Raw genomic sequence first — 68,504 nt, 5'->3', positions numbered from 1 at the left:
CCTGCTGTGTTGTGGATGCGCACGCAGGGCTGCAGGATGCATGCAGAGCTGCCCAGAGCAGAGCCTCTCAAAGTTTTTGCAAATCTTTACAAGAAAGCCTCTGGCTCTTGAGTCTTAGAGCAAACGTTTCACACAGCTCTGAGCCCTGGGCATCAACTGACAGCAAAGCATTTCCTCCTTAGAAAACTCTGCCTCCAGGAGAGCTGGAGCTTCACAGCTTTTCTCTCTTTTGTGGTTTTTTTTTTAAGTGTCCCATTTCCCAGCGCATTCCCTGAGCTCTCCTTGTCTCGTCCTTTCAGGCTGACACCGTACGAGTGGTACAGCCCCCACCCCTGCTCCCAAGGTCGATGCAACCTCCTGGTGAACCAGTACTCGCTGGGGAACTCGCTGTGGTTCCCCGTGGGGGGGTTCATGCAGCAGGGCTCCACCATCGCCCCCCAGGCTCTGTCCACGCGCTGCGTCAGCGGAGTCTGGTAAGGAGGGCAGCCCTCCCTTTCAGGAAGGATTCTCTGGGCACCCGTGGGTGTGGAGGAGGGGTTTCCTCATGGAAAGGGCTGTGGGACATTGGGAGGGGTAGCCCAGTGGGGATGTTCAAGGGTGACTGGATGTGGCATACACTTGTCTGGGTGACAAAGCGGGGACCGATGGTTTTGGAGTTAGCAATCTCAGTGATTCTGCGAGGCAAAGGGTGGGATGGAGAGCAGATTTTCTGAGGGAAACCACACCTTCCCTTCCCTCCCTTAGGTGGGCATTCACCTTGATCATCATCTCCTCCTACACGGCCAACCTGGCAGCGTTCCTGACCGTGCAGAGGATGGATGTCCCCATCGAGTCCGTGGATGACCTTGCTGACCAGACCACCATCGAGTACGGCACCATCCACGGCGGCTCCAGCATGACCTTCTTCCAAGTAAACCCCATTCTGTGGCTGCCTGGGGGGGCAGGGGGGGCACAGGGCACCCCTCAATCAGATTGGGGTGTCCCCTCAGCCTGCTGTGCCCGTGTGTCACTCCAGTTGCTGGCACGAAGGGGAACTCTGCAGAGATCCCTGCACAGGATGAAGGGTGGCAGAGGGATGGTGGAGCACACAGAGAGGGAATTCCGCAAGGAATTCAAATTTTCACGGGTCTCCACATGGTTTTAGCTTTTATTTGAGAGTCTTTCAGATGGGATAAGCAAAGAAATATTTGCACCGCCCAGGCAGGCTCACAGAAGTCAGAGTGCTGGAGCCTGTGTGAGGTCAGTGGCATTGAAATAAGTCAAGTGTATGCAAAGTTATGTGGGCCATTTAGCTCAATTTAATTTTTCTCTTCCCTGCTCTGCTCAGAGGGGAAATAAATGAGTGAATCTTTTCTGCAGAGCTCTGAACGCACAAAGAACTGCTTGAGGATTATTTATTTATTTATGACTTGTTGAAATTCCAAAAGGAGAGAAAGCTTGTTCTCACTCTTTCCCCCCACTCTGAGTCTGAACTGAATTTGGAAGGCTGGGAAATCTCTGGAGTCAGCCTGAGCTTTTCAGCCCAACTTTATGCTCTTCAGGGGTATGGAAAAGAGCTACTTTTAAGCCAAACTTTACATCTAAAATGAGCTGAGCAGGGCCTAAGTGAGGGAGGTGGTTGTATATGAGGAGCTCACTTGAGGAAAGCTTTCAAGTTTAAACCCCTGACTGTCTCTGCACTGCCTGGCAGGGAGGAAATCAGAGAGGAAATTAGGAAAAGAGGCTTTTGTCCTATTTGTGGTGCTTTAAGCTGTGTTTGGATCCATTTACCTCTGGTGTAAGGACAGGGAGGTTAAAGTAGTGATGATAGCTGCTTCCATCCCCCCTCCCTTCCTGGGTGCATGGAGGAATGTTTGTCCCCTCCTGAGGCGCCTTGTCCTGGCAGTGCTTCCCCTGACACTGACACACAGTTGAAGGTCTAAAAATGCAGTGGAACAGAACCAAACCCCCCTGCTCATCTGTCTCCTGCCCAAGTGGCTGCACCCAGAGGACAGAGCTGGACAGATGAGGACAGGAACTGGGTCAGCAGCAGATTCCCTGAGGCTCTCCAGCATTGCTCACCAGCCACAGAGAACGAGCCCTTGACAGTATGAAAATCCTCCTGTAGAGCAGGGTGTGTTTATATTCAGTGTTTGTGCAAGCAGCTTTCACTCTCTGCTCAGCACAGGCAAGAGAGATTCATCATTCTCAGCTTTCTTTTCATCAGACCAGGGTGGCTCAGCCACCAGCCAGCTCTGAGGATCTGGGGCTGGCTGAGCTTTGGTTGATTGTAATCAATAACAAAAAACCCAGTTCTATTCAGCAAGCACTTTAATTTACCTCACAGGGGGGTGAACTAAATCTGGATTATTTTTTGAATTAAATTTGTGAGCAACAATCCCCAGAGAGCTTTTGTGCTGTCCCCAGCCCTCAGTGACCTCCTCAGGGTGCTGCAGTCTGGTTCTGACACTGAAGAACTGTTGGGACAGTGTTTGAGGGATGGTCAGTACAGTGTGAGCTCCACAGGGAGCACCCTGAGGTTTCAATCAACCAAGCAGGAGCTGTTTCTTCAGGCATTTTTTGTGTGTTTTTGATACATGGTCACTGAAATTAAGATTTTTTTTCTAAAATTGAATTTACACAAAGATTTTTTCCAGACCCTGTTGGAATTGGGGCATTTCACGCCCAGCTTTTCCAACAGACTCCCAACACATTTGGGCCTCTTTGAGATAACCAAAGATGAGGCACCAAAATCCTTCCTGAATCTGAAATCTGATTTGATTCCTCTCTCCATTGTGGCTTTTCTGCAGCAGCTCCTGATATGGGGGTTTAATTTTAGGGGTCTGTTCTGGTTTGAATGAAAAACCAGTGAGAGACTCCAAGTCAGAAATACAATTTATTAGGAAAAGAGAAAAGAAAATGAAAATACATGCAATAATATAAAAGAAAAAACCACTGACAGGGTCAGAATACAACCTGACACCCTATTGGTCAGGGTGTTGGGAGCAGTCCAGTTGGAGTGGTGGCTGCAGCCCTCCTGGAGTGGCAGACCTGGTTCTGTTGGAGCAGTGATCCTGTAGAAAGGGTGTGGTCTTCCTCTGAAGATCCAGTCTGAAAAGAAAGCCATTCCTCTGGGAATCCCGTCCAAAGACTGACTGCTCTGTCCCAAACCCCAGAGTATATCCAGGTGGGGATGCTTGGCTCCTCCCCTCTGGGCAGAGCATCTCACAATGGGCTGATATCATTCCCTGAGCCATGGAGTGTGTCCATTGAACAGAAATGGCTCCTGGAGGGAATTCTGTCCCAAACCCCAGAGTATATCCAGGTGGGGATGCTTGGCTCCTGGAGGGAATTCTCTCCCAAACCCCAGAGTATATCCGGGTGGGGATGCTTGGCTCCTGGAGGGAATTCTGTCCCAAACCCCAGAGTATATCCAGGTGGGGATGCTTGGCTCCTGGAGGAATTCTGTCCCAAACCCTAGAGTATATCCAGGTGGGGATGCTTGGCTCCTGGAGGGAATTCTGTCCCAAACCTCAGAGTATATCCAGGTGGGGATGCTTGGCTCCTGGAGGGAATTCTCTCCCAAACCCCAGAGTATATCCGGGTGGGGATGCTTGGCTCCTGGTGGGAGTTATCTCTGAGTCATGCAGCAAGGCATTGATGGCCCCATTAACAGGAGACAAGGAGAAAACAATTCCCCTCCTGGTTTCAGCAGCTCTTGACCACGGTGGTTTGAAAAGGAAGTGAGTTTTTTGGGAGTTTGTGGCCAATAGAATATATCTTCATATTGTAACCTCGAACAGGATCTGATGTACCCCAGATTTCCTCCCTGAGCTGTGGCTGCCTCTTTCCCCCCCGCAGAACTCCCGCTACCAGACGTACCAGCGGATGTGGAATTACATGTACTCCAAGCAGCCCAGCGTCTTCGTGAAGAGCACGGAGGAAGGGATCGCGCGCGTGCTGAACTCCAACTACGCCTTCCTGCTGGAGTCCACCATGAACGAGTATTATCGGCAGCGCAATTGCAACCTCACGCAGGTCGGGGGCCTTCTGGACACCAAGGGCTACGGGATTGGCATGCCCGTCGGTAGGCAGTGAAGAACAATTCTAGTCCTTCTCGGCTATCGGCAGAGGACCGGAGCGTTCCAAAGGCTGTGCCGGCTCTAAAAGCCAACGTTGCATCTCACAGGGTCCTTTTTATTTCTTACCTGTTGCCCATGCTCAGAGCCAGATGTGCCAGACCTTGCTCTGGTCCAGAGCCAGACGTGCAAGGCCCTGCTCTGGTCCAGACCCAGATGTGCAAGGCCCTGCTCTGGTCCAGACCCAGACGTGCAAGGCCCTGCTCTGGTCCAGACCCAGATGTGCAAGGCCCTGCTCTGGTCCAGAGCCAGATGTGAGACCCTGCTCTGGTCCAGAGCCAGATGTGAGACCCTGCTCTGGTCCAGAGCCAGATGTGAGACCCTGCTCTGGTCCAGAGCCATGTGAGACGCGACCGCGGCTCTTTCAATGATTGATGTGAAAGATGTCTCAAAATTGCTGCTTGTTTTCTGCATACCTGCTCTTTGCTGTTTCCTCCCCCAACCAGTGTTTGTGCATCGTTTTGTGCTCCTTCTTTTAATCCCAGAGGTGATGTCAAAGTAATGCTGTGGCAATTCTGGTAGTTTTTAGTGGGAATGCCTTAACAGCTGGTGGTTCTTGAAACTGCAGGCCGGAGACTTTGGCGATTCAGGGGCTCTCATCAGGTTTAACAAATGCAGGGGTTTTGTTTTGCAAATGCATGAGCTCACAAGAGAACATCAGCACTAAATAAGGGTTTAGTTGTTATTCCCAACGATGATCCGCTGGTCTTTTGGACAGCCTGGAAGCCTTGTCCTGACCTTTAAGCCCTGGCATTTAGCAACACAAAGTTGAGGTGGATTACATAAGGCCCCCGTCACACAAACAGCCACTCTAGTTTAGGGAACATGGGTAAGCTTGTAAAGTCACAGCAACCTGATCAAAGTGAGTACAAATCCCTACCTTCAGGGCTAAATTTGTTCTGACATTGTCTTGTTAAACAGTGAAACTGTAGCAGATAAGAGGAGCAGAAAGCTGCTGGCTGGGACAATAGTGCAGAGTTACTGGGAGAGGCAGAGTCTTTCCCATGGCCCTTCCTGGGGATCTCTGGTGGCAGACAAGGATTTCTTGTACCAGACAAGGATCTCTGGTGGCAGACAAGGATCTCTGGTAGCAGACACTGGGACTGCAGCAGAGCTCTGTGCCCAGCACAGGACTGAGCTCCTCCAGCATGGACATTTTGGCTTCCATGATCCTTGGGCTCCTTCCAGCTCAGGATTTCTGTGATCAGTTTGAGGGAAGGAGCATTAGAACAAGGTGAAATTGGAGGTGGAATGACAAGAGAGGGACCTCTGTGGCCTGCAGGAGCAGGATACTGAACTGCTCATTGAAAAGCCAAAGCTCCCCTTGCCATGGACCTGCTCCAGAGGCCTGTGTGGCTCCTGATGGCCAGGCAAAGTCACCTTCTGCAAGTGACGCTAACCAGGTGACATTCCCAGCGGGGTGGCTGCAGCTTTCCATGACTGGCATGGACTGACAGCCCCTCCAAGCCACCCAGAGAGGAGCTGTGCTAGCTGGGCACGCTGGGGTGGGGCAGGCGAGTGGCGAGGATGATGATGGGGAGGAAGGTGGGGCCCTACCACGTCCCTCTCGGCGTTGCAGGCTCCGTGTTCCGCGACGAGTTCGACCTGGCCATCCTCCAGCTGCAGGAGAACAACCGCCTGGAGATCCTGAAGCGCAAGTGGTGGGAAGGAGGGAAGTGTCCCAAAGAGGAGGATCACAGAGCCAAAGGTAAGCCCTGCACTCCCAAGGGACCAGGCACAGCAACATCCTGGCTGGAGGTGCAAGGATGGACACCCAGCTGCACGTCTGCCAGGTTTTCTGCCTGGGAATCACTTTTTCCCCTTCTCCTGACCTGAGATTCCTTCCTTCACAACTCAAGGAGAAAGCCAAACAGCTCCGCCGTGCCTCACGCTGTGTGTTTTTGCCTGGGGCAGAGATGGCGGGAACAACCAAATGACAAATATTGGAGGCATATGGAGGGTAAATTAGCTTCTAATGAATGTCTGGGAAAATGGATGGCTGAAGGGATCAGACCAAAATCCTGCGTTCCTTGAAGGGAGATGGATCTCCACCACAGGCCCACTGGTTAATGGCTTCATGTGAAAGCGTCTTTTAAACAGCCAGGGGAAGGGACACAAGGACTTTATTAGTACATTTGTAAACTGAGGAGCAAATTCTTTTGGGTAATACTATGCAAATTGCCATAAAAGCCACCACATTAGGCTGATGTCCCAGCGTGAGAGCAGTTGCCAGCTTAACACAGTTGCTGCATTTTTTAGTTTTGGCAGCGGCCCTTTCCTCAGCAAGTGTTTTCTGCGTGGCCAGCAGGCCCCCCAGTTAAAAGCACAGCCTTGTGACCTTTGTGGGAGCAGAGAAAAGAGCCAAGCCAGGGCTGGGGAAGCTCTTTTGGGGGTTTTGACCTTGCAGTAGGTGTAGGTGTGTGTTCCTGTGCAGTTTGGCTGGCACCCCACGGGGCTGGGAGGTGACGCTCACTTTTGGGCAGTGCTGCCCTACAGAGAACCCCAGTTATTTATCTCCAGGCTGAAGGTGTAAGACATCAGGCTATTGCTATTAAATGAGTTGCTTTTGAAGGTGGAAGGGTTCACTTTCTCCCTGGACTGTGCCAAAGGCAGCTCCAAGGTGGAATGTGGGCTGGGGGCTGTTTTGAGATGGCTTTGGAAGGGGGAAGCTGGGCTGTGTCTGGCACTACCCTGAACTATCTGTGACCCTGGGCAAGTTTTTCTGTTGGTTTGTTCCCTATGCCATGGCTCACTTGCTCACTTTGGGAGGTGAGGAAGGCTGTAGCTGTATGGAGAAAGGAAATAACCTCAGTGAGCTTGGGTGTCTGAGGTGGCACCCAGACAGAATGATAGGAGGATGGAGAGAGAGGTACAAACCCTAAATTCACTCTTGTGAGCTGTGGGGAGGAGTGGATAGCCTTTACTTTTGGGTCTGAATTGTGATTCTGGGCTGTTTTATCTGCCTTTCCATTGCTGTGGAAGCACCTCTGCAAAAGTCTCTGATTTACAGACTGCCTGCATTGCTCTGGGGGTGGTGCCAAAAGAATGACGGAGGAGGAGGCAGAAATGTGATCTGCTAAGTTTTAGAACAAAACAGGTCAGCGATTTACAAGGATTTTGGTGAGGTTTTATGTCCAAAAGCCACGCCGAGATCAAGTCAATAAATCATCTATTCTTACACTTTGATTTAATGCTACAGGAGGGAGAGGAAGATTTTTATAGATGTTCTTGTTGAGTAATGGCCTCACACAGCCAAGCCAGGGCAGAGCACATGGTTTTTAGTAATCAATTCAATCAGGGACCCAAACCAAACACAGGAGACAGGAACCATATCCCAGGACAGAAAATGCAAGTGAAGTGATGGCCTCAGCACTTGGAAAGCTCAGGTTTTTAAGGGATGGATTTTCCCTCAGCTGGTGGAACTTTCTGGAATGCAGGCTGGGTAGGCATGGTGGTCATCCCATAGGAAGTGAGTCGTGCAGGGGAGGTGGGACGAGCTATCCATGGAAGGAGCTGTTCCCTCCTCATGGGCCAGGGGGCTGGGCAGAGACACCCAACCCACAGCCAGGTTCCCCAGGGTGGCAGGGACCCCATTTTGTCACCCTGTAGTGACACAGCATCCTGCTCTTGTTTGGAGCCTCTCCTCTCCCACTGCAGTCCGAGCAGACGGAATCATTTCCCTGCAGCACTTTGTGATGCAATCAAAGGAGATTTTCCTGCTGCCAGCTTCCTCTAAAGCCCTTCCCTGTCTCCTTTATCTCTGCTCCTTTAACAGCCTTACTTCTCTTCCTTTTCAAGTTCAAAGCCACTGGAGCTAGGTGAATAATTTGCAGGGCTTAATGTGCCCCTTTGATCCTGTATTTTTCCCCCTCCCATTTTCAGTTTGTCCACAAATTGCTTTGTGCTTCCCCTCCAACGTTCTGGCTGTTTATCTGCAAAATCATCATTTCTGAGCAGGCATCTTCGATCCTGCAGTTATTGCAAGTCACTCACTTGGGCCATCTGAGTCATGCAGGGAGCTATTAATAGGACACTGCTGGCTCCGTGCTTTGGTCCCTGGCTGGGCATCTACAATGCCAACAAAACAGCCAAGCCTGGGGGCTCTGTGCAGTGATACTTGAGATTTATGGAGTGCCTGCCCCTCCAGAGTGTCTCTCCTGCTTTATTGTAGGCCTGGGGATGGAGAACATTGGTGGAATCTTCGTGGTGCTCATCTGTGGCTTAATCGTAGCAATTTTTATGGCAATGCTGGAATTTTTGTGGAGCCTTCGACACTCTGAACAGTCAGAGGTAGGACCTGGGAGTGTCCCGAGGGGACAGGGTGTGTTTCTTGCTGTCTGTGGGGTGTCATGCACCCAGGCTGAGGAGCAGTCCCAGCCAGGACAGCTCAAAGCCAGGAGCAGGCTTGGTCTTTTGGGCAGGGTCTAAAATCCATGAGCTTCTCGTGCATTCCTACTCAGAGCGAGACTGTAGAGATGCTCCAAGGGCTTTCAGAGGGGTCAGAGATGTGTATAACATCCAGGTACCTTTCCTGGGGACGGGATTTCTGCCTGCAGCAGGTTTGGATCCTGTGCTGATCTGGGGATGAAGAGCACAGAGGGGTCTCTGATGAGAGGTGGAGTTGGGTTAAATTCTGTAGATTCTGAGCATTGGTGTTGAAAACCAGCAGCACCAAGTCCATAAAAATCTGGGGTCAGTATCACATCATGGGTTGGAAGGGACCTTAAAGCTCATCCAGTTCCACCCCCTGCCACGGTCAGGGACACCTCCCACCATCCCAGGTCATTCCAAGCCATCATCACTGCAGGACCCAGCGCCCCCGAGGGACTCAGAGCTCGCTCAGGTGAGCAGCACAGCTCCGTTGTCCCTTGTCCCCCGCAGGTGTCGGTGTGCCAAGAGATGGTGACGGAGCTGCGCAACATCATCCTGTGCAAGGACAGTTTCCACCCCCGTCGGAGGCGAGGGGCGGTGGTACGGACTCGCCCCGCTGCGCCCGAGGAGCGCCGAGCCCGCAGCACAACCACGCTCAGCAACGGCAAGCTGTGCAGCGGGGGCGAGCCAGACCCCCTGGCACAAAGACTGGCACAAGAGGCCGCCCTGGTCGCCCGGGGCTGCACCCACATCCGCGTGTGCCCCGAGTGCCGCCGCTTCCAGGGGCTGCGGGCGCGGCCGGCCGCGGGGTCACCGGCGCGCAGCGAGGAGAGCCTGGAGTGGGACAAGGCCACCAACAGCAGCGGGCCCGAGTAGCGCCGGGCTCGGGGGGCGTCGGGGTGGGGACGAGAGGGTCCTGTTCCATTTTACAGAACACGGACTTGTACAATGTCAACTCGTTTTTAAATCAATAGCAGTTACCCGGCTTCTCCAGAGCAAGGTGGACCTTGGCGTGGACACTGAGGCCTGGCTGCGGTTTTGGTGTCCGCCACGGCCTGGCGGGGCAGGAGGGAGGTCCTCAGGCTGGTGGGTGTCCAGAGGTTGTCTCTGGGATGGAGGGACGTGGTGGGTGGCTGGTGTAGCAGGGATTGCCCACCCAGGGTCAAGGAGGGGTTCCTGGAACTTCTCGCCCCTCCAAGGTCAGGAGAAAGGACGGCGGCGCTGCCTCTCCATCACTTACTGGGGGATGTTCTCCAAGGGCAGGGGGGGACTTTTTATTTGCTGTGGCTGTTGGAAGGGAGGAGTCATTATTTTGGGGTTTTTTTGTTTAATTTGGGTATGTCAGGACCCAGTCTCCAAGGCACCAGGTGCTGAATTCTTCTTCCTTTTCTGAGGGTTGCAGGTGGGTTGAAGGGCAGAAGGGGAGGATGGGATGGGACACGCTCCCTGTGAGAAGCAGCATTTGCTGGAAGTCCATCTGAGGAGTTTGTTGAAATTACATATATAGAGAAATATATCTATCCACAGATATATATAAATATAAATATTAAAATGCCAAAAAACAGCCAACGAACACAATGAACTCAAAGAGGCCTTGAAACGCCTGGAATTTCAGGGGTTCTGTGTCTTTTGTTTCATTCTGGGGTTACCTTTTGCTTTTTTTTTCCTTTCTGTTCTTGGGATGGGGTCGGGGGGAACACTGGGGGAGGCTGCCCATCCCCACCGGCCGAGGGAGGAGGTGTTGGGACCCCCAAAGTGTCCCTGGCTGTGCTCTGAAGTGACTCTGAGCTCTGACCCAGGCTCAGGAGCTCCCCAAATCTGTGACCCCACGGAGCACCCTCAGCTTCCAGGGTGAATTCCAGCCACACAGCGTTTGAGAAAATCATTAGCCCGGGATCTGGTGTAAGGAAAATAGTGACTTCCCTGGAAACAGCAGCAGCTCACCCTCTGCTTGGTACAGATGTGGGGTTTACACTGGCAAATTTAATTTTCTGATTGAAAAAACAAATTCTATGCAATTTCTGGTCGTAAAAGGAAAGAGATGACAATGGAGAGGGGCAGGGGAGATAAAGCCTTGAGTGAAGGTACATCCTGTTCTTGAATTGTTTTCTTTTCTTTTTGTCTTGAATGTACTTAAATAAAAGATGTCCTTGTATAATCATGCTTTTTTAATTTTTTTTTTCCTCTTTCCTTCCCTGTTTAGAGTCAGGAAAGATGTGAGACAGTTTGAGGCCTGGCTGCTCAGGGAGAAACCCAGCAACTTGACAGGCAAGAGGTGCTTTGGCTGTGGAAGGTCTCTGCTCCCTGAGAGTGTCCACACCCCTGGTGTTGCTGTAGCTGAATGGAAAACAGGAGTTAGAATTAAAGGTCAATTAAAAAAAAAAGCCCAAATGTCTGGTGATGAAGGAGGTGAGAACTCAGAGCTGACAGGAGGGTGAGCAGGGATGCAGCTCCATCTTTCCCACAGCTGGGGGTTGGAGCTGCCCAAGGGTGAATCCAGGGTGATGCCAGCAGATATTTCTGAGGAGGATGGGCAGGGAATGGGGTGTGGACTGTGGTAATGAGCACAGCAGGGTTGTTCTCATGATTCCAGATGTTTCCAAGGAGGATGAGCAGGGAATGGGGTGTGGACTGTGGTGATGGGCACAGCAGGGTTGTTCTCGTGATTCCAGATGTTTCCAAGGAGGATGAGCAGGGAATGGGGTGTGGACCATGGTGATGGGCACAGCAGGGTTGTTCTGATGATTCCAGATGTTTCTGGAATGGGGTGTGGACCATGGTGATGGGCACAGCAGGGTTGTTCTCATGATTCCAGATGTTTCTGAGGAGAATGCACAAGGAATGGGGTGTGGACTGTGGTGATGGGCACAGCAGGGTTGTTCTCATGATTCCAGATGTTTCTGGAATGGGATGTGGACCATGGTGATGGGCACAGCAGGGCCGTTCTCTTGTTCCCAGCAGGGTGTGAAGGGAAGCTCTGCTCCCAGTGCCTGTAAAACAGGCAGCAAGAAGAGAATTTAGAGCTTGTTTTTTAGGGTGTCATATGAGATGCTCACAGAGGTCCTTCCTGGCTTTCACATCTGTAAATCCACAGGCTGTCCCCTCTCCCTGACATTAACTGAGCATGAGATAAGGCAAGGCCATGGAGAGGCAGATCCTGAGCTGAGGTAAGTCAGTAAAACTCCATCCAGCCCTGCAAGGAGCCAGGCTGGGCTTTCAGAGTCCTGACAGCAGCACTAGAGACATCTGAGAGCGCCTGTGTTGTGCTTAAAGGCCAACATGCTTCTACGAGCTGCAGAATATATTCATCAAAAGGAAGCTGCTTTTTAAAATTTATTTACAGATTAGCAGAAGAAAAGGCTCCATGAATCATTTATCAGACCTGATGTTTTTTTCACTGCTTCCCCGCATTGAATAAAGAGGAATCTTGACAGAGCTAGACATTATTCTGCATCTCCAAAGATCTTGCAGTCATCTGCTCAGACAGAGGATGTCAAGGAAATAAAAAAATGAGAAACAACCTGGTTTTTCTCTCTCCTGTTAGCTTGCTCCACCCACATGGTATTTTATATCTGGGTCTGTATTTTAAGGAGATTTGTTTCATGTCCCTCTTACCCTCCTCTCTTTTTAATGTTGGGTTTTTTTTCTTTTTTTAATATTCAGAGGTTCTGCACTCAGAGCAGGGACGGACCTCAGACAAGGAGGATAAAAGCTGCTGTCATTGAGATGCCTTTTCTAATGTGCCTCTGTCCTGTATTTTCTGCTCCCTGCCAAATCCTTCCAGTCCCACCCAGGAGGGAGCAGGGAGCATTATGCATGTGCTGGGTTTGTGCTCACACACATTTCTGTGCCCAGATGGGTTTACATCTCACATATTCCCTCTCTCCCCAGGTTGGTTTTTTTTTCCTTCCCTCTCATCTTTGAAGCCATTGTGGGACTCTTTTGCTCAGCCAGCCCCAATGCTAATGCAGTTCAAGATCTGGAGTAGTTTGCCTTGCAAAAGGCACTTTCCCAGTATTGCTGTCTCCTGATAAACCCCGGGTAATTCTAGTAAGATATCTCTGCAAATTCCACCGGGAGCCAAAGATTAGATCAATTAAAATGGAATACTTTGCTCTGTCCCCTCAAACCAGTGTGTTTGAGCCTCCTGCTGCCCTCTGGTTTGGGCTCTTGTCTCTCCCTGCCCTGACAGCCAATTCCCCAGCCCTGGCTCACTCCACAGCAGCCTGGCAGCATCCTAACTGAAAGGCCTGGGATCTCTCCTCGTGGGCCAAACCCCGTGTTTGTGTTGTTTTTTCCAGGCAGTTCCATTTTCACCTAATGATAAAAAGCTGTTTTCTCCCCAGGGGTTGCATGGGTGAAGGTGTTAACAAGGCCTGGACTAACCTGGGGGCATTTCCTGAGCTGAGCTGTGTACATGAAATAGAAAAGAGTTGTTCTGTGAGCACAAAACCTTGGGAAGAGAGATGCTGAGCTATAAATTATAGAGCAGATACTAAGCCCTCAGTGGTCCTGAGGCAGGAATCTTTTTAACCATTCCACAGCTGCAGAAATCTTCCCTGCTTCTGTCCTTCTCCAAGTGCCTCACCAGGTAAGTGACACAAAAGGTGGAGGAAGATCCACAGGGAGCAGCTTTTTTTTTGCAGAGATCTGGTGTTCTAGAAGGGCTGTGAATCCCTGTGAGCTGGCAGGGAACCGGGAACTGCAGCTGTGGGCACTGGGAAGCTGGGATGGACACAGCAATGTGGGTTTGGATGGCTCTGGTGGCAAAAAAGAACAGACCTGTGGGTGAGAACTGTTCAGTGGAGGCTGGCTGGTTCCTAAGGAGGTTTCTGAGCTGGTTTCTAAGTTTCTGTAAGAGCAAATAAGCAAAGATGGATTGGTTTGGGGTGAAGCTGTCACAACTGGGCTGTGAAAAGCCCAGCATGAGTGATCAAAGCCCCTCCAACCCTTCAGTTTCATTTAGCTCTGCAGTTAATTACCTGCAGGATGGGTGTTTCTCTCTTCTGCTTCACATCCTGGGAAGGTGATGGAATTTCTTGCAGTGGCTTTTAGAGGGGAAAAGCAGCAGTGGCCATCCAGGAAGAGAGTGAGGCACCACTCCAGGGCAATGAGGGCAGAACCAGGCAGAAAGAACTCCAAACTGCCCCCAGAAATGGTAAAAAGTAACTCTGGGCTCACATGTGGCATCTGCAAGTCTGCTGAGGATCTGAGAGTGAGGGAACTTCACATTTGCCTGGAGTGAGGGGCTGAGCACAGCTCAGCGAGCCCAAACTCCTGCAGAGCAGAGCATAAAGCACCCACAGTTCCAGAAACCCCATTAGTGTCTGATGGCCACTAACTGATTGAAAAGACAGAGCTGAACTCTTCTGGGCACAAAGTGGCTCTCATGAATTCAGCAGAAATAGGCTCCCCTGGAACCCGACACCACGCTGGGAAAATCAGGACAATGGGCAGGTTTATGCATCCTTCAGGACGGGTTTTTTTCCCTTCCAAGGGGGGAATCTGCTCTGTTCCAGGTGATTTAGGAGTCTGGTGGTGGCAGGGCTGCAGCATTTCATCCCAGGGATGATTCCAGCTGCAGGGTGAGGATCTGCAGCTGCCCTGGCTGGGGTGGGGGACATGTGGCACTGCCTCACCAGCACAAAGGGTCACAGAGCAGCAGCTCCCTGAGAGCCCTGCCAGGGCTAGAGCAGCATGAAAATAAAGAGAGCTTAATTAACAAAAGCTTTCTCCTCTGCTGTGTTGAGGCCTGCAGTTATCAGCATAGCTGGCAGTTCTCAAAGACTGAAATGACAGTAGTTGGCTGTAAAAGAGATAACTGTCAGATTAGCTGGGACATATCTCTGCTGAGGTTTTCTATATCATACCTATCTTGAAGCATCTCCATGTATCAAAGGGACTGGTTGGCCATTTGCCTCTCCCAAGTACCCTTTCCAGGGTGATAAATAAGGCTCTGTTACAGGGGAAAGGCCTAACATTTCTTGTGCCTTGACTCAGGTTTGGAGCAGCGTTTTTTGGGCTTTGATCAATGTGTGGAGACGAGCCCTGGCTGTTGTTTTCAGTGTTTGATGTATTGAGTTTAGGGTGCAAGGGACAGAAAACGTCTGTTGGGGTGTCAAGGCAGGGAGAGGGGACATTCCTGGTGGGTTCTTTGTGGGGTGAGTGGGATATTCACTGATATTGGTGAGGAAAAGGCAGTTTAGATAAATGGTTTTTTTTTTTTTTTTTCAAATCTCTTCCACCTTTCTCTGTATCACTGAATCCCAGCTGGTTTTGGTTGGGAGAGTCCTTAAAGGACCTTATTCCATCCCCTTTCCATGGGCAGGCACACTCTGCCTTCCAAGCTCCTGTCCCTTTGCTCTTCATCCCCAAACACTTCTCCTCATGTTGCTCAGCCTCAGAATAAAACCTTTCAGCCTGGCTTTTGCCTGAACTGCCAGGGAATGTTCCTCTGGCTTTGCAGCTCTTGCTGAGCTGAGATTTAAAGCAATTTCCTTTCAAAGCCAGAAATGAACACAAATGAGGGGAAAGAACCAGGGGAGGAAAAGAAGAAAGACCTTTTTATTCCCAGAGATGTCTGAGCTGCAAGCCTCAAACTGATTGTTCTTCCAGAGTCTACAGCAAATGCTCCTGAGTGTTCCTGAGCCCAGCCAGGGAGGATGCTCTGATTGCTGCTGGCTGAGCTGAACTGGAGCAAGGAGGTGAGCACACAGCCCTTGGTTTTATTGAACAACTGCTCAGCCTCTGCATCCTGAGCCCTCAGCTGGAATGGAGGTCATGGCATGGGAGGGAGCCACCAAATGTCTTTGCTCTGGGGTCCTGGGAGCCAGACTGTCTGGAAACTTTCCTCTCTCAGGAAAGTTTGTCTGCTGGCCATTTCCAATGGCCCTGGCACAATGTGACTGGGTCAAATGGATGATGTTCCTGTTTGGAGCTGGGGCTTGAATGAAAAACTGGAGTTTTGTCAGGGAATGGCTTTGAGGGGGAAGTCTGCTGTGTTAGAAAACGTAATTTTTTACCCTGACCAATCTATTTCATTCTAATTCCTCCATTAAGCACTGCATTTGAAGGGGACATCACTATTTTGGTGTGAAACCCGCTGCTTTTAGGTTTGTTTTGGGCAAGATCACATCCACAAGGAGCTGTCAGCAAACAGCAGCAAGGGTGGCAAAGCTGGGTGGCAAAAACGCCCCCGAGCCATGGCAGGGCCAAGAGAAGCTGCTGTGCTCTGTGCTTTGCTCAGGGCTATTCCTGGGTAATTTCCTGCTGTGTCCCAGCAGCGAGGACAGAAGCAGAACCATCTCTCCACCAGTTTGCTGATCCATGACAGACTGGGCTGAGTCTGCATCCCTTTCCTGCTTGGACTTTCTTGCCAGTGAGATAAGGATGAAGCCTTGGCAGGCAGAGGAAGGATGGGGCAGGGCTGGAGGCCACAAATTTTCACTCTTGATGCACCAGCAGTGCTTGTTGGGGCTTTGTTGAGATAAGGCACGAAATGATGACACAGACACTGTTGCTCTCGAGGGGAACAAAAAAAAGAGGACCTTTATTTTCTGACTCCAAAATTTATAGTTTTCTAAAGGTGACAGTGGATTGGAGGGTGACAGTGCCACCTCTCCAATGCCACTGGACAGACCAAGGGTCCATCAGTTCTCTCCACCTCCATGAAAGAATGCAAAACATAAGTTATTTACAAAATTGTGTGTGAGAAAGTTTGTTGAAAGAATGTAAACATCAGAAAACGTAACAAAGTTTTACAAAATCAGAGCGACAGGGCTTTGGAAATGTCACTCTGTAAAATGGGGGTGACCTGAGTATTTCCCAGTCTCACCCTGTTTGCTAAGTACTCCGTCAGAAAATAGAAGTGGAGGGAAATCTTTGGATTAATGTGTAGGACTGGCAAGGTTTAATCTGTTCTTGTTTGCAGAGGGCTCTAAGAGCGGGTGGAGATTTGCCAAGTGTTTGCCAACATTAATGGTTAATTATTATGAATTCTGGCAGCCCACAGACGCAGCCAGCATCATTCTCCAAGTGGGATCCAGACCTGCAATGGAGTTGTTGCACACTAAAAATGGGAAAATACAGCTTCTAGCTCTGTTCTGTCCTGCTCTCCCAGCCAAAGCCCCATTCCAAAATCACAATCAGCAGTGGCACCTCTCTGTCTCATCAGAGCTTCAAATCCAGGACATTTGGCAGAGGGAGGCTCAGCCTTTTCCATGTCTGGGCTCATTTGTGTCTGCTGGAGCCCTTTTTATCTGAGTGAACAGGATGGAAATGGTGGCCTGAGATGAGCTGTGTCTGGAACAGGGGGGTGCCACGGCAGGGACAGATCCAGAGCTGGCTGGAGAAGGGCTCTGAGCATGATCCATGCCCAGGCTGGGTCAGTGAGTGCCCAGCTGTGCCCTGGCACCTCCAAATGTGTGGATGCCACTCTGAGGGATCACAGAGCTGGCAGAGCGGGTCACACCTGAGTTTGGGGGTCTCCCAAGCACAGCAGGGCAGCTGCATCCTGCACTGAGCCCCCAGAAGGGTCCCCACAGTGCTACAGAGGGTGACAGCAGCCAGCTGAGCCAGCGTGGCCTCGAGGGGGGGAGATCTGATTTGCCAGACTTCATTTGCAGCAGTACCTGAGAAAGCTGCCTTTATCTAATTGTAGCCATCCAGAAAATGAAATCAACTGCATAAAAAGCTCAAGGTCCATTTGGTGCTCTGAGCATGCCTAGCAATTGCCAGATTATGAAAATGCAATAGATCTTGGGGCTCGGCCGGCGCTGATTTAAGTTCTGATTTATTTCTGATTTCTCCGTCTGAACACACAGCCTCAATTTCTGAAACTGAAAGCTGCATTGTCCCCATCTTTGGGCCACTGATAATGTTTGAGAGTTATGGCCACGGAGAAATGTTTGCTCTAAAAGGAAACTTCAAGGTGCATTAGTCAGGGATAATTGACAGAGACTGAAGCAGTGATTTGGGGAGCGTCTGTGCGGAACCAAAGATCCCAGTGAACAGTTCCCTAAAATTAATGCTGGGGCCAGGAGCAGCTTGGACCTGATCAGCTGCCACTGGTGCTAAATGAAGCCAGGCTCTAAAGTTATTAGCAAAATATCTCTGGAACAGCTCTGCAGTGGATTTATGGGCTTGCTTCAGTCTTTAGGGGCCAAATCTGCAGTGTGCTCAGCATTCCCTTGTCACAGAGGTATTTTCTGAAAAATCTTCTGCCAGGATTTTTTCTCTTGAGAAGCTGAGAAGCCTCAGAGGAAAAGAAAAGCAATAATTACCTGCTGCTGTGGAATGCAACAGGTGCATCTTTGATTGATCCATGTGAGTTGTTTCTACTTGATGACCAATCACAAGTCCAGCCGTGTTGAGACTGTGGTCAGTCACAAGATTTTATTATCATTCCTTTCTTTTCCTTGTTTGCTTTTTGATGAAATCCTTTCTTCTTTTCTTTTAGTATAATTCTAAGACATCATTATAATATAATATAATATAATATAATATAATATAATATAAATATAATATAATATAATATAATATAATATAATATAATATAATATAATATAATATAATATAATATAATATCAATATAATATAATATAATATAATATAATATAATATAATATAATATAATATAATATATCAGCCTTCTGAAAGATGGAGTCAAGATTCTCATCACTTCCCTTGTCCTGGGACCTCTGTGAGCACCACAGTGAGGAACATTCCCACATTCCCTGGGTTGGGTGGGAGCAGGGAATGCTCAGCATCCCTCAGGACTGGGCTCTCCTGGAGCTCAGGCCAGGCTAGCAGGGCTCACACCTTGAACTCCCTCCTTAATCCCCAGATGGAATGAAAGGTCTTCTCTCCACACTTAGTAAATCTCCAATTTTATTTCTCATTATTAAATCATGAAATTGGCCATAAATGTTTAAATTAAGTGAAAGGAAGAGAGATTTGTGAGAAAATTGAAGCCTCTTTGAGGAATTGAAGAATAATCTCCAAGGATGAAGAAAGTTGCATTTGCTAGACCCAAAAGTGAAAGGATCAAAAAGCTACAGAACAGCAATAGAGAATTGCATGGTTTAAATCCTCTACCCCGCCCTCCCCTAAAACCTCTGCTGTTTTTAACACAGCAGAAGTGTTCTGATAAGCAGCACAGTCTGAGAGATGCTCCTTCCTCTGCTGCTGCCATTATCTCTGTGTGTGACCCAGGGCAGTTCTGTGACCCCAGTGTCCCTGAGTGTGACAGTGACACTCCTGCTCTGTGTGCAGTGAGACCTTTAGAACATTATTAGTGTGAGCTGGCAATTAATTGGGTTTAGATGCCTCTCTCTAACTAGAAAAAGAGCCTGCTGCTTTTTTTCTTTTTTTTTTTTTTTTTCATTAGCACAGTGAGTAATTAACTCTTTGATTTTTCACAGGCTGGGTTTGATGCTCCATCTCAGGTAATTTTTCAGGAATACACAGGAGGGTTTTTTTGCCTTTCAGACCAAATGGCAGTGAAATTAGGGGAGTTTTTGCCTTTTATGCTGGATGTGATTCCCTCCTGGCCTCTGTTTGTGCAGCTCAGACCCTGGTAAGTGCCCCCGGTGACACTTGTGGTGACATTAATTTGTGGTGCATTAGAGGGATGGCTTGGGATGGGATTATTTCCAGATATTGAGGATGTTTTGCTTGCTGAGTTAATCAGGTCCAGCCCTAAAAATATGAAAATGACTGGGATTTGGTGGCTCTGTCACCTCACACACATCAGTGGGGTGAGTGTGGCTGTGAGGCATCACCCCTGGTATCCCCTGCCCAGGCAGGCAGGAGGAAGGATGAGCTGATCCCAGTCCTCCCAGTTCCCATGGCCTGTTTAACCCTGGGGAAGCAGCTGTGGGAAAGAGGGCAGCCTGCCAGGGAGGGGCCAGCCCTGGTGAAAGCTTGGGCAAGAGGATACCTGTGTGCCAGGGAGGAGGAGATGGGGACCCATCAAACCCGAACAATGAGACAGCCAGCGTGATAAGCACTCAGGATCTGGGTTAGCTTGGGCTGAATTCAAACTGCTCCCTGGAGGGGGAAGATTAGATGGTGTTAACAATTCCCTGACCTGCCCAGGCTCCGTGGAAATGGGCTCTGAAGTCAGCCAGGGGTACAGCTTTCTCACACTTGCAGCTCTGACCCAGTGGAGGTTAACACAGACATCTGCTCTATCCAGCCCATCTGTAATTATAGAAAGCAGCCCCTGAAATGTGTTTCCAATCAAACTGTGGTGCCAGGTACCAGCTAAAGTATGCTCTGTCTGCCTTCTAGCAACTGAATAGCCCAGGTGAGCTGTGCAAAAAGAAACCACCCGGATTGTTAGGGAAAGAGTGTGGCCTCTGCATGCAATGGAATTCTTTATCTCCCTGAAACAGATCCGAGGAGCAGAGGGGGAAGGAAACCAAGTGCAGACAAAGCTCTCCCTGGAATGTATTGAAAGGACCAAATGAGCCCTTCAGAGCAGGGGAGAGAAGGGGTTGTTTTTTTTAGGGAGTGCTAGCAAGGAAATGTTCAGCTGTGCTGGCCTGCCCAGGAGCAGAATAAACCCAATGTTGTGTCAACAGGGTAAAAAGGAAGAACCCCCAAGTGGTTTTCTGTCTGTTAAAGGGCAAACAGGCCCAGGAAATGGATTTCAGCTTGGGGCTGGAGAGGAGGAGGAGAGTGGGGCTGGCAGGGCGGCCACAGCAGAGCTGGTGCTGGAGATGCTCTGTGTGGTGTGGGCTGGGACCCCTGGGGAGCCCTGAGCCTCTCACAGGGGTGAATTTGCAGGGAGATGGAGATGCTGGAGATGCTCTGTTTGATGTGGGCTGGGACCCCTGGGGAGCCCTGAGCCTCTCACAGGGGTGAATTTGCCACAGGATGTGCAGCAGGGATGGGAGTCTGCATAGTCCTGGCTGCAGGCAAGGTTTTCCTGAAGAAAACACTCTGTGCTTTGTTTAAAAAGGAGGAGAGCCAGGCATGGCAGAGAGTGCAGAGGGTTTGACTGCTGGTAATAGGTTTGGGCACCTCTGATTAGCTCATTAGATTCTGTGACTAAGCCTATTACAGCCTTTCAGTTTGGAGCTGGGGTAGATGTGATGTGCTGATGGCTCATTTTGTGCTGGCAGTGGTCTCACTTTGCTTCTTGGGAGGGAGATTTTCTGCTGAGGAACCCTCAGGTTTAGCTCTGGCCATCCCAGGATCGCCTCCTCCGCCTGGCACGAGCTGGGTGGGTGCCAGTGAGGCAGGGAATTCCTGGCACAGCAGGGGTTAAGGCAGCCCCTGGGCTGGGGCTGAGCCCCTCCTGTTGTTCTGTGTCCCCACAATGCTGCCATTGTGCCCTGGAGTGTGCCCAGCCGGGGTGTGGGGACAGGACAGAGCTGTCCCCATGGTGTTACAGCCCAGGAGATGCTCTGCAGCCACTCAGCCGTGCCTGGTGCAGCTCTGCTCCAGCTCCCCTGCCCTTGCCAGGCAGGACAGGTCGTGTTTCAGGCAGTTTCTGCTTCCCACCATGCGAGGATGGAGGTGGGGAACCAGGCTGGGGGGATTTGTCCTCGTTCTCAGCAAGATTTGTCATCCAGGTCAGGCTTGGAGCAGCCTGGCCTAGTGGAAGGCATCCCTGCCCATGGGACGAGCTTTAAGGTCCCTTCCAACCCAAATCAAGCTGGGATTCTCTAATTCTGGCCTTGAGCAGGAATGGACGTGCCAGCTCTGAGTGAACAGGAGAGAAGGGGGTGACCTGGTAAGGAGCAGGGGGGCACTGCCAGCAAAGGGTGACTCTGCTGCAGGACCAGCACAGCCAGTGCTGCTGGATTTTACATCCTGGGCATGCAGTGGGTATGGCTTGGCAGGTTTTAGGTGATTTTACATGGTTGTGGCTTGGCAGGTTTTAGGTGATTTTATGTGGTTGTGGCTTGGCAGGTTTTAGGTGATTTTATGTGGTTGTGGCTTGGCAGGTTTTAGGTAATTTAATGTATCTGGCTCCAGCAGGAGCCTGGGAGCAGGGGGGGTGCCACCCTGAGGCAACTCCTGTGCCCAGAGCTGGGCCTGGCACTGCAGGGTCTTGGCACCAGCTCTGTGTGGCACCACAGAATCAGACTGGGCCTGGGCAAGGACCTCAGTGGGTCACCCGGTCCTCCTGGTCCAGCAGGGTCATGCCAAGGCACGGGGCTGTGTCCAGCTGGTTTGGGATCTCTCCAGTGGGGGTGACTTGGTCCCTGAATCATAAAGTTCTTCCTCCTGTCCAGGTGGAACCTTCTGGGCTCAGTCCCTGTCCATTCCCCTTGTGCCATTGCTGCGCCCCCAGAGCAGAGTCTGGGTCCTGCTCGGAGCTCTCCCTGTGGGCACTGTCAGACAGAGGTGAGGTCCCTTCTGAGCCCCTGAACAGCCCCAATTCCCTGTCAGGGAGATGCTCCTGTCCCTTCATCTGTGTCACCCTCCCTGGCCCCGCTCCGGGATGTCGCTGTCCCCGCTGTGCTGCGGAGCCCAGAGGTGGCCACAGCCCTCCCGAGGCGCCTCCCGAGCCCAGCAGAGGGTCAGGATCTCGTCCTTGACCCGCTGCCATCGCTCTTCCCGTCGCATCCCAAGGAAACCCTCCTTGGAGACAAGGATGACGTCATCGGCGTCGCCGTCTCCACGGCAACGGGGGAGCGCCCCGCCACGTGACCGCGCGCGGCGTCACGTGATGTTTGGAGCTGCTTCCGGGTCGATGCGGGACGCGGCGGCCGGGCCTGGGTGAGCGGGGCTGGGGACAGGGGGACAGCGGCGACGGGGACGGGGGACAGGGGACAGCGGGGCACCCCCGGCACCGCCCGGGCCGCTCCGGCACCCCCCGGGCCCGGCCCCGCCAGCGGCGCGGTGCGGGAGCGCGGAGGCCGCTGTCAGCCGGGGCCAGCCCGAGGCCGTGTGAGGGGACTGGGACAGTGACAGGGACGGGGACAGGAACAGGCCGTGTGAGGGGACTTGGACAGGGACAGGGACAGGCCGTGTGAGGGGATGGTGACAGCGACAGGAATGGGGACAGCTACAGGAACGGGGATAGGGACAGGCCGTGTGAAGGGACTGGGACGGTGACAGGGACCGGCCGTGTGAGGGGATGGTGACAGCGACGGGGATGGTGACAGTGACAGGAACGGGGACAGGGACAGTGATAGCGTCAGGGCCAGGCCGTATGAGGGGACAGGGGCAGTGATAGCGCCAGGGCCAGGCCGTGTGAGGGGCGGGGAGAGGCCTCGGGGGCTCGGGGCGGCGGGGCCCGAGCTGGCAGGGGGCAGCTGGGGCTCGTCCTGCCCCGGGCCCAGCCGCAGGGCCGGGGATGTCCCACGGGCAATCAGCGCTGCTGCCCTGGGACAGGGGCACAGCCGGGCCAGAGCGGGACAAGGGACAGTCCGGGTGTCCCCTGCATGCTCTCTGGGATCCTCAGCACAGTGCTGGGGTGGGGGAGCAAACAGCCCTGCTGGGTTTGATGGGGGCCCTGGCAGAGTGGCTTGGGTGGCTTGGCCTGGTGGCTCAGCTGGCCGGGCTCCCTGCCCTGCTGCAATCCTTGGGAAATCCTGCTGGGATCTCCCTGCCCTGGGCACACAGGGTGGAACTGGACGATCTTCAAGGTTCCCTTCCACCCCAAAGCATTCTGTGATTCACTCCTCTGCCTCTGGAGACCATCTCAAAAACAATTCCCCTGAATCACGTCTCGGGAGAACGATGTTGCAGCTCCTTGCAGACGGATGTTTGTGCTATTTATCCCTTCCTGAGGCTTTGTTTGGTGTGTACAAACACATCGGGATGTGTTTGCTGTGTGACTGTTCAGGATGTGCCCCCAAGGCATTTGAGTGGCACTGGAATTTCATTAGCATGCCATTAATGATGTCATTCTCCTGAAGGGTCTCTTCTTCTGGAAGGTTCAGGGCACAGGGGATGGAAATGTTTTCCATGCTGGTGTCAGTGTTTTCACCCATCAGCTGCAAATGTTTTCCCTGATGGTTTCAGTGCTCCCCCTTCACCCATCAGCTGCAGCAGCACTCTGGGCTTCCCTGGACTCAATCTCAAGGCAGGGTCCTGCCCCTTTTTCCAGACCTTTCCCAGTGCTGCTTCCATCTGGGGAATCCCAGCAGGGGAAGGATGTGGAGCTGCTGGGGAGAGTCCAGGGGATCAGAGGGATGGAACAGCTCTGCTGGGAAGAAAGGCTGGGAGAGTTTGGGTTGTTTACCTGGAGAGGACAAGGTTTGGGGTGACCTCATTGTGACTTTCCAGTGCTTGCAGGGAGATGGAGAGGGACTTTCCAAGGGCCTGGAGTGACAGGACAAAGGGGAATGGCTTCAAAGTGTCAGAGAGTGGCTTTAGGCTGGATATTGGGGTGAAATTCCTCCTTGTAAGGGTGGGCAGGCCCTGGCACAGGGGGCCCAGAGCAGCTGTGGCTGCCCCTGGATCCCTGGCAGTGCCCAAGACCAGGTTGGATGGGACAGTGGAAGGTGTTGGACTGAGGGATGGGAATGAGATGATTTTTAAGGTCCCTTCCAGCCCAAACCATTCTGGGATTCTCTGTCCTTCCGCACTGGCACCACAGCCCTGCAGCAGAGCACTTAAACATAACAACAAAGGCTCTTTGTTGCCACCTCTCAGAGCCCAAGTGCCTCGTGTGCACTCTGTGCTGTCATTTAGAAAACCCAGAGTTATTTTGGGCCCTGAATTGTCCCTGGTGCTGTCAGCAGGGCCACACTCAGAAACGTGCACCTTGCAGGTCACCCTGTCCTGGCCTGGTGCTGCCAGCATTCCCTTGGAACCTGTCATTCCCTTTGCACATCCTGCTGCTCCTTGCTCCCAGGCACTTGTGGGGGTTCAGAGAAGCCACAGGAGTGACAGATGATTACAGGGGACCTGGAATCCCAGGGGAGGGGAGCTGGGAAAGGTGACTGCCTGCTCCACAACATTTTTGTCATCTCACAGTGGCACTGGTTTTCAAAAGTAGAGCTGGAGGAAGAAAATGTTGGGGATTCAAAGCTCTTGGATGTAAATGTCAGTAGTTTTTCTGCTCAGTTCTGGATTGCTCTCACACTGGAGCTGAAAGCAGCATTTTTTGTCTCTAAGGTGAGTTTCTCCTGTGGAATTTCCAGCTGATGTTTGGTCAGCAGATAAAGAGGGATGGAAAAGCCACGTGAAGGACAGAGGGCTTTATGCACATGGGAGTTCCAGAATTTCCAGACCAGGAGTGAATGGGTGTTTGGAAAGCTCTGTCTGTCTGTCTGGGGATGGTTCTGAGCTCCCAAATCACTCTAGAATGAGGCCTTTCAGCCTGGAGCCTTGGCTCTCAGGGCACGTTGTTCTTGTACCATGTGGGATGGTTTAGCCTAAGACTAAATGCCTTGTTCCTATCAAACTCCAGTCTGAGGATTTATTTTTTGATTCTAGATTGAGTAGTGACATGAGTGAAGTTTGAGCTATGAATCAACCAAGCTGTTGAGAGATGAAAATGATGATTTTGGGTTTTTTTAAAGACTAATCCTGTAAGTCCTTTTTGTGACATTTAAACTTTATATAGAATATTAAAATGATGACATGCTTCAGTCAATAGCTGCCTATTCTACTCAAATCCTTTTGGTTGGTGGGTTTTAGGTAGTCTGGTCATGAAGAAGTGAAGTGGAACTTGTCAAGCAGGTGATTCTCAGCAAAGGGAGCCTTAGTGAAATCACTTTTGTTAATAATTTTATATCCAGCTTTATTTCCTTGCCTGTGACAAGTCTAAGGGAAAGAAATGGGCAGAAACTTTAATTCCAGATTAGCAACATAGCTTGCAATGAATGTATGGCCCAGGTCTGAGGTTCAAAAATGTGATTTTGCAGTTATTAGTGGAAAAGCTGCCCTATGACTAATTGTGCAGTGGAGGAGACCTGCACTGCTTCCTGCACGTTCAGGATTGTGCTGCTGTGTCCATGATGGGTAGGACTAGGAGACCTCTGGAAACAGCAATCTCTATTCATGAGCCAAGCTCTGCTCCTGTGTTACAAACCCATCAAATGCACAGGAAAACAGGGCAGAGAGAGGGGCTGAGTCCCACCTGGGCAGGGCAGAGCCCCAGCCATGGGGGGTCCTGGTGCCAAAACCACTCCCAGCTGACTCTCAGTATCTCTGCAGGCAGCTCAGCTCCTGTGATGAGGCCAGGCCTCCTTCCTGTGCTGCTCTGTGCCATGCCCAGATACCAAGGGCACAGTTATTATCTCCCAGATACATTAGGCAGCTGCAGAATGGAATTGGCAGAAATTGCCTTTGGGCCTGGCCAAACAGTGTTTGGTGACACAGCAGAAAGGGGAAGTTGGCAAACAGCTGTTGGAGCAATCTCCTGCTCACAAACAGCTGTTTGCTCCTTCCCCTCCTGCCTGCCCTGCAAGGGTGTTGGAGAGTAGCTGTGGATTTCTCACAGTCCTCGTGGGAGGGGCAGAAGTGACAAGTACAGAAGTCACCTTTTGAAGCCTGGAATTGTCCTGGAAGAGCACGTGGGGTAAGGAGGTCTTGAGCTTGGCCTGTGATGCTCTGTCTGTACAGCACCAAATCTTCTGACTTTGTGTTCTTTTCAAGTAATGTTTTACTTTCATCTGGAATTTGAAGCAGGACCTGTCAGAGGATCTGGAGCTCAGAAATAAAACCTGTGACCCATCTGCTTGTTCTCAAGCACCACTGTTAGAAGTGATTATAACTTGCTGACTGCTCATATGCTCTATTTTTCTCTTTTTTAACCAGAAGTCCAAGAAGGGAGCATGGACCAGCCCAGTGGAAGGAGTTTCATGCAAGTTCTGTGTGAGAAATACAGCCCTGAGAACTTCCCCTACCGCCGTGGGCCTGGCATGGGGGTGCACGTGCCAGCAACTCCACAGGGCTCACCCATGAAAGGTAAATTCTGATCTTTCTGAGCATCTGGGGGGTGCTGGGAGCAATCAGCTGAAAGAGGAATCACCTTGGATTGCCCAAAAAAGAACCATCACAATGTGGTTTTTTATTGGAGAGCTGAGAGATTGGAATATGACAAAGGGAGAAAGTGAACTGGTTGCTGTAAAAAAACAAATTTCTCTACAGCGTGACAGAATCAGAATTAGAGAACAGAATGGAATCATTTGGGTTGGAAAGGACCTTCAAGATCATCCAGTTCCAGTGAGTGGAAGATGGACCTAAGGCCCTGTGCAGTCTGTGTTTGGGGGTTCAGCACTCCTTGGAGCCTTCCTTCAGGCCACTGGTCCTGTTTTATTATTGGCTGCAGCAACTGGTGTTTTGGCAGAGGTGGCTTAAAAATACATCAAATATCTAAATTTGAGGTTGGCTCCCATGCCACCAGCTTGCTTTGATGCCTGCAGGGACAGGAGGGGACATATTTTAGGCAGAGTGCTGAGTTGTTGAATCTCTGCTTTTGTGACAAGTGCCTCAGTTGAACTTGCAGTCTTTACTTTGTCTTCTCGAGGCACCAAGTGCTTTGTGACCTAGTGGAGAATTCCCCTCTCCTGTGCTCCTGACCTTGCTGCCTCGAGGGAATTTAGCCAGATGTGTGTCTGAAGCTCTGTTCTGTTTGTGGATGTCCTTGAGCCACCCAGACTGCAGAATCTGTGTCACCATCTCCTCTGAACTAGATCCATGTGACACCTTTAGTCTTCCCTCATGCTCTGATGTTGGCTTTTAATTCTTGGTTTGTACAGGTGGGTCTGAGATTCACATTGATCCCATCAGAGCTGCCCCTTCTTTGTGTCACACATCCTGCCCATCATGATCTGTAGGAGTGATCTAAGCTTCCATCAGGTCAATTTGTGTCATAACCAGCCCCAAAGGGGAAAACAGCCATGGAAATCAGCTGGATGAAGTTTTCAATGCCTGGGTTTGACAGAGGGGAAAAAAGGGCCTGAGTTCAGCTGAGGATGAAACACACTCAGAATGAACAAGAACAGAAATGGCCTGAGGAATGTTCAGTCAGTGCCCTCTTTGCAGGTAAATTTACCTCTCTCCTGCTCACCTGAGCTGTTGGGGTGCTGAAAAGAGGCCACATCTTAAAATGAGACTGAGACATGACTTACAAATACTGCATTAGTAACTCCCAGAGAAGAAACCAAGCTCTTCTGAGCCAGAAAACCTGGAAACCCAGATGACTCCAGGCAATTGTTTGCTGCTAGAATCCCTCTCTAGAAAACTTGGAAACCCAGATGACTCCAGGTGATTGTTTGCTGCTAGAATCCCTCTCTAGAAAACCTGGAAACCCAGATGACTCCAGGCAATTGTTTGCTGCTAGAATCCCTTTCTAGTTGTGCAGCTGTCCAGTGTTAAGGAGAAAAGGGGCCACCTATTTAGGAAGAAGCTTGTGGTTAGTTTTTAATGGATTTTCCTGCCCCAGAGAGGTGGGAAAGCCATGTTGTACATGAAGGAGTGTAAGACTGATGGCTTGCCTTGCCTCAACGTGGATTTCTTGTGTGGAAATTGTTTCCTGTTACAAACCCCCAGCTTTTGTCATGGTTTAGCCTTAGTACAGCAGGCTGCAATTGAGGTCCAAGTCCTTGGTTGATGCTTTGAGTACATTCACCTGTCTGAGGAGGAGCTGGAGCAAAACCAAAGCAGAACTAGAAAAGCAGAGCAGAGACCTGAGGTTTTGAATGAGTGCTGAATGCTCTACATTGAACCTTGGGATGGGAAAGCTTAGAAAGGAAATGTTTAAATACCTCCTAAGAAATGTTTAAATACCTTCTAAGAAATGTTTAAATACCTCCTGGCTGTTGCTAGGCCCAGTGGGCTCAGGGCAGGAGGATAAGGGAGTCTGTGCAGCTGACACTCCCCTAGTCCTGTGTCCTATCTGCAGCAGCAGCTGCTGGGGAAGAACAGAAGTTGTGGCAAGGACTGATAGGAGACAAGCAATACATGACAAAGGACAGGCCTGAAATGCACAGAAATACATGGAAGAACTGAAGAGCACTGATAGGAGTGGTACTTCATGTTTACAACCAAGGCTTCAGGATGGTGGCAGTTACAAAATCTGCGTTTAACCTGAAATCAGTGTCAATTCTGACATTGCTGGTGGGTTTCTCTTGCTGGCTGTGACATCCATGTTTGGGGTTGGGGTCTGTAACTCCAAGGCAGTGCTGAGCAGAGGCAGCTTTTGTTTTTCCCTGTGCCAGACCGCCTGAACCTGCCCAGTGTGCTGGTGCTCAACAGCTGTGGCATCACCTGTGCCGGGGACGAGAACGAGATCGCCGCCTTCTGCGCCCACGTCTTTGAGCTCGACCTCTCTGACAACAAACTGGAAGACTGGCACGAGGTAAAATGGTGATGGGCACCCCACTGGGTGCCTTTCACAGCTATTGCTGACTGCAAGTGCGTTGCATTGATGAGAGTTCCATTTTTGTGGCTCCTTTCTCATCTCTGAAGGTGATGTTTATTTACTTTGACAGCAGCTGAGCAATACATATGATGAAATTAATCCAGTGTGGCACTTCACTCCTGTGCCTTGTGACTTACAGTCTTGGCCTGTGGGTGAAAAATCTGTATTTTTGTTTCATTTCATCATGCAAAGCACTGGAATTGGCATTTCTAGCACCAAGAAGTTAATGAGCAGTTTAGTTTTTAACAGAGTGGCAGTTGATTCCCAGCTTTGCCACTCTGATGGTGGGCAAGGTGTTTATTCCCTCTCCACATTTGTTGCCTTATCTGCAGAACAGATTTAATAATATTTACCACAAAGGGTATTTCTGCAGCCTCATTAATTAATGCTAAATGCTGTTGTAAAATCCTTTGAAGTGCTTGGGTGAAATAATGCTCAATAAATGCAATGTAACAGGAGTGAAACAATCTCAATCCATTCAAGTGTCATTAAGTTCCTCAGTGGATTATGCTGTCCTTTTATGTTTGTGTTTATTGTTGGAAATATGTGGAAAAAACCCAGGATATCATGGGGTTTTGTGCCATCAGATTGTCATGTCTTTAGGCAGGGAGGGAATGCAGTGTTGGCAGTGTCCCAGCTCAGTGGGGCTGAGCTCATACCTGGTCATACCCTGGTCCCTCACGAGCTGCACATCTCACACCCTGCTCTGTGTTCCATCTCTTCAGGCTGCCCTGGGACTGAAAGGCTTCTGTGTGTGCTGGCCCCTTCCTCTGAGACAGGATTAAGTTTTCACAGCCCATCAACACCAGATAAATATCTCCCCACCCCTAAAATCTGCCCGTGCTGGGGATTCCAGGTCCCTGGGTAGCCTGTTCCCATGCTTAGCTAATAACCTCATAGGCTAAACTGTGTAATTTAAGTCTCCTGTGCTGCAATTTCAGCCAATTTCTGCCTGCCCAGTTCTCAGCAGGCAGGAGGAACATCATCACTGCTGCAGCTTTTTATTTTATTCTACCCACTAAGAAGAACTTTAATGTCTCCTTTCCTTATTTTAGTATCATACTGACAAAACTACCCTTCTTCCAATCATCCATCATAAACCATTTCTTTCTAAATTGTTTTTGGTGGACTGATGCCATCCAATTTGCCTTCTTAATTCCTGAGGTGCAACACCCCCACCATGACATCACCTGAAGGAGGTGTGGAGTGAGGCAGACTCATTTCACACCTGAGTTCATGAGACAATCCCCCTTTGCCAACAGCTGGGCCATTTATTGACCTCTGTGTGCCATGGCCTGCCCACCTCTGCCCATCCCAGAGCTTTGTGGAGTGGAGCTCTCCAGCCAAGCTGTTCTCTGACTCACATTTATTTTCTGCATTGATGCCTGCTGCTGTTGGAAGCTGCTTCCCACTCAGTTCCCCAGTCCAGGAGGGAATTGGGGATTGGCTGAGCTCTGTGGGAGCAGTGGGGAGCTGGAGGAGTTCTCAGGTTTGGCCATGGAGGCAGGAGAAGTGCCCATGGCCCCCTGTGAGCGAGGGCTGGCTCCTGAAACGTGCAGCTGGGCTTGAGGTGGATTTATGACCTCTCCCAAGGGACTGCCTTTCTCTTATCAAGCTGCTCCTAGAGTGTAATTAAATGAACTCTTGAGGAGAATGAGCAATTAACCAATCCATCTAGATCAGGAGTGGCTGGAGTATGAATTACAGGTAGATATCCCTGTGTTTTCCCCCATATCATTGCTTTGTGATGATTCCACAGGGCCCCTTTGAGGAGGTGGGATATTATTGCCACAGGTCCGATTACTGCCTGATACACATTTCTTTCTTTCTGTTTTTTTTTTTTCCCTTCCTACTTAGGTCAGTAAAATTGTGTCCAACGTCCCCCACCTGGAGTTTCTAAACCTGAGTTCCAACCCTCTCAGTTTGTCCGTTTTAGAGAGAAGTTGCGCGGGGTCTTTCGCTGGCGTCCGCAAACTCGTGCTCAACAACAGCAAAGCTTCCTGGGAGACAGTGCACACCATCCTGCAGGAATTGCCTGAGTAAGCCTGGCAGTCTGGGGGTTTGCTGCACTCAGGTCAAGGCTGGGCTATGGAGTCATGTGGGGAGGGGTGAGGGGGCTGTGAGAATGCAAACATCAGTAGAGAAAAAGGGATGTTTTCCTTTGGGAGTTTGGGAGCTCCAGGTGAGTGCTTACACTGTCCTAAAATCCAAACTTGGGTGGTGCTGCAAAGCCCAGGTCTTCTCTTCTTCCAAACCTAAATACCAGAGATGGATAATGGCCCCAAAAATGTAGGAGGGTCCACTTCCCTCTGAGTCACTGTGCAGTGAATGGTGCAGGACATGCCTTTTAAATGGGAGGTTCTCTGCAGGTCTGGCCACTTGTCAAGGAATATTTCATCCTGCTTTTCTGTGCTAAAGTGTTGATTTCTGTGGTTTGGTCACGGGCCACCTTGGCATTCTGCTCCCGTGGGTGTCCTCAGTGGCTTTGTTTTGATGACTGATCCCTCTTTGTGTGGCTTTGTGAGCAGAGATGATGACAACAGAATGTCCTGCATGGCCAACATACACTTCTCTGGGATTGTGAGAGTTCAGTTGTCTGAAAACTTTTATTGGGATCTGTTCTTTCTTTAATGGGAATCTTTGACAGTGATGTGGGGGAAAAAATCATCATCAATGTTGTATCAAAATCCCATTTCAAATTAAGCTGAGAGCACTGGGAGCAGGTCCCAGTCACTGCAGGAGCTGGGTTGGTGGCTTGTTGGGCACAGAAGCAGAAGACAACCCCAAGCAATCTGTTACACAATACTGGGAGAGACTCAGGGAGCACATAAAAGGTTTTTTAATCTCTGAAAATATGGCTGGGAGCAGGGATGTAGTTGAAACACTCTGTAGAGTGCTCAAAGTGCTTCTCTGCAGTGAGGTTGTCAGAGCTGTTAGAGAAAGTAGTGTTAAAATCCCATAAAATTGATGACTGATCCTTTCTGCCCTGTGCAGCTTGGAGGAACTCTTCCTGTGCCTTAATGACTACGAAACAGTGTCTTGTTCTCCAGTTTGCTGTCAGTCTCTCAAGCTCCTCCACATAACTGACAATAATCTTCAAGACTGGACTGAAATTCGAAAGTTGGGAATTATGTTTCCATCACTGGACACACTTATCCTGGCTAACAACAACCTCACCACCATTGAAGAGTCAGAAGATTCCCTGGCAAGGCTCTTCCCCAACCTAAGATCCATCAACTTGCACAAGTCAGGTGAGAGCCTGGAAGCTGGGATGGGTTTTGTTGGTCCATCAGAGTCTCTCCTCTGTACAGATGACAAGCAATGAACTTGCCCATCTGTGGGATTTTCCTGCTGCTTTGGGTACTCAGTCTGTATCAAAGGATGAGTCAGAGCAGTGTGGACCAGTTAATCCAAATGAGCTGGAAAGGTTTTTTATGGTGGTAGTTTCCCATCTCTGCCCCAGGTACTCCTGGCTGGGGAAGGATAAATAAATGTCTGGCAGGGGGAGGGATGAAAGAATCCCATTTTCCCTTTATTCCCTGTTTTATCTCAGGTAAAATGAGGGCATGTGCAGGTATGCAGTGTGGATCAGGCATCCCCCAGCAGAATCTGTGCTCAGTCATTACAGCCTCACAAGTGATGCTGGCAGCTGCTTTTACACTCCAGCCCCAGAGAATTTTCAGAAAGAGAATGAGCAGTTGAAATATTGGGAAGAGCACCCTGTGCTGGGAGAGAAGGAGCTGCAGGGCAGCTTGTGGGGGCTGTGATGTGTTTGTGTATGACACATACACCAGAAATTCATCTGCAGGAGTGCTTCATGCACCAGCAGCTTTTGTTCTGTACAGCTTTATATGCTGTGCAAGCGCTGCTGAAGTGTCAGGCAGGTAGCAGGGACTTTATTAACATGCCCTACAATGTAAGCATCAAGGAATCCCTGTAATAAAAGCTTGACTAGAGGAGGAAAAGCCTGTTAAGCTGCATTTGAAAGCACTGCCTCACCAAGGAACAAGTGCTCTTCTGGTAAGTAGTTTTGCAGTTTTGATGCCAGGTGCTTAAGAAGTGTGGGCTCTGTGTTGCATTTTGATGTTTTGGGAGCTGAAAGTCAAATAGGAATCCCAAGGAGGTTGTTAAAACTTTTTTGGGGGTTTTAGAGAAAGCTGCTGCACTCTGAAGTTCTGGCAGGTGTGGACTCCAAGATGAGTTGTGTTGATCTCACCACAAATCGTGGCTCTGCTGTGCTCAGTCCTCAGCTTTGTTTTATTTTGCCCTCCCTGCTTGCTTTGTAATCCCAAATGTCAGGTCTTGAGGGGGCTGAAAACAAGTTAAAACCTTTTTCATTAAATGGCTGGATGGCTTCTGGGACTGTTTCACCATTGGGTTGTGAGCAGAAATGGGACCCAGGGTGGTCATGTATGTGAGGTAAAGCCATTTGATGGCTGTTTAGTGATGCCTGGAATGAAAGAAGTGCTGGTGACTTTTACACTCTGAGGGCAGCATCCCTTTATAGACACATCACTGATGCTGGTCAGTCCCCAGCAGTGAGCCCAAAGGCTGAGTGGTCCATAAAAAAGCCATGGAGAGCATCCTTATACACTTGGAAACAGCACAAGAGAATTTCAGCTCCTCTGTCTTGTAAGCCAATGTTGATTTTTTTCTGAGCAGCAAAAAGCCAGCTTCTCAAAGGAGCAGCAGTGACACTCTCCTGTCACATATGTTCTTTGGCTGTGTCTGAATATCTTGGATCCATGATGTGTTTTCTGTGTTTGTTAACACAAATCTTTTCTCCTGAGCAGGTCTGCATTGCTGGGAAGACATTGACAAGTTAAATTCTTTCCCGAAGCTGGAGGAAGTGAAATTGCTGGGAATTCCTCTGCTGCAGTCTTACACCACCGAGGAGCGCAGGAAGCTGCTAATAGCCAGGTCTGTTGGGTTGTTCTGCTCAGCAGAAACATGACAAGGCAAGGAAGGGTGGGAGCAGGTGATCAGAGGAAGAGGCTGGCAGGAGATGAAGTCCTGTGTGAAGGCAGAAAGACTGGAGCTTGATTTGTTGGGTGGGAGCAGCTGATCAGAGGAAGAGGTTGGTAGGAGTTCTGTGTAAATGCAGGAGGATTGGAGCTTCTTTTGTGGAAAATCAGAGAAGTGAAAATCTTAACTCTGACTGCTCTGCTTCTCAGGGGATTTTGTGAATCTCCTTCAAATCTGTGCACGTGTGGTGCATGTCTGTGGTGAAATGAAAATGCCTAATTTTGGATATTCTTGAGAAATTCCATGGAACTTTCCCACTCTCTCAAAGGAATCGAGGCCTGAGCATCCTGGCAGGAATTCCCATGGTGTTAAAGCTGAGGCCCTTTGATGTGCCAGCCTTGTAGCTGAGCCTGTCTGGGCTGCCCTCCTGGCTGACTGTGGCTCTTGGTGTGTGCCTGCAGGTTGCCATCCATCACCAAGCTCAACGGCAGCATCGTGGCCGACGGCGAGCGCGAGGACTCGGAGCGCTTCTTCATCCGCTATTACATGGAGTTCCCCGAGGAGGAGGTCCCCTTCAGGTAGGAGCTCTCTGGCCTGCAGTGGACAGCAGGGACAGAAGGGTGCTGACTGGCCAGGTGATGGGAAATAAGTGCCATGAAAAAGACATCCCTCATCTTCCTCCAGCCTCGGCTCCTTCAGTCTCTTTAGGCTGAAATTGTTTTCGTGTTGTCTGATGAATTGTGGAGTCACTCCTGAGTCACATTTGGTCTTAAAAGTGTGTCAAGTGCCATTAAACAACAGGGCTGTTCAGGACATGACCTTCACTGTTTCCTGGCCTCTCCCACAGCTCCCTTCATAATCCACCTGTGTTTGGGAGTGCCCAAAGCCAGGACACATCGTGCTCTCCACTGCCAGGCCAGGGCATCTAATCCCCTGGACCATCTGGTGTGTGGAACGTGCCTGGCAATGGGAAGCTGTCCCCTCACTTTCAGGCCTGCAAATCACAAGTCTGATGGGTTTTCTTTGCCAAAAAAGTACATCCAATGATCTGTTCATCTTGGTAAACTAATGAACTTGGACAGATGCTGTTCAGTCTGTATGTTTTTTGTGCCAGCATCCACTTACTGCTTTTAATGGGCTGAGGAGGGATCATGGAGCATCAGGCCTTTACCTGCCCTCTGCCCTAAACCCTCACCTGCTTTTGGACAGCAAAGCTTTATTATCCTTTTTTTACAGAAAAGGGGTAGGACAGTGGTGTGTGTGTGACTCTGAGGGCACAGAGGTGGGGACACACTGAAGGTCACAGGTGTGGCTTGGCATGGATGACAGAGGTGCAAATGGCATCTGCTCAGTGTTTTCCTCTGCTTAACTCTCAGCTAAAATGCCTCTTGTTTTTCTAAAGCACTGCATATGTGACTTGCCAATCCAGTAAGGGGCTGGGAAGGGGAATGAGGGCATGGCATTTGTGTGAATATTGATAGGGTCAGTGATTATAATATTTGTTAAGAGCATGCTGGGGTCAGTTCAGAGGCAGAGGGCACTCATGCAGTCAGGGAGACAAGACAGCTGGTCCTTTTTCTGAGGACAAGTTCTGACTTGTAATTTTAGAGAGCCTTGAAGCGTAAAAATTGAAGGAAATATTGGAAGGGATAACAGCAGAGACAGAGAATGCAGGAGAGGGGAAGGGGAGTCTGAGACTCTGAGCTCATGGTGCTGCTCCCAAAAGGGATTAATTTCCATAACATTTCATATTTCTTGTGTTTGGTGGTGACAGAATGTCAGTGATCCATATATTGCTGGGAAGGACACAGTGGGGTACAGCTTTAGGCACTCATGCTGCCTAGGACATGGGAACAGGCTGTGTGTTACACATCACCACACACCACTGGGATTGGTTTGCAGGTGGGATCTCATGTAAAAGATGACTGACATCTCCCCCATCCAAGAAAACCAGGCTAATTTTGACCAACATGCCAGCTTTCTGCTAGAAAAATTACCTCCCCCTCAGATTTCTTACCCTTTAAACACTGGTGCTGCCTTTTTCATGGTCAATGGCCTCTTTGTCCGAATCCCTTCATCTGTGCAGCGTTTCCAAGAGACTTCTGCAGTGCCAGAGAGGGTTGTTCTGTCCTGGAGGGGTTGGGGGCCACTGCAGACTCTTTTCTACCGAGGCTGCAGGTGGCTGAGAGTGTCCCCAGTGCTGGGTTTCAGTTCCTGGACCCACAACCAGCAGCCCTTGTCCAAAGGCAGAGCTGGCATTTCTTGCAGAGGGATTTTGTATCTGTTTGTTGCTAAAGCTTCCCCTTCCTCACTTCCAAATCTGGTGTGGGGTGGCTCCAAAAGTGGTTTGCAATTAGAAACTAATCAGGACACACATGTTGTGGCTGGGGTCTGACATCTGCATTGCAGTGCTGCCTCGAGCACAGGGAGAACTTGAGCAGGGAAAACTTGCCAGTGGGAGCAGCCCCCCTCCAGCCTGGCAAGGTGCAGCCTGTGATAAGCACTGTCACCAGAACCCCCCTGCTTGCTGCATTGCTGTCTGCAGCTGGAAGGGATCAGGCAGGCAGGGAAATGGAAGGAACAGTTTATCTCTGTGGATGTCGTGGTTACAGGGTGCACAATCCAATATTGGCTGTCGTGTGGAGTGACGTCCTCGTGTCTGGGGGGTTTTAATGAGCCCTCTGCTTGTCTGCTCCACTGTTTATCTGCACAGTAGCACAGACACTTTCAGCCAGGCTCAGGTCTTCAGCAGCCTCAGTGTCTGCCTGGCTGCAAGGGGTGATTAGAAAAGTCTCCAGGGTGCCTATTATTGGGGTCCAAAACATCCAGTCTGCCTTGGTCCTGATTGATTTGAGGGCAGCCAGTCACTCACACTCCCCACTTTCTTTGCAGCTCACATACCAAGGAGGAGGATGCAAAGCTCATTCTGCCCTTCCTCAACACAGGAAAATTTCAGGCAGCATTGCTTGACCACCACATATTTACAGCACATATTTGGATAATCATGGCCCTTTTATGGTGATTCTCTCTCTCAGCTTGTCTGAAATTTGTCCCCCTCTTTATCCTCTCCCCACCACCAGCCCAGTTCACTCTTGGAGCATGAATCATGACACTAATTGGGGCTGGCCCAGAGGTTGTTGCTGCTCTGCAGCAGCAGAGATGCTGAGAGTTAAAGGATGTCCCAAAGGGGGCTGAGGGGTTGGAGCAGCAAGAGCTGGGGGTCCTCTCTCCCCCTTTCCCATCGGATGCTGCTGCTGGCAAATCCTTCCAGAGAAGGAGAAGCCCTCCCCACTGCTGCCACATTGGCTGGCATTTGCTCTGCCTGCAGGTGGGTTAAAGGTGGGGAGTGATGTTTTCTCTCAGCACTAATGGCTTTCCCAGATAAATGGGGCTGCTCCCACCACCCTGCCCGTGAGAGCAGGGCACCGTCCTGCTTGGGATGCTCTGGGGGTGTCCGTGGGACTGGGGAAATCCTAGTGCCTTGTGGCCCTTACCTCAGTGCCCAGCACACAGAGGGGCTGCTGTTCTCCAGGAGCATTCCTGCCTCCAGCAGGACTCCCTGGGGTCAGCAGCCTGCCAGATCCCATGGCTGCCCCGGGGGCTGTGACACCGCGCCCATCGCATTCAGCCCCGCCTGCCATCGGGAGCACAAAGCGCTTTCTGTGCCGGGGCTCTGAAACGTTACCTGTCCTCAGCAGCTCTCAGCCTTTGTCATCCCAATGCCATTGTGTTTTGTGCTGCCATTCCTCCTCTTTCCCAGCCAGGCAGGGAGATCCAGCCTGGCCCGATGGGAGCGATACCGGCGGGGGGCAGGGGTGACACAGACTTTCCATTGCAGGGACCTTGGGAAGAGCACTCAGAGAACTTGGCTGCAAGGACAAGGTGACAGTGGAGTGTGTGCCTCTGCTAGTAAAATTCCCATCTTGTTTTAGAGCAGGTGTGAAGGATCAGCTGGCAAGAAGTGCCCTGTTTGTTATCAGCTCTCAAACTGTGCAGCAGCTCACCTTGTTCTGGTGATCTTGATGATCCTGTGCTCAGTGGAGTGTAACATTTGGGACCTAGCTGGCCTTTTGGAAAACAGCAGGAATGTCTGATGATCAGTTAAGTCGTGAGGCCACAGATACTGAGAATCTAAGCTGAAGGCTGTGTTCTTTTTGTGAGCACTGCCTTGGTTCTGGCACTCTTCAGTGAAGTGTTTTCACTGCAGCAGGAGGCGTAGAGTTGTGAGCACGGCGTCCTCTCTTTCTTCCAAATCCCACTGCAGCCACGGCTGGGATTTCTGAAACTGTAGGAGCCCAAACTGGGTTGTCAGGAAGCTGTTTTGAGACCAGTCAGCTTGAACATCTCAGGCTGGTGGTAATTTCACCTTCCTCAGCAAGACACTTCTCCCTAGTGGGAGGACACTGAGCTCACGCCAGTGCCGTGGTGCAGCCTGGGGACTGTAGGACAATGACTGCAGTGCTTGGGCTTTCCGGGGCTTTTAGCTGGAATCAGGGTCAATGTTGTCTCATGTGGAGCACACTCAGACCTGGGAGATGTGCACTGACTGTCCCATAACTCTGAACTGGTTGAATTTTCCAGGTATCACGAGCTGGTGACCAAGTACGGGAAGCTGGAGCCCCTGGCAGTGGTGGATCTGCGGCCGCAGAGCAGCGCCAAGGTGGAGGTTCACTTCCAGGACAAGGTGGAGGAGATGTCCATCCGCCTCGACCAGACTGTGGCAGAGCTGAAGAAGCACTTAAAAACTGTGGTGCAGCTGTCAACAAGCAACATGCTGCTCTTCTACTTGGACCAGGAAGCTCCTTTTGGTCCCGAGGAGATGAAATACAGCTCGCGGGCGCTGCATTCCTACGGCATCCGGGATGGGGATAAAATTTACGTGGAGCCCAGAATGAAATAGCCTTTCTGCCCACACCCACACGCCCCCACACACCCACACACATGCATTGAGGAGTTTTTTGCAAGGTTTTTATTTCGGTTGGTTGGTTGAGGTTTGGTTGTGTTTCTGTAGCAGGTAATTTCTTAGCCCGGAGGAAGTGCCCTGATCTGAGAACCATGCCCACCATCCACTGCAGGTGACCTTGAGGTGACAATTGACTTCAGGATGTGTGTTTCAGTGTGGGCAATACCTTGATGTTTCCTTTGATGCTCCGGTATACTCGTGATTTGGCATGAATGGTCAGTTGTTCAAGCTAAACAATGCCAGGGTCCATAAGGGAGGAGACAGCTCGGTGCAGAATTTAACCTGTTGTTTTCTTTTCCTAAATTTTTTGGTGTTTTGCTCCACCAGATCTCCCTTTGGCCTAGCTATCCAACTGTGGCTCGAGCTTGCTGTAGTATTTTCTTGCAGCTTGGTGCTGTTTCAACCTTTTGTTGTGCTCGAGTTCACAGGAAAGATCTCCATCAGTATTCTGCTTGATTCAGAGCTCAGGTACTTTAGTGCATCCACTTCTCTCCACTGGTTTGCTTTCTGTGAGTGCACAACATGGGGGAAAGAAAGAGAACTTCCCAGAAAGAAACTTTCTTTTCAAAGTGCACGCTCTATATCCACCTGATTTTGGGGGAAAAAAAGAGGTTTTGGCTGCTGTACCCATCTCACACGGTGCCTGCAGCCTGTGGGGATAAAGGATGTGTTGGAAAGTGAATTTTGGGAGGTGGTGGATGAGCGCTGCGTTGGAAGGGCTTTTAGAACAACAAGTCAACAAGGGATTGAAGAGCAGCTTCCCCTGTTGTCCATCCTGATGCTGAAGAGCTCCTCCGTGCACTTCACCTTGTACCAGTGGGTGCTGCAAGTGGAATGGCTAAAATTCCTCTCCTGGGAGAGAGGAAGAGTCAAGTTGAAGTTTGTGTTTGTTGCTGTTGCACCAGTTCAAACCTAGCACTTTGCCCGGGGTCCCTGCCTAGGGTCCGGACTCGGAGGATGTGTTGGCTCGGATCAGCCTCTGGAGGTGGAGGAACAAAGCAGCTGGACCCATGTTGGGTGTTCAGCTGGGTTCCCTGAACAAAGCAGCTGAACCCACGCTGGGTGTTCAGCTGGACCCACGCTGGGTTGGGTGTTCAGCTGGACCCACGCTGGGTTGGGTGTTCAGCTGGACCCACGCTGGGCTGGGTGTTCAGCTGGACCCACGCTGGGTGTTCAGCAGGTTTCACTCTCTCTCTCTCTTGGCTTCCCCCTCGTAGGCATCGCGTGCTGCTGCTTCACGTAGTCCCCGTTTTCTACTGCAGAGCAGATCCCCCTGCCTGGTCAGTGAAATCCTCCTTCCTTTTTCTCTCTCTTGTTTCGCTTTCCTGTGTCTTCCCCGCTCCAAGTTCAAGACTTTCCCAATTTCCTGGTTACAAGCAGCTGCTCAGCAGTTTTTGGAGCTGTGCAGCGAGGGCTCTAGTTACACATGAACTCCTGACCTTCATTTTGAAATGCTCCCTTTATCCCCACGTGCACTTTCTTTCCCAGGATGCTTTCTCCCACATCACCGAGCTCCTTTGGTATTCTTGGAGTTGTGTATTTCTCTTCACATTTTACTGGATTGTGGGGTGGGATCGTTGGGGAGGGGACAAAGTATTATTATCTCATAGTCTTCAGGTTTAGGATTTGGGGATTGTTCAGAGGGGATTAGTTCCTCATCCAAAGCAAGGGTTAAAATGGGAGGATTTAAAACAAGTTACTAATTTGTGCCTCATCCCCCTGCCAAAAATAGCAATTTCTTGGCCCCGTTGAGATGAGCAATAGGGAAGGGAGTGAGATTTTCCACAGGTAGCATAGATTTTTCATAGATCCATGGTACCTAACAGCAGGGAGATAGTGGCAGTAGAACATAAAATGATGCTTTTATAAGCTAGAGCTTTACTGAAGATGTATTTTCCGTTTGGGCAGTGAAAATAATTTGCTGCCTGATAGCAGAACCCTTAAGCCAACACTTCTGTATGATATATACATACCTACCAATAGGAAAAGTTGTGGTTAATAAGATATTTTGTTATAAAGCAAAGTTTTATGAAGATATGGTTGTTTAATATTAGAAGCCTATTTCAGCCCTTGACCTCCAGTGTGGGTAGGTTATCCCTGAGTGGCTGCAGAGTCCGAGGCAAGAGACCTGTGGGGATGCAAAAGTGTCTCTGACCCGATTCTGCAGGGCAGTAATTGCCTCTGTGGGTGTATTTATGGCATTGTACCTGCTCTTGGTGAGATGCTGGAACTCTTGACCAACTTCCTCAGCACAATTAAGAGTCTGGGTTTCAGAGAAGGGAATAAAGAAAGAGTGGAATGGGATGATAAAGGAGGCCCAAGTATGTGCTTTTAAGTTTGTTTGCCCACTAAAAATTGGGCTGTCTGTATAGGGATCAGTGCTGTCACCAGCTCAGAACTGGCAGTAAATCCTGCTTTTATTTGTGACAGACCTGGTGGGAACTGGAAGATGGAAAAAGAGAGCACAGAAGGTTAAGAGGTGCTGGGGATTTGGTGCTGACACCCAGACCTGCTCCCCTGGTCCCTTCGGGTATGAAATCACCACCCTGCCACTTCTCCAGGGGAAGGTTGTTCTCGAGGCATTCACCTTGTGTGCAGGTAGTGGAGCAATCGTGGGGCAGAAACCAAAAGTCTTGGTTGCTTCCCAAGGAGAAGGACTCACCCCAAAACCAGAGAGAGTTTGTGTGTGCAGATGATGAGCTGTGGGAAGTGGGACCAAACAGCACACAAGGGTGTGACAAATACCCCAAATCATGGTGCCTTGTGGGGAAGGGTCTTGTGTGTGCACCCAAGGGGTTTGATTAAAACCTCTGCCACGTCAGGAGGGGCCGTGTCCAGGCATTGCCAGCGCGTGCCCTCTTCAGCTAAAGGTCCCTGGGTCTGTCACATCCACTTGAGAAAACAAAATAGATGTGCAAGCTTCCCTGGCTTGTGTGTCCTACCTGAGGGCTGCTTTTGTTGTGTTGTTCCTGCTGTTTCATGCATCAAAGTCTGCCACGGGCAGCCTGCACAGCGGGCAGAGCACCTGCTCCACGAGGACTCGGGTGACAGCTGTATACCAAAGTGTCCCACGGCTCCGTGTGACAAGTTTGAGGCTGTGCTGTGTGGTTTTGGAGATGTTCCTGTTCAATATCCATATTTTTGGCCAGATGTTCCAGGCAGATCTCTGTTATGAATATGCACGGGGTGCTGGCTGTCCTCTGCTCGCTGGCTGGGATTTGGAACCTTGTTTTTCGGAGCTGCAGGTGTGACCCGTGGTGGCTTGGGGGACGTGCTGCTGGGGACAGGCTCTCCCTGTGCCCTTTCCTCCTCGGGTCTGCAATCCGACAGAGGTGTCACGGCTCTGCCTCCTCTCTTGTCACTGAGATTCTGTGGGTTCTGTTCGTGTGTGCGAGATTTGAGAATGCAAATGAGGTGCTGAAAGCAGCCCAGAGGCTGAAATGTGTATTCCTGGCAGCTGTGCCTCCCTCGTTTGGATGTGGCACGTTTGTAGGCAGCAGAGAGACGCCTTCCCCAGAGCAACCTTAGAGGGGCTTCAGCCACCTCGGGCCTTTGCCTCTGTGATTGCTTTTCTGCAGTTCCTGGAAACTTCAAATATAATTTAAACATGAAGATCTGTTCTTGCTCCCTGTTAATGTTGCATCCATATGTAATTTCAAAGAAGAAGAACTGTGAGTCCATCTGGTTTTTTATTCTGGTTTCTCTCCCAGGGGATACACCTCCCGCTCCCACAATTTGCCTTTGGTTTGCTCGCAGACTTAGTGGGTGGAATTCAGGCCAAAATAGGTCATTGGTTTGGATCAGTTCAATAAACTTATGTAAGTTTTTACACTAAAACCCCCAGTGTCCTGAGCTTTGCACTTTTGTGTCCCCTGAAGCAAAAATGTTCCCTGTTGTCACCCCAAAGGTGGGAGTGAAAACTGACGGGATTTTTTTTGTCCTGCTGATGGTTTTGTTGTCTGTCCATGAGCTTGGGCACAGCCACCTCACCTGAGCCAGGAGAGAAGTTCCTTCCAGGAGAGCTGGAAGATCTGTTCCTCCTCTGGACTGTATTTCCCCATGACTGGGACTCATCCCCACTTCCAGGTGAGGAATAAAGCTCAAGCTCACTCTCTCTCTCCTCAGAGGGACTGGCCTTGGGGTTAAAACAGATTTCACCCACACGGCCTGCACCAAATGACCCTGGGGGAGGCAGGAGGAGAGAGAGATGCTCCTCTGGATGGGAAAGAGCTCCTGGGCAAATCCTTTGCCAGAGCATTTCCATGGGCTGTGCCAGGTGCTTGAGATGGGAACGAGACAAGGCCCTGCCTGGGGCTGCTGTGCCAAGGTCAAGCAGCCACAGAAGCTCCTGTGGCATCTTTGAAGCTTGTTTTTCCTCGAGGTAAGGCATGGGAGGAAGTTTTCTGCTAGAAGAATTAAGAAGAAGAAGAAGTGTTTGGTTGTTCAGCTGCAATGTGTTCAGTGCTGCATGATGGGAACATCCCTGCCAAAAGAAGAGAGGCTGGAAGACAAAATCTTCCCCAAAGAGTCAGTGAGACCTAATCAAACTTCATCAGTGTTCACTTGCCCAGACAAACAGGATCAGAATATTAAACTGACAAAGGAGCAGAGGGAAACCTATATTCACCAGTTTTCTCTGTGTTACAAAACAGAATGAGGAGAGGCAATTGATTTTCCTGGAGCTGGTTGTGTTTAAAATGTATGGGAGGGAAGGGAAGAGCCAGGCTGGAAGTAATCTGCCCCTGGAATATCAGTCAGTGCTGATGTCCCCCTGCCCTCCTAAAATAGCTGTTGGCTTAGAAAAGGGTAAAAACAAATTTAAAAATGAAAATTTCCTGCTAGCAAGGCCATGCTTGGAGGATGGAGGGAAAGCAAATTCTGGGATTTGCTGTGGGGGCAGCGAGCTGCCTGGTGCCCTGATGTGCTAGGAGAGGTAAGAGACAGCTTTTTGAGGGAATCTTGCTGAGCACACTGCCAGGAGCACCCAGGGACAAAAAGTTCTGGGCTTCTTGTTGGGCTGCTGGCATTCCTGTCTCCTCTCTGTTCCTGGCAAAGGGTGGGGAGGACAAGAGGAATTAAGAGCTCCTAGCAGGGAAATAGGGGATAAAAGGCCTCCACCCCAAATGTCAGAGGGGAAAATCAGCCAAGCTCAGGCTGTTTTCCCACTGCTGGGGTTGGAGCAGTGCCTGTCTGAGCTGAGCCTTGCTGCAGGATGAGAAATCAGCTCTAACACAGCTCTGCTGAGGGATCCTTCACCCCTCAGCTGCTGTTCCAGCCCTCCCTCTCATCCAATATGGATATGAACCAACTCAAAGCAGTTGAAATGTTTTTAGGGGTACAGATTGGCCTCAAATGTAGAGCTGTGGTCAGCCCAGGTGCCAGAGGTGGGGAAAATCCCTGTGGAAACTGCAGCTGTGCGAGTGAAAATGGCAATAATGGGAGCTCACAGCAGTGAAGCTCCCCACCAGCACCAGAGAGGGTGGGAATGGGAACAGCAAAGAAACCTTCTGTGGGCTGGACTGGGTGAGTTTTTCCTTTTCCACCTGTGAAAAAGCAGGAGTTGGATGGCAAAGCAACTCCATTGAAACTTCAGGGCAGTGCCTTTGAACGGCGCTTTAAGCCTAGCACTGTTTAATGCTAATCCTGTAACTTTAGATAGATGGGCTTTTTTTTTTTCTCCCCCCTTTACACAAAGGAGGAAGGGGCTCAATTCTTCTGAGGGTTGGGTTTTCTGTTCCCTGAGCAGCAGAGCTGCGAGCCCAGCTCTGTCTCTCTGGCATTTCCATCTGAATCCACCTGAAGGGGGTGAGCTTTTGGGGAAGAAAGAGGCTTCTCTCCCTCTCCAGGCCAGAATCTGATCTCCAGATTAGCCTGTGGTTATCAACAGAGGAGCAACAGTTGTGATTGCAACTCAACACTGCTCCAGCCCTGGAAGAGCATTGAGGAAAAAGGAGTTTTCAGTTGGGAGAGTGAAGGACTGAGCCATCGTTGCAGCCATCAGCAGTAATTGCCATGGCAGGACGGGCATGCATTCTCCATTGACATAGCATTTTGCCCTGCTCTACCAAGACTGGTCTAAAATTTCAGACCTGATTGCTCCTCTAGCCTACAAACAGGTTGGTAATTAATTTCTTTTTTTCCATACCTAAAAAGTTGTAATTTTGGTTGGGATGTGTTCAGTAGCGCGTTCTTTGCGGTCTGTCCTGCTTTGCTCTTGTCCTCGCACTGCCACAGCCCCACTGGTCACTCTCTGCTGCTCTCTGCTAATGAGACTCAGATTTACAATCTGTACCAAATCCTGCCACTCTCCTTTCACCTTTCCAAGACAGGGAATGTGCTAAAACTTTTCCTTGGTGGAATGAACTTTTCCCCATGGAGAACGTGAGCGAAGATGTTGCTGTGAGCGTTGCTGTGAGCAAAGATCTTTCCTTCCACCGTGTTCCAAACTCTCTGAGTGATGGGAGTGATGTGGGATCAATTATGGGCTGTTCCCCCTGTAATCCTGTGCTCTGGGGCATTAGAAGGAGCTGGATCTGCACATCCACCTTTTCCATATAAACAGATCCATGGGGAGAGCACAAAGAGATGCTGGGTTTTTAGGGAGATTAAGGCTGGCAGGGTGGGGAGGCTGCTGGTGGCACCCAGGCTGTACATAATGCACACAGTTGGTGTGGGAAGCTCCCAAATCCCTTCCCAACACTCCTGGAGAATCCCAGCCTTTCCTGGGAGCTCTCCCTGAGCCCTGCCCATGTGGAACGAGCTCATTCAACAGGCAAAGAAATCCAAGCAGGTGTTTTAGCAATATTTTCTATTGGATTAATAACGAGTAACAAATTGCATTAGGCACAGAAGGAATTAGAGCTGGCACAGGAATTTGCTTTCATTTTGTATCTTCGCTCTCTGGGTCTCTCATTGATTCCTGTACAAGGAGCTGCCCAGCTGTGTAAATGTTTGTGCTCCTTCCACGCTCATCCAGCCCCCTGAGTGATGGTTGTGGTGGCAGCCAGGACAGAGGATTAGCTGAAGATGAAGCCCCTGGACCATGAGAGCTCATCACAGCTCTGCTGTGGAGCAGAGCTGCTCCCTCTGGGATCCGCCAGGAGTGGCCATCCCTGCTCTAAGGAGATCAGGAATTGCTCAGGAGAATAAGGAGCCCAGCTGTGGCTGTTCCCAAACATGAAATGAGCTCTTCCAGGTGTTCTGGGCTTGCTTTGGCAGGGATTTGCTGTCATCAGCAAGCATTTCAGGGCTGTCTGGCAGGTGAGGGACCTCACCTGAAACATCCACATGTCAGCAGCAGTCAGGCAGCTTCGGGAATCCCCTCAAGGATGAGTTTTCCTCCCAATATGATGCATGGCTGGCTTTGTCTCCTTCCTGTAGGATGAACAAGAGATCATTTCTGGGAGCCTGGGTGGCCCTTTTGGTGATAACAGCACAGCAGAGAGGTGAGTATCTCCCTGCAGGAAAATATTCCCCAGCTGGGCTGTGCCCAGAGACCCCAGAGGGCTTGGGAACCACCCCAGAGGGCTTGGGAACCACCCCAGAGGGCTTGGGAACCACCCCAGAGGGCTTGGGAACCACCCCAAGAGGGATTGGGAACCACCCCAGAGGGCTTGGGAATCACCCCAAGAGGGATTGGGAACCACCCCAGAGGGCTTGGGAATCACCCCCAGCTCCTTGGCTAGAGCAAGGACAAGAACCAGAGTGACCTGAGTGTTCCCCATGGGGAGGGATGGACTGAGAATCCTGAGGGCTGCTTGTGTTTGTAGCTTGTGTGGCTGTGTGTGCACCTGGAGCATCCAGAGGGAGCAGGAGTTTGGAAAATGTCTGTGTTAGGGCTGCTGAGCAGGTAGTGTGGCACTTGTGGAACTAAAGAGGAGTTGAGGAATGTCTGCTGAGCCTCCTGTTTAAAACCAGAATAAAATCCATGTCCTGTAGCTGTGCCTTGGCTGTGATAACTCATCAGATGTGTAACAGCTGTGAAATTATTTATTTTACTGCCTGGCAGGAGGAATTTTGCTGTGGCCCTTTGGATATGTCTGTGGAGACAGGGCTGTGGCTTGGGCACCATCGGTGTCACCTCCCCTGTGTCCAGCAGGGCACTCAGGGCACACCAAGGTCTTAGGAAAACAGGATGCCAGTGGGTTAGGCCAGATTTCCCCTTATCTCCCTTTTCCCAGGGAAATTTGGAGCCTGGGAAGGGTCAGTCAGTGACTCCTCAATGCTCAGCATGGATCATCCTCAGAGCTGGCACCAAGGAGAGCCCCCTGTGTGTCCATGGGAACACAGAGCAGCCTGGAGGCCCCCCAGAGCTCAGGGCAGGGTCCTGGGAATGAGAAATCCAGGTGAACAGAGCCAGGATTGTTCCAAGCCCAGGGGCTCTGTCATCCCAGATTGAATGTCGTGAGGCTTTCCTGCATCAAAGAGGGCAGAAGGGGGAGGCAGGCCCAGAAAAATCCCTGTTTGCTCTGTGAGGAGCTGGCTGGAGGAGCAGGACATGAAATGACAGCAGAAGTCTGGCTGGGACGAGAAGGGAAATGTGCCCTGGGGGCTGAAGTGGCTGCTTGTGCCTCAAGCTGATGGATTTTAGGCTGGTAGAAAAGCAGCAGGCTGAAATGTGTCAAAACCATCTTCTGAAGTACTTTTGGGAGAGACAGTTATGTTCACTGGCAGTGCCTTTCAGCAGGAAAGTGAATTTTGCAGAGAAATGTGGGAGCAGCCGTGACCCCTCAGGCTGTCAGCTGGGCAGGAGGAAGGTGGGCACTGCCAGGAACGTGGCTCTAGGGGCTGGCATTGCTGCTGCTTGCCCCTCTGAGCACCTCACATGTGGAACAGCCTGTCCTGCCCATCCTGGAGCAGGGCATGGACCTGCTGCCCTCCTGTGAAGCCAAGACTTAGGGGGTTTGATTGGTCACAGCCTCAGGGAGGAAAAGCTGCAGCTGTGGTCACTTTGCTTTTCCTCCTAAGCCTGGCCTAAAGCCAGTCCCACAGCTCTGCCCTGGCTCCAAGCAGCCTCTGGCTGCTGATGTTGGGGTTTGGTGCTGTTTTCTGTGGCCTCTCTGAAATCAGGACTGTGCAGACCCTGCCCTGAGGACTCTTCTCCCTCTCCTTCCAGCTCACACCACGGCAAGCCTGTACCCATACTGGCAGAATGACACCAAAACCCCCAAAGTGGATGATGGCAGCTCCCCTGAAATCAAGATCTCTGTGCCATTCATCTTCTTTGGAGCCCCATACAGAAGCATTTATGTAAGTAGAGAAAGCAGATCTTCCCTTCATCCTTTTCCTTGCCATTATTGGCTGCATTTTAAACATGCTCTGCCTGTCACCAGGAATTGGAAGATTTATTAGCAGCTACCTGACAAGTTCTTAGATTTCATGAACTGATAGGTTTTATGATTAAGAAAGTCAAAGGTATATTTAATGGGATAATGTTCATAGGAAAGGAATCTAAAAGGCAATAAATTTTCTTTGTGGGTGATTAAATGGCACAGCAAAGCGAAGGGCTTGACACGAGGGACATTATTCCTGCTCCATGACAAGAAACAAGAACGTGCAGGACCTGCAGGGGGGAAAAGGGGCAGCAGCTTGTGGGGACCCCAGACAAGGACAGGCTGCTGCTGCTCCCAGGTGATGGCACAGAAAAGCCTGGCTAAGGGGACACCAGGGCTGGGCTGAGAGGGGGTCACCTGGGTTCACCTAAACCTCAGACAGGGCTTAAGTCAGTGTGGGTCAAGTTTTGGGGTCTCTGTGGGATCAGAAGAGAGGGCAAAGATTCATCCCTCCTCCAGCTGCTGTTTGTGCACAGCAGCACTGGGGAGCAGAATCCCATTCCAAACCTTGTCTGGGGGGGATTCCAGCACCCAGGGCACCAGTGCCATTTGTTGTCTGTCCTGGGGAGGCTGAGGTGGCACCTCCCAGCTCTTGGGGAGCCCCAGGATCTGTCCCAGATGAGAGCCAAAGGCAGTTTTTCCCATGCAGCCACCTGTGTCACCATCATCCACATCCCTCAGTGCTGCAGGGCTGAGTAAACCCCAAAGCTGAGCAATCCCTCAGTAGATGTGGGTGCCATCCTGCTCTGATGGGTGCCTCTTCTGCAGAACCCTATTTTGAAGAATTTTCAGGGTTTTGGGGCTTTCTGCACCATCTCTTGCCCACCATGGGTAGGATGAAGCTGAATCATGCTCGGGCTGCTCTGTGTACGGGGAGAGAGGGTTTGGGTTCACACTCCCTGCCAACCCAGCCTCTCTGTGCTGCCTTACTGTGCCAAACCACCCTTGCTCAGACACCGTGGGGGTCTCCACGCAGGTCAACAACAACGGAGTGATCTCCTTCAACGCCCTGGTCAGCCAGTTCACGCCCGAGGCCTTCCCGCTGACCGACGGCCGCGCCTTCGTGGCGCCCTTCTGGGCCGACGTGCACAACGGCATCCGCGGCGAGATCTTCTACAGGGAGAGCACCGAGCCAGAGCTGCTCCGCAGGGCCTCCAGGGACATCCGCAGGCACTTCAGGGACATGGCCTCCTTCTCTGCCCGCTGGCTCTTCATCGTCACCTGGGAGGAGGTCACCTTCTACGGGGGCAGCAGCACGACGCCGGTGAGGGGCTTCGCCTGGGTGCATTTTATGTCTTGTCCTGCAAAGAGGGGATTTTTTATTTTATGTCCTGTCTCCTCCAAAGAGGGGAATTTTGGGGGTTGGTGGAGGTGCTCTTCATCATCTGTGTGTAAAATTGAGGAGGTCACCTACCATGGGAAGCAGCACGACGCCGGTGAGGGGCTTCGCCTGGGTGCATTTTATTTCTTGTCCTGTAAAGAGGGGAATTTTTTATTTTATGTCTTGTCTCCTCCAAAGAGGTGAAATTTGGGGCTTCATTCACCTCCAAAGAGGGGAATTTTGGGGGTTGGTGGAGATGCTCTTCATCATCTGTGTGTGGAATTGAGGAGGTGATGTTCTATGGGGGAAGCAACACAACGCCGGTGAGGGGCTTCTCAAGGGTGCATTTTATATCTTATCCTGTAAAGAGGAAAATTTTTTATTTTATGCCTTGTCTCCTCCAAAGAGGGGAATTTTGGGGGTTGATGGAAGTGTTCTTCATCACCTGTGTGTAAAATTGAGTGAGACACTTTGTGTTCCTGCTCCCCAGCTCCCTTCTGGGCAGAAGGGACTTTTCATTCTCTCCCCTGATTCTCACTCCCTGCTTTAAGATCCCAAGGGGAAGCGTCTCCTCCTCAGTGTTTGCAGGATCTAAGCAAGGCTGACACCAATTAGGACTTTTTGGCTTGATCACAATCCATTTCTTGCATACAAATTCAGATGTTTCTGATGGCAGCTCCCCGCCTGCATGGGAGATTGATCACGCTGATCAGAGTCACACTAATGACTTGGCCATGTCACATGGCCACAAATGTGTGAGCTGTAGCTCACAGGAGGGGGATGGCAGTGGGATGTTTGTCAGGGCATGGACAGCTTTTAAATATCTGGTGACTTTGTGAGCTGTGACTGCAGCTGATGTTGGGAGGTGCTGGTAGGGGCTGTGCTGGAACTTGGGTGGGAAAAGATCCCCTCATTCCACCCCCTACCATGGCCAGGGACACCTTCCTCTAGACCACGTTCCCCCAAGCCTCATCCAACCCATTCTGGAACAGCAGGTGAGGGATCCCAGCTATTGTCTGGCTTGTTCAGGATTAGCCTGTGTGCTGCAAGTGCCAAACCCAGCTTCTCCTGTCTCGAGGAGTTGGCTCTGATAAACAGTTCAGCTCTTTTCCATTTGTTAGAGAAGCTTGAGATTCCATGCATATTTTTTTTTTTGCCAGTCCTGGCAGCACTTGCAGAAAAACCCCACATATATATATTTATATGTATATAAATATATATATATATTCAGACAGCAAGCAATATAGAGATTCGTGTATTGCCTGAAGAATTACATTTGCAACACAATGCAATTTATTTTGTTTTAGAGCAGCCTTCCTGCTCAGCAGCAGCCAGGGCTCGGGGTTGGCACAGGGAATAGCACCATGCAACTTAAGCAGGAATTTCATCGCAATGCAGAAAAACTGCAGAAAATTTGGGAATGGGGCCTCAGGGACGCTGCAGTTGCTGCCTGGAGATGTCACCTGAGCAAATGGGTTCATTTTCTGAGGGTTGGACGGAGTGCTCCATGGCCAGGAGCTCCATATTGGGGAATTTTGGGGGTTGGTGGAAGTGTTGTTCATGAGGAGAGCCAGGTGTGAGATTCACCTCCTGCCGCCCTCCCCGAGGCTCCTGAGCAGAGCGGGGTTTGTTGCTGTGTGGAAAGGCTGCTGTGGCACTCTCCAAGTGGCCCTGCCTTTATGTGTGACAGGTTTGTGGTCTCCCAGCACTGCAAAAGGCTCAGCAAAGGTGAGCAGGAGGAAACCAGGAGAAGGAGAAAGAATGCCAAGGAAAGGATGAGGAGTGGAAGTGGCTCTGCTGCACTCCCTGCCCTGCCTGCCCTGGTGTGAACTGTGCCATTTGCAGCTGCTCAGAGGCAGCTCTGCCCACACCTCTCTGTCTCTCCTGACAGCTCCCAGAGCTGCTTCGCCTCCGTGTTCTGAGTTCTCCTGGCAGGGGCCTCGTTTCCTTGGCAGTGACATCCCCTGTGGCACACAGGCAGCCCTGGGCTGCCCTCCGAGGCACCCTCGGAGCAGAGGGTTGGCTCCAAGGGGATGGGACGTGGTGCCAAGAGACCCCCAGCCCTCCCCTTCCTCCAGCCCCCACCAACTGCTCTCAGTGCTCAGGGCTCCTGGCAGGATAAGCCCTGATGCTCCCCAGTGGGAGATGTTGGGGTCTGTGGACTTTGCTGGGAATTGTTTCTGTGGCTGCAGTTCCCTCCTCAGTGGGCAGTGCCCAGGTAGCCAGGCTCGAAGGGTTGCTGGGCATTAATTAAAAGAGAGGCAGCCCACACTTGCTAAAATCCTGCTTGCTGAGAGGCAGGAGGAGCTGCTCTCTGGGCATGGTCCCAGGGCAGGGATGGGAAGAACAGGGAAATGCAGGGAGCTGGGAGGAGTGACTGACTGAGCTCCCAGCGCCGAGCTCTGCTGCTGGATCTGCAGGGATGGAGGGGATGTCTCAAGGGAAGGAGCTGCTTCTGCCTTTCTGCACAGCCCTAAAAGGAAAGATGGGCTCTTCCCACCTGGATCCTGGCTGGAATGTGCCTGGAGTTTGTGGGGCTGGAAATGCAGAGTCATTTCAAGTGAAAGGACGAACACGAGCAGAGGATTTAGCAGGTAGGGAGGGGATCTGGCAGGCAGCAAAGTGCAGGATATACATGGCTGGCTTGGATGTAATCCACCCTCAGCAGCGTTGTAGGATGTGAATGTGGAAGGGAACCGGGAAAGATAATGCAGGAATAAAGCTCAGACAGGGTAATGGGAGATAAAAGATCGCAGCCACCAAATCCTGCCCGCCGCTTATTCTCATGCTGCCATCTATTGGTGCTCCCTTGGATCAGAGGGGGTCTTCACATGCTCCCAGGTGGAGGAAGGAGCAGAATGGGAGCTGCTGGAGCAGTGGCAGCAATTTTGGGTATTTTGGGTCTCATTCCACTTCTGCTCTTCACTGTGAGGCTCACCCAGGCCAGGCATCACTGTGGCAGGAGGGCAGGAGGAAAGCAGTACCCCCTGTGAAGGTGCCCCTGGTTTCCCACAGGTGAACACGTTCCAGGCTGTCCTGATCACAGACGGGGTGTCCTCCTTTGCCTTGTTTAACTACCATGAAATCAGCTGGACCACGGGCACAGCCAGTGGAGGGGATCCCCTCACTGGTCTCGGCGGGGTGATGGCTCAGGTGAGGCTCCTGCTCCCATGTCCCCATCCCTGATGAACTCTTGGATGACTGCCTGTGGCTTTTCCAAGGGATCCATGCTTGCTCAAGACACTGAGTCCCTCAGCATCCCCAGCACTGGCCTTGCACTCAACTGCTGGCATGAGCACTCCAAAATGTGGTGGTGGCAGCAGTGCCACAGCCAGTCCCTCTGCCTGAGGAAGGGGACATTGCTGCATAAGGAATGCAGGAATCCTGCACCCCCACACTGTTTCCTCACTTTATCTCTCCCTGCATTGCTCCCCCACTTTATTTTGGCCACTCAGTTCACACACCCTTAGATCTGTATGTACATACATATGTATCTATACAAACATCCATCTGTGAATACACTTCCCTTCTGCTTGTAGGGCCTGTTTAGCTTTTTGTTCACATCCAGACTACCTGAAAACAGAAATTTAAACAACCTGAAAACAACAATCTCCAGAAAGTGCTGTTAAAACTAAAGATGTACTCAGGGGGAACAGAGAAGTGAGGAAATGCAGCATCGCTTTCCCCTTGCCAAGATGGGTGATGGAATTTGCTCTCTCTCTGGTTTAGGCTGGCTTCAATGGTGGAAATCTTACCAACTTTTTCAGCATGCCAGGCTCCAGAACCCCAGACATTGTCAATATTGAGGAAACAACCAACGTAAACGTCCCTGGGCGCTGGGCTTTCAAAATAGATGGCAGAGAAATAGACCCGGCCAACGGCTGCAGCCTGAGAGGTAAGGGAGAAATGGCCTTGCTTGTCCCCAAATTTTGGGGTGCAGTGTAGCAAAAGGTGGTGCTGTTGGGGTGCTGCATGATCTGTGCTTTTGCTAGGGCGTCCCCATGAGCTGCAGCTGCAGAGACAGAAGCACAAGAGAGGGTTCAGTCCCTGCACATCTCCGAGTTCCTGTGATAATTGATAGCAACAGGAAAGACCCGGGGACAGCAATTTCCTCCTGCTCATGAATTAGGGAAGCTGATCTTGTGCCATTTCCCTTGTTTGTGCATGAGGAGCAGCAGGTTTTGCAGGCAGGACAAATGCCATGTGTCTGCAGCAGTTACAGTCTGTGCCTGTCACTGGCAGCACGGGGCCATAAAGGGATTAATCGATGCACACTCTGGCTGCACAGGGGCTCTGCTGCTGAAAGATTGTTGCATTTCCATTTGACAAATAAAACTGTCAGGAGCATCCACTGTGCTCCAGGACTCTTTCCAGCAAGAGAGGATTGTCATTTGCTGGCACACACGGGAGACATGTGGCTTCTCTATGTCCTAGTTTAGGACTACTCGTGGTCCATGAGATCCCAAGGCTCTTGCAGCTCCAGCAGAGTTTTGGGTCCAGCTGCTCCAGCATTTCCCAGCTGCTGACCCCAGGAAGAAAGGCTGGACTTGGCAGAGAAGCTGGAAACCAGTCTCAGCTCTGCAGGTGACAGGAGGAGTGCGAGTAGATCCCACCACTGGATTTAAATTTCACGGTGAATGGCTGATTGCCCTCCAGGAGAGGAGATGCAGCACGAGGTGTCGGATCTGAATGACACCCCTTATGACACCCCTTTCCCAAATTCCCCACACCAGGATGGTTGGAGCGTGGGCCTTGCCAAGAGGAGACATTTGTTGCATGAAAGCAGAAAACAGCTTTTTTTTTCTTCCTTTTTTTTTTTTTTTTCAGTAGGAGGCAGGGAAGAGAACAAAAAGTTTAGGAGAGGTAAACTCAGGCAGCGCACGGCAGAAGCCACGCGCTGGAGGAGTGTGAAAAATGGCCAGATGGAGGGGAGAGGAACTCTCACGGGGACTTGCCATCCTTGTTCTCCAGCCTTCTTCCTGCCTCTCCTGTCTCTCACCAGCCAAACCCGCTCCCTCTCTGGGCTGTGAGATCACTCAGCACCCTGCTGGGGCTCGTGTGTGGGGTGAAGCTGCTTATCAACAGCTCTTTGGTGTAGTAACTACTACAAGCTCTTCCTGAATGGGAGTAAATTGCTCCTGAGGCTGCTGATGACAGAGTGACTTTTTGACCAGCAGAGTTATGTGAACAGGGGAACTGTGGAAGTGAGAGCAAAGCTGGAGGATGGTGCAAGTGCAGCAAAAATGTTGGAAGCTGCCCCCAAAAGGGGCTTTTCCTTTGGGAAAACAGCACAAATGCCTCTTGTGCCCTGCAATACTGAAGAAGAACCAGAATGGTGGGTGTCCAAAATGTGTGGAATAACCTTCAAGTTTTCCAGCCTGCGTGTTGCAGCACTGACCCCGGATTTGTGACAGCACTTTCAGCATTCCAGGGACTCGTGCCGTGGGCAGGACACAAAGAGGCTGCACCAGGCATTAGAAATGAAACTTGGGATTTGCTGAGAGGCTCTTGCTGGAAGTTTGCACAAAGAAAGCAGCTGAGAAGCCCAGCAGCAGGACACGGTGGGGGTGTCTCCCCCACAGGACCAGCAGGCCCCCGAGGGTGCGCTCAGAGCGTGTTTCTGTTTCAAGGAGAGATGTAGCCTGGGTTTTCCCCTTTCTGTCTTTCTAGGACAGTTTCTCCGTCAAGGGGAGATCTTTTGGAACAACGCCAACTGCACCACCAAGTGCCGCTGCCTGGACTTCAACAATGAGATCCTCTGCCAGGACATGGCTTGTGGCCCCTTCGAGGCGTGTGAGACGAAGAGCAAATTCTTCCAGTGCGTGCCGGTGGAGAGCAGCACCTGCGTGGTGTTCGGAGATCCACATTACCACACCTTCGACGGCTTCCTCTTTCACTTCCAGGGTTCCTGCTCCTACCTCCTCGCCAGGCAGTGCTGGCCAGGCTCCCAGCTGCCCTACTTCAACGTGGAGGCCAAGAATGAGAACCGAGGCGGCTCCTCCGTCTCCTGGCTGAGGGATATTTATGTGGAGGTCTACTCGCACAAGATTGTTCTGCCCAGGGGCAGCTTTGGGAAGGCAAAGGTAAGAGTTCTGCTGGAAGGGGAGAACTTGCCAGGGCGGCTCCTCTGAGGTGGCAGCAGCCTGGAAACTGTGGGATGGCACTTCTGGGTCTTGTGTGTCCTGGGGAATGGGCACGGGTGACACAAAGGGCCTGTAGCTTACCACTGGGTGTCCCTCTGTGCATGTCCCTACCCCAAGACCCCACAGACAGCTGTCCTGTCTGTGTCCCAGCATGAGGGCTCTGCTGTTCCACGAGCTGGCTCAGCCGCCGGGTGTTGTCCCTGCAGGTGGATGACCTGGTGGTGTCCCTGCCCATCTCCTTGGAACTGGGTGCAATCAAGGTCTACCAAAGCGGGCTGTCCACTGCCCTGGAGACCGACTTTGGCCTGCTGGTGACCTACGATGGACAGCACTATGCCTCCGTGTCCGTGCCGGGCTCGTACATCAACGCCACGTGCGGGCTGTGCGGCAATTACAACAAAGACCCCGAGGACGACGTGCTGCGCTCGGACGGGAGGGTGGCCACCTCCGTGCTGGACCTGGGCGAGAGCTGGCAGGTGCCACACCCCGAGCGCAGGTGCTCCACGGGCTGCCTGGAGAACTGCAGCCTCTGCGACCCCGCCACCGAGGCGCTCTATTTCACCCCCGAGTACTGCGGCTTCATCAACAAGAGCGGGGGGCCCCTCTGGGAGTGTGGCTCTGTCGTGGATCCCACTGCCTTCATCCACAGCTGTGTCTACGACCTCTGCAGTGCCAAGGACAATGGCACCGGGCTGTGCCAGGCCATCCAGGCGTATGCCACTGTGTGCCAGGCCCTGGGCATCGCGGTGGGAGAGTGGAGGAGCCAGACGGGATGCGGTGAGTGTTTGGGAGGAGGGGAGCAACGCCAGGGGTTTGCCTGTGTGCCCGGGAGTGGGGACAGGAGGGGGAGGAAATCCAAGGGAGGGGATTGCCTGAAATGGAGGGAGCTGGGAGAGAACTGATTGGTCCCTCCTCTCCATGGCATCACACCCTTGCTCTGGCAAAAGTCTGGCACAAGTCAGGTGTGAGGTGGGAGCTGCACGTTGCTCTGGAGGTCATCTGCTGCCATGAGGAGAGTTGGAGGCTGGATTGGAATGGGGACATGTTGGTCAGTCCGCCATCCTTGTCACCTTAAATAGCTGTGGGTGACTCAGTGGCTCTGGGGCTATTTTGGAAAAGCCCAGGACTGGCCAGGGAGACCTGGGTGGGAAATGGAGGGGCCAATCCTACCCCTGAGGGGTTCATGGGTCACTCTGTAGTGTCTCTGCTATGGTCAGTGAGAGGATGACAGCTGACCCTGAACTATGCTGTAACATGTCCCTTTGTTTGTCACCCCTCTGCGCCCACAGCGGCGCCGTGCAGTGCCCAGAGCTCAGCCAGTACTCGGTGTGTGCCAGCAGCTGCCCTGCCACCTGCTCTGACCTCACGGCCCCGCTGGCCTGCACCTCGCCCTGCACCGAGAGCTGCGAGTGCCCCGAGGGCCACGTCCTCAGCGCCGACCGCTGCGTGCCCGTCCAGGGCTGCGGCTGCGACGTGAACGGCCGCTACTACGCCGTCGGGGAGTCCTTCTGGGCCTCACCAGACTGCACTGTGCAGTGCCACTGCCAGGCCGGCGGGGAGGCCAGGTGCTTCAACACCACCTGCCCCGAGGGAGAGATCTGCACCATCGAGAACGGCTACCGGGGGTGCTACCCGAAGCGGGAGACCGTGTGTTTGGTGGGGCAGGACCAGGTGCTGCAGACCTTTGATGGCATCACTTTCCCCTACCCGCTGGAACAGTCCTACACGCTGCTCAAGACCTGCCCAGAGAGGCCAGACTTCATCGAGGTGGACATCAACCAGAAGAAGGTTGGCTCTGCTCCCAACGGGCTGCGTGTCGTGCGAGTCCAGGTGGCCGGCCAGGAGGTGAAGATTGCAGGCACCAGGCTGTCAGACATTAAGGTAAAGGTGCTGCCCAGGGACAGGGTGGGAGGTGGTGGCTTGTGGTGTAATCCAGTGGAGATTATGGGTCTGTGGCTGTGGACACTACAGGGACACTTGAACCATCATGTGGAGGCCCTTTGGGTGCCTGTGAAGTTGTTGCAACAGCACTGCTCCTTCTGTTTGCTGAGGAGGCTTTCCCACCTCCTGCTTCTCATACAACTTGCTTTTCCCCTGGAATAAAAATTGCTTTTTGTGGGGCAAAACCCAAAGATACAGCTGTATGCCCTCACTCAGAGGAGGCTCTGGGCCTTGGGTCTGGGTCAGGAAGTGTTTAATGTGCACTTGGGCAAAGCCACATCACCCTCCCTGAAGCCTCTCCACCTTGTTCCCTGTAGGTGAACGGTAACGACGTGGAGCTGCCCTATTTCCACCCCTCTGGGCGCCTGGAAATCTACCGGACTGACAACAGCACCGTGATGGAATCTGAGGGGCTCCTGGCCATCAGCTACTACGACTCCGGCCTCCTGGAGATCCGCCTCTCCACCTCCTACTTCAACTGCACCGGGGGCCTCTGCGGCCTCTTCAACGACAACGCCACCGACGAGTTCTGCCTGCCCAAGGGCAAGTTCACGGACAACCTGGAGCTCTTCCTGGAGAGCTGGACCACCTTCGACGAGATCTGCAACGGCGAGTGCGGGGACCTGCTCATGGCTTGCAACAACGACTCGGAGCTGCTCAAGTCCTACAGGAGCCGCTCCAGCTGCGGCATCATCAACGACCCCACCAACAGCTCCTTCCTGGAGTGTCACAGCGTGGTCAACGTCTCAGCCTACTACAGGACGTGCCTCTTCCGCCTGTGCCAGAGCGGGGGCAACGTGTCGGAGCTGTGTGACTCGGTGGCACGGTACGCCAGCGCCTGCAAGAACGCCGATGTGGACATCGGCCAGTGGAGGAGCCACAGCTTCTGCCGTGAGTCCAGCAAAGCTCTTCATCACCCTGGGTGGGGAGAAGGGAGTCTGGAACACACCAAACCCCGGCAGAGTCGTTTTGGTGGGGATTTGTGGGCATGCAGAGGCGGAGCAGCTTTTCATGTGGGGTGCTGGAATCACAGGCAGCGGTTTCTGGTGCCACCAGAGAGAGAATTCCCAGGGAAGTGGTTTCAGGGTGGCATTTCAGGAGGCAGCAGAAGTTTTATGGAGTACTGTAGGAGCATTCTGGCGCCACAGATGGTGTCTGGCGGTGCTGTACGCCACCACCAGAGGATAATTTGAATAACACTGGATTTTAGCTGTCGCTGTAAACTTGCCTCATAACTCATAAGCAAATGTGAAAAATCCCGAGTGTGGCAGTAGATGGTGGGAAGGCTGTGCCTGTCTCTGCCTCAGAGGTGTTTGTTTGGGAAATAAGAGGAGGAGGTGATGTTTGCATGTGGCAGGGCAAGGTTGAGATGTGAGGGGGATGATGGCTGAGAGGAGAAAGGGTTGCAAAAAGAAATGGGATGAGCCTGCAGCCACAAGGTGCTGGGACTGTTTCCCCTTTTCCCCCAAATCCATCACCACCATTTTTTTTTCCTGTTCCTCACCCCGTGCTGTCAGAGCTGGGGGCTCAGGCTCTGTGTTTGCCACCCCTGCAGCTCTCTCCTGCCCGGAGAACAGCCACTTTGAGGAGTGCATGAGCTGCGTGGAGACCTGCGAGAGCCTGGCCTCGGGCCCCGTGTGCAGGGACACCTGCTCGGAGGGCTGCCAGTGCGACGAGGGCTTCGCCCTGCGCGGCACCCGCTGCATCCCCCGCCGTGAGTGCGGCTGCAACTTCGAGGGCCGGCAGCTGGCCACCAACCAGACCTTCTGGATGGACATCTCCTGCCACTTCCTGTGCTACTGCAACGGCTCGGACAACAGCGTGTACTGCGAGAACGTGTCCTGCAAGGACGACGAGTATTGCCTGGAGGAGAACGGCCTCTACTACTGCCACGTCCGCACCGACGCCTCCTGCATCATCTCGGGCTATGGGCACTACCTGACCTTTGATGGCTACTCCTTCGACTTCCAGAGCAGCTGTGAGCTGGTGCTGTGCACCACCATCTCCCGGCCCAGGGTGGAGCGCTCGGACACGTTCCCGGCATTCACTGTCACGGCCAAGAACGAGGATCGGGACACCTCTCTGGCCCTGTGGGTGAAGCAGGTGGAGGTGGAGGTCTTTAATTACAGGATCGTCATCCACCGTGCCTACAAATACACTGTGCTGGTGAGTGCAGGGCCGTGAGGGCTGTGATTATTTCTGCAGGTGTGACTCCCAAAACTTTGGAGCAAAACCCTAGACATGAGGCCTTAGGGTTCACAAGGTTTTCTGGGGGTTATGTCATGCCTTGGGCTCATCCTAGGGTGCTGCCAGGCACAACTTTTGGAGAGGATTTCTGTTTTGGCTGGGGAGGAGAGGTCAGCAGGGACCTTTCTCTGGGAATGCTGAGCCGCCCTCATTTGTGTCCTTCTGTGGAAGCTCCCACCATCCCTCCCCCTCACAGTGTGCCTTGTTCCCTCCCTGCAGATCAACGACGAGCGGCTCTACCTGCCCCTGAAGCTGGGCCAGGGCAAAGTGAACATCTTCGCCTTCGGTTTCCACATCGTGGTGGAGACCGACTTTGGGCTGAAGGTGGTGTACGACTGGAAGACCTTCCTGTCTGTCACCATCCCTCGGGCCTTCCAGAACCTCACCTATGGCCTCTGTGGCCGCTACAATGGCAACCCTGAGGACGACCTGGTGGCTGCAGGGGGGACACCGGCCACCAGCATCAGTGACTTTGTGCAGAGCTGGGCCAAGCGGGACGCCTTCTGCCGCGTGGGCTGCGGCGACCGCTGCCCGGCCTGCGGCAAGGTGGAAGGATTCTGGAAGCCCCAGCAGCTCTGCAGCCTCATCCCCAGCCAAAGTGGGGTCTTTGCCAAGTGCCACAGCAAGATCAACCCCGGCTTCTTCTACAAGAACTGCCTCTTTGACACCTGTGTGGATGGGGGGGCCATGCAGACAGCCTGCAGCTGGCTGCAGAACTACGCCAGCACGTGCCAGACTCAGGGCATTGCCATCACTGGCTGGAGGAACTTCACCTCATGCTGTAAGTGCCACCATGCCTCCAGGTCCTTCTTTTCCTGGGCTGCCAGGGAGGGGGAGGCCAATGGCCTGGCAAACAATCCCTCCCACACTTTCTGGGTAAGCTCTGGGACACCATATTCTCCTGGAGTTGTCACAAACTGCATGTGGTACAGCAGGAGCAGGGATGGAAAAGGGGAAGTCTCAAGCTCAGAAGGTACAGGGATGAAAAAGGGTAAGCCTCAGGCTCAGAAGGGACAGGGATGGAAAATGGAAAGCCCTGAGCTCAGAAGGGACAGGGATGGAAAACGGAAAGCCTCAGGCTCAGAAGGGACAGGGATGGAAAATGGAAAGCCTCAAGCTCAGAAGGCATCAGCCATCTCCCACTGTTAACCAGGAATTATATCAGTCAGCCTCCATGCCAGCAGTGCCTGTTTGCTCTAATGAAGCTGCAGCCCCTTGTCAATAGGATGACAATGTGCTGTTCAATCAGGCTCCTGAGGATGGGCACTGCACGCATCCCTGGCAGCCAATCTGTCTGGCAAATCAGATGGGAAGTAATTGTCCTTGCTAACGAGACTGAAAATTAAATTTGTGTCGTTTTTCCCTTCTAACAAGCAAGCTCATGGCTCAGAGGCCCCGCTCTCACAGGGTGGTGAGGCCACAGACTGGCACCATGCATGACAGGTCTGAATCAGTCCCTGGTGGGGATCCAGGTTGGTGGTGTCCATGGAGCTAATCTGTGCCTGTTTTGTCCCCTGCTCAGCTGTCAGCTGTCCCCCCAACAGCCACTACGAGAGCTGCGTGTCCCTGTGCCAGCCCCGATGTGCTGCCATCCGGCTGAAGAGCGACTGCAGCCACTACTGCGTGGAGGGCTGCCAGTGTGACCCTGGCTATGTCCTCAATGGCAAGAGCTGCATCCTGCCCCACAACTGTGGCTGCTACTCCGATGGCAAATACTACGAGGTACACAGCTCTGGGAGCCTCCTCCCTCCCTTTGGATGAAATTTCTGGGCAGAGTTTGAGGAGGGAAAACAGTCAGGCTATGCTGGTAGCAGGGCTAAAGAGGAGAGGGATGTCCTTCCATGATGTGCTGCATAGGGGGTCTTTCTATCCAAAAAAAACCATCCTGCAGTTGTTGGGTCAAGGTGAATCTGGGTGTCAAGCACAAGGAGGATCTGGTGGAGGTGGGATGAAGAGAAGGTGGTGACAGGGAAGACTGTTTGATGAGTGCCAAAGTCCAGTATCCTATGATCACGCTATGCTAGGTATTCACACATAGTAGATTTAGTGTTTCACATGAAATTTGCTTTTTTGTAGCTACTGGATGTCACTGAGGAGTTTGAAGCAGGAGAGTCCTGTGCTGATAGCACTGGTTACATCATACTGGCTTATATTTTGTGCTAGTGAAACTGTTCTGTGTAAGGTGCCTTTGCTCCATGAGGAGCCGGTATCGGGGTACTGTCATAAGGGGTTCCTTGCAGATGGGTTGGTGGCTGGCAGAATGCAAGAGGCCACAGGGGTATTAAGCACTATGTCTTTGTGAGTGCACAAGAGGTGAGGGAGGTTTTGGTGGCAGTGCAAAGCTGACTGTGGGGAGCAGAGATGTTGCAAGGCAGGTTCAAGCTGCCAGCGTGTTCTCTGCACCCTTTCCTCTGCCCTCGTTTCCTGCTCTTTCTTGTCGTGTGACAGAGAGGTGCAAACCTTGTTCCAAACACCCTCTGGGCTGACAGGACAGCCACTGATGGGTCCCTCTTTCAGCCCAAGCAGCTCTTCTGGAGCGGGGACTGCACCCGGCGGTGCCGCTGCTTCCGGCGCAACCTGATCCAGTGCGACCCGCGGCACTGCAAGTCTGACGAGGAGTGCGGGCTGCGCAACGGCGTCCGCGGCTGCTTCAGCACCCGCAGCTCCTTCTGCCTGGCGGCCGGCGGCGGCGTCTTCCGCACCTTCGACGGCGCCTTCCTCCGCTTCCCCGCCAACTGCGCCTTCGTCCTCTCCACCATCTGCCAGAAGCTGCCCGACTTCTCCTTCCAGCTCATCATCAACTTCGACAAGTGGTCCTCGCCCAACCTCACCATCATCTCTCCCGTGTACTTCTACATCAACGAGGAGCAGATCCTCATCAGCGACAGGAACACTGTCAAGGTGAGGTCTTGTCAGGGGTGTGCAGCTCCTCCAGAGTGGGGCTGGGAGGGGATAGTGGGTGGCTCTCCAGGTCTCCACAAGGGCCCCAGACTACTGTCAGTTTTCGCAGCTAGGGTAGTGGGAAGCAGCTGTGGAATCTTTCATGAGTGGCTCCTCTGCCCACATCCATAGGCAGAAGATATGGGAGTGATGTCAGCTTCATGTCCTTCTCTCACACTAGGTGAATGGAAGCCTCGTGAGCATTCCCTTTGTCACGGGGCTGTCCACCAAGATCTTCAGCCAGGAGGGCTTCCTGGTCATCGACTCCAGCCCCGACATCCAGATCCGCTACAATGGCTTCAACGTCATCAAGATCACCATCGGGGAGCGGCTGCAGAACAAGGTGTGTGGCCTCTGCGGCAACTTCAACGGCGACCGCACCGACGACTACGCCACGCTGCGGGGCAAGCCGGCCGTCAGCAGCGTGGTGCTGGCACAGAGCTGGAAAACCAACGGCATGCAGAAGAGGTGAGTGGACAGCCAGCCCTTTCCCACCAGGTGGGAGCGGGAATGGGAGCAGGGCTGGCCATGAAAGGAGCCCCCACGACGTGTCCGGTGCCCACAGCTGCAACGAGCTGCAGTACTCGCAGTACGCCGCCTCCTGCGACAATGTCCAGATCCAGGAGCTGCAGAGTGACAGCTACTGCCTGAAGCTGACCGACATGAAAGGCTTCTTCCAGCCCTGCTACGGCCTCCTGGATCCTTTGCCCTTTTACGAGTCCTGCTTTTTGGATGGCTGCTACAACCACAAGAAGGTCCAACTGTGCGGCTCGCTGGCTGCCTACGGAGAGGCCTGCAGGACCTTCGGCATCCTGGGCACCGAGTGGATCGAGAAGGAGAATTGCTGTAAGAAAACTGGGGCTGCTCAGGTTGAGGGGAGCCATGTCCCGCTGGGCAGAGGGGCTAGAGGTGGCTGCCCCATGGTCTGAGGGTAAAGGTTGTGTTTGTGGTGTGTCTTGTGCTGTTTAGCAGGAGTGGTGGAAGATCCCTGCGTGGGCGCCGACTGCCCCAACCGCACCTGCGAGCTGGACAACGGCGGGGAGCTGTGCGGCTGCATCGAGCCCCCGCCCTATGGGAACAGTGAGTCCTCTGCTCCTGGCCCTATGGGAACAGTGAGTCCTCTGCTCCTGGCTGTGGGGTCAGTGCCGAGCTCCACCTTGGGCCATTCTGCCACAGGGGCTTTGGGAAGGGACGTGCTGAGGGCTGTGACCCCTGCCAAGATGGGTTTCCCTGACCATGCACAGTTCAGGAGGGGAGCAGAGAGCAGGGAACAGCTTTTCTGAGGTGCACGTTGTGGGCATCTCTGGTTTGGGAGCACTTTGAGCAGCAGGGGTGTAGGATGGGCAGGGCACAGCACAGGAGATGATCCCAACCCATTTCTGGTGGTGGAAAGAGGTACCAAGGGGTCATTTGTGGTGATCTGAAGTTGTGTCATCTTCTCCTCCAGCCACCCATGACATCATTGATGCAGAGGTGACCTGCAAGGCCGCCCAAATGGAGGTGTCCATTTCTAAGTGCAAGCTGTTCCAGCTGGGCTTTGAGCGTGAGGGAGTGAGGGTCAACGACCGCCACTGCCCCGGCATCGAAGGCGAGGACTTCATCTCCTTCCAGATCAACAACACCAAAGGAAACTGTGGCAACTTGGTGCAGGTGAGCAGGGACATGGGGCACGCCGGGCTGGGAGTGGAAGAGTCCACTGCAGTCCAGCTCAACTCCAGAGTTGGGCCAGGTGAGAGCAAGTGATGCTTGGGAGGTGCTTTAATGGGCTGGGGGGTCAAGGAGAACACAGGAAGGTTTTGTAGAGTAGGGATGCAATTCCAAGCCCCACCATTCCCCTTTGTGGCTGGAGGTGATGGGGCAGCAGGTCCCTTGTCACACAGCTCATTCAGAGGTGCTCATTAGGAGCAGGGACCAGGGACAGCTGGCATTAAGCAGTGCCCTGTGTCCCTCTGCAGTCCAACAGCACTCACATAGTGTACAAGAACACGGTGTGGATCGAGAGTGCCAACAACACGGGCAACATCATCACCCGGGACAGGACCATCAATGTGGAGTTCTCCTGTGCCTATGAGCTGGACATCAAGATCTCCCTGGACTCAGTCGTGCGGCCAATGCTCAGGTAGGAGCAGGGCCTGTTACACAGACGGGTGAGGCAGTGCTGGTTCTGAAGCCAGGCAACAATCTGGGGGTTCAAAACCTTTCCACCAACTGAGCCAGTGGTTTTTTTGTCATCCTTAGCGTGATTAACCTGACGGTGCCGACACAGGAAGGGAGCTTCACCACCAAGATGGCCCTGTACAAGAACTCGTCCTACAAGCACCCGTACCGGCAGGGCGAGGTGGTGCTCACCACCCGGGACGTGCTCTACGTGGGGGTCTTTGTGGTGGGGGCCGACTCCAACCACTTGATCCTGATGTTGAACAAGTGCTACGCCACCCCCTCGCGGGACAGCAACGACAAGCTGCGCTACTTCATCATCGAGGGAGGGTGAGCTACCACGAGCCCCTTTGGTTCTCACGGTGTCTGGAAGGGTGGTGGCATCAGCTGGGACAAGGACCTTTAGGCTTGATCAAAACCTGGAAAGGGTGAGGAGCAGTGTTGCTAGAGCAGGAAGTTAATTTGCTTGGTGTGGACACAGCCAGAAGCCCTGTGTATGACAGAGTACCAGCTGCAGAGAGAAGCACTTTCATTGTGTCTGTGATGCTGTGGACAACACCTAACTGCAGGAGACAGGGGAATATGGATCATGCACAGACATTTTGGGAAGTTGGGAATGCCAGAGAGAGGTGACAGAGGCAGGACGTGACACCCTTGTCCGACAAGATATGGCAGGGTCTAAGCACCCCAATGTGGGACCTGGGGTGAGGGGCTTTATGGGGACAGGGAGGGTCCCAGTCACAGGAGGGTGGTGCTGAGCACCAGTGCTTTGCACAGGTGCCAAAACATGAAGGACAACACCATTGGCATCGAGGAGAACGGGGTGTCCCTGACGTGTCGCTTCCACGTCACCGTCTTCAAGTTCATCGGGGACTACGACGAGGTTCACCTGCACTGCGCCGTGTCCCTCTGCGACTCCGAGAAATACTCCTGCAAAATCGTGAGTGGGGCCAGTGCAGAGGGAGGGGATGATTGATTTGAAGGGCTCTTCCAGCACGCAGTGAGCCCTGATGATGTGGCATTGGACAGGTGACCAGAGATGTAGCCCTAGGGGTGGGACGGGAGGGTTGCGTGTCCCTCTAGGCATGGGGAGGAGATGCTCTGTCACAGGAAGGTCACCTTGGGATCTGTGCTCTCTGAGCCTGGTTGCAGGGTCCCTCTGGGAGTTGGGACAGGTGGAGGGGCACAGAGGGGGCATGGGCAGAGGCTGAGGGTGACAGAGGTGGTGTTTATCCCCAAACAGAACTGCCCTCAGCACACAAGAATGGCCAGCGCCTTCACCGAGGAGTCCAAGGAGCAGATCCTCTCAGTGGGGCCTATCAGGAGGAAGAGTAAGTGTGGGGACCCCATGGAAGGCTGGGGGGTCTGTCTGCCATCCCAGCCTCAGGCAGCCAAGGACCAGAGGTGTGGGAGCATAGCTCAGGTGTCCCCTTTGCTGTTTTTGTGTCCAGGATCAGACTGGTGCGAGGACAACGGAGGCTGTGAGCAGATCTGCACGAGCCGGGCGGACGGGCCTTTGTGCAGCTGTGTGACAGGGACACTGCAAGGGGACGGCAAGAGCTGCAGGGGCAAGTACCAGGGTCAGGGTGGGCACAGCAGGGGACTGCCACCCCCAAAACGGGGGCTGTGGGGTGAGCAGTGTGAGGAAGGGGGCTGGGATGTGTGGTGTGTTGCAGACAGAAGCGGTATGGAGGGCAGGGAGCCAGATGTGCCCTGTCCCTGTCACCTGAGGGCTGTGAGGGCACTGCTGGCAGGTTCAGAAGAGGTGGCAGGAGGCTGCAAGGGAGGTGTGATGGTGCCTGCATGGTACAGGGCAGGCTAGAGTAAATGCAGTGGGCCTGGGAGCCCAGCAAGGAAGTCGGGCATTTGGGTGGGCACCAGCCTGGCACGATTTGAGGAACATCTGGGATGGAGGCCCCCAGAGCCCCAGCTCACGTGGGTCTCTTGTGTGTGTTGGCAGCCTCCAGCTCTTCAGGGGAGCACCGTGCCCGAGTGACCCTCCTGCTGGCGGCCCAGCTGTGGCTGTGGCTGCGCTCAGCTCCGCAGCACCTGACCTCGTAGGCGCGGCCCCGCCGCCCAGCCAAAAACTGTTCTCGCGTCAGCCTGAGTCTTTGTAGGGTAGGAGACAGCCCCCCCGCCGTGGCCACGCTGCTGCCCACCCGGCCATGCTGCGAGGAGGCAAAGGGATGTCACCTGAGAGAGGTGGGACGCGGACCCGACGGCGACGGGCAGCCGGCGCAGCGGCAGCGACGGCTGGAGCAGGATGTTTGCCAGCAGCGATCTGGGACTGGGGTTTGGGGTTTTTTTTACAGCTTTCCATCACTGATGTGGACTCAAGGAAGGGTTTTGCAGCTTTTCCCCAGGCTCTCCCTTGTGGGGTGCACTGTAGGTGGTCCACACCACTGTTGGTAGTGTGGGACAGGGTGGAGCGTGTGCTGTCCCCTCACGTGGACAGCTGCAGGTCTCCGCTGTCCGTGGGAGCTGCCACCAGGGTCTTATGAGCTCACAGACTCAGCCAGAGGTAGGTGTTGGGGCACAGGGCATGGCCAGAGCAGGGCATTGCCATCTCTGGATGTTGTGACACCTTGGGACCGTGTCACCCTCTGACTCTCCAGAGCAGAGGTGGTGCTGAGGTTTGGTTCAGGGAGCCAAACTCATCCATGGGGGTCTGGAAATCTTGGCATTGTGCTGTGGTGGTGCCAAGCTGGTGCCAATAATTGGAAAGAGGTGCTTTTTGGTGGGCAGGAACAAGAGTCAGAGGAAGGAGGGATGAAATTCCCTGCCATGTTTGTGTGGTGTGCAAGGGTTGAGGGTCAGAGCAGGGCTGGGGTCTGCGGGCACAGGGCAGCATTGGGGTGCTGGTGAAAGAGTGGGGAGCAGCCTTGGGGTGCTGGTGGGTGTGGGGGGGCTGTGTTGGTGTCTTGTCTTGTGTTTGTACTCTGTGAAACGGCTGCGTGGGAATAAAAAGTGTTGTAACCCTTCGTAAGCACCGGCTCCTGTGTGATGGGGACGAGGAGCAGCAGGGCCTGGAAGGACACCAAGGCTGCCCAGAGTCCCTGGGAAGGATGGACAGGGAGTTTTGGGGTGCCAGGCAGGGGCAGAGCAGAGCTGAAGGCAGGGTTGTGGCTGGAGTGTGGGTCTGGCAGGTTTGCTGTGGGGTGAGCTGGGATGTAGGACAGAAGGAGCAGAGGAGATTTGGGTTCTGGAGCAGATGAGAAGATAATTCCAATGCCTCAAGACAAGAGGTGGGTAACAGGATGTCATGGACTCTGCTCTGTGTGTTCTCTGCCTCTCAGCTCCCTCTTTGTGCCTCCATGCCCTCTGTGTGTGTGTTAGCTCTGAATTCTCTCCCTCACTCCCCTCTGCTCCCTGTGACCTCCTCTCTCCTCTCTGCTGCCTCATTGCCCCATCTCTGTTCCTCATTTCTCTCCTTTCTCTGCTCCCTCTGTCCTCACTCTCTGCCCTCTCTGTGCTTCTTTGCCATCCCTCTCCTGTCCCTGTCCCCTCTCAGTGTCACTCAGCTGGCTCCAGTGTCTCTCTGTCTCTTTGCCCTCTCTCTCCCATATCTGCTCTCTGTCTCTGTGCTCTCTGCACCTCCCTTTTTGCTCTCCAGGTCCCCCAGCTCCTTCTCCAGTCTCTCTTTGCCCCAGGCCACGTCTCCCACCCTT

The 68,504-nt window shown here is 52.2% G+C and overlaps 3 protein-coding genes across 5 annotated transcripts in view; all 3 read left to right on the top strand.

The window, feature by feature from the left end:
- Positions 1–10,663, top strand: part of GRIK4 (glutamate ionotropic receptor kainate type subunit 4) — a 69,145-nt gene extending 58,482 nt beyond the window's left edge. The window contains exons 13-18 of the mRNA XM_050983460.1: positions 300–473; positions 745–910; positions 3,841–4,066; positions 5,698–5,826; positions 8,290–8,408; positions 9,000–10,663. Coding sequence (XP_050839417.1) covers positions 300–473; positions 745–910; positions 3,841–4,066; positions 5,698–5,826; positions 8,290–8,408; positions 9,000–9,365 — 1,180 coding nt within the window. The 3' untranslated portion in view covers positions 9,366–10,663. The remainder of the gene's footprint in view (positions 1–299; positions 474–744; positions 911–3,840; positions 4,067–5,697; positions 5,827–8,289; positions 8,409–8,999) is intronic.
- An 11,482-nt stretch (positions 10,664–22,145) lies between these two features.
- TBCEL (tubulin folding cofactor E like) lies at positions 22,146–42,592 on the top strand. Of its 3 annotated transcripts, none has more exons than XM_009098040.4 (8): positions 22,146–22,223; positions 26,220–26,369; positions 28,625–28,764; positions 30,685–30,866; positions 31,822–32,078; positions 33,621–33,747; positions 34,254–34,370; positions 38,374–42,592. In XM_009098040.4, exons 2-8 carry the CDS (start codon positions 26,237–26,239, stop codon positions 38,690–38,692), a joined length of 1,275 nt encoding a protein of 424 aa, XP_009096288.1. In that variant the 5' UTR covers positions 22,146–22,223; positions 26,220–26,236; the 3' UTR covers positions 38,693–42,592. The 3 variants fall into 3 exon arrangements, with proteins under 3 accessions (XP_009096288.1, XP_018778645.1, XP_018778644.1); XM_018923100.3 differs by lacking the exon at positions 22,146–22,223 and adding an exon at positions 24,432–24,572; XM_018923099.3 differs by lacking the exon at positions 22,146–22,223 and adding an exon at positions 25,743–25,980.
- A 79-nt stretch (positions 42,593–42,671) lies between these two features.
- Positions 42,672–67,817, top strand: TECTA (tectorin alpha). The gene is made up of 24 exons (XM_050983667.1): positions 42,672–44,871; positions 46,136–46,200; positions 47,871–48,004; positions 49,064–49,351; positions 52,424–52,561; positions 53,138–53,303; positions 55,079–55,491; positions 55,758–56,332; positions 56,841–57,432; positions 57,810–58,383; positions 59,048–59,658; positions 59,959–60,520; positions 61,262–61,461; positions 62,257–62,640; positions 62,861–63,147; positions 63,245–63,525; positions 63,649–63,759; positions 64,127–64,329; positions 64,635–64,798; positions 64,918–65,166; positions 65,614–65,776; positions 66,080–66,167; positions 66,288–66,404; positions 66,797–67,817. The coding sequence occupies exons 2-24, from the start codon at positions 46,137–46,139 to the stop codon at positions 66,895–66,897; spliced, it is 6,465 nt and encodes a 2,154-aa protein (XP_050839624.1). The 5' UTR covers positions 42,672–44,871; position 46,136; the 3' UTR covers positions 66,898–67,817.
- Positions 67,818–68,504: the final 687 nt, after the last annotated feature.

Source organism: Serinus canaria, chromosome 24, assembly GCF_022539315.1.
Source record: "Serinus canaria isolate serCan28SL12 chromosome 24, serCan2020, whole genome shotgun sequence".
NCBI lineage: Eukaryota > Metazoa > Chordata > Aves > Passeriformes > Fringillidae > Serinus > Serinus canaria.
This window is presented reverse-complemented; position numbering and strand designations above follow the sequence as displayed.

Coding starts and splice junctions, on each gene's coding strand:
- TECTA (XM_050983667.1), top strand. CDS start 46,137: ATGAACAAGAGATCATTTCTGGGAGCCTGGGTGGCCCTTTTGGTGATA. Junction 53,304..55,078: donor CAACGGCTGCAGCCTGAGAG/GTAAGGGAGAAA, acceptor CTGTCTTTCTAG/GACAGTTTCTCCGTCAAGGG. Junction 55,492..55,757: donor GCAGCTTTGGGAAGGCAAAG/GTAAGAGTTCTG, acceptor TTGTCCCTGCAG/GTGGATGACCTGGTGGTGTC.
- TBCEL (XM_009098040.4), top strand. CDS start 26,237: ATGGACCAGCCCAGTGGAAGGAGTTTCATGCAAGTTCTGTGTGAGAAA. Junction 30,867..31,821: donor ATCCTGCAGGAATTGCCTGA/GTAAGCCTGGCA, acceptor TGCCCTGTGCAG/CTTGGAGGAACTCTTCCTGT. Junction 32,079..33,620: donor CATCAACTTGCACAAGTCAG/GTGAGAGCCTGG, acceptor TCTCCTGAGCAG/GTCTGCATTGCTGGGAAGAC.